This window comes from Pyxicephalus adspersus, chromosome 3, assembly GCF_032062135.1.
Source record: "Pyxicephalus adspersus chromosome 3, UCB_Pads_2.0, whole genome shotgun sequence".
Taxonomy (NCBI): domain Eukaryota; kingdom Metazoa; phylum Chordata; class Amphibia; order Anura; family Pyxicephalidae; genus Pyxicephalus; species Pyxicephalus adspersus.
In genome coordinates, this window is record NC_092860.1 from 51,330,994 (window position 1) to 51,403,082 (window position 72,089).

At 37.3% G+C, this 72,089-nt stretch overlaps 1 protein-coding gene across 1 annotated transcript; it reads right to left on the minus strand.

Annotated features, from left to right (window-relative positions):
- Window positions 1-7,591: 7,591 nt before the first annotated feature.
- On the minus strand, window positions 7,592-50,922 carry PCGF3 (polycomb group ring finger 3). Its single transcript, XM_072404557.1, has 9 exons — window positions 50,642-50,922; window positions 23,802-23,919; window positions 19,111-19,207; window positions 17,997-18,052; window positions 16,906-17,016; window positions 15,067-15,155; window positions 13,881-14,018; window positions 12,878-12,958; window positions 7,592-12,070 (listed from the first exon to the last, which is right to left on the minus strand). The coding sequence occupies exons 2-9, from the start codon at window positions 23,908-23,910 to the stop codon at window positions 12,023-12,025; spliced, it is 729 nt and encodes a 242-aa protein (XP_072260658.1). The 5' UTR covers window positions 23,911-23,919; window positions 50,642-50,922; the 3' UTR covers window positions 7,592-12,022.
- Window positions 50,923-72,089: the final 21,167 nt, after the last annotated feature.

A 72,089-nucleotide genomic window follows, 5' to 3' on the forward strand; every position in this document is an offset into this window, starting at 1 on the left:
AAGAGTCCAGAGTGATATTCTCAATAAAATACAATGACAATTGTGTGGTTAGATCAGTAGTCACTAACGGATCTAATAATAGGCTCTCGTTCAAACGCCAGAATCTATCTCCCCCCGTTGAATCTGAGATATTTAGAACTAGTTCAATAGCCGCATGGTCCAATAACGTATTATTGTCTATCCTCATCTTATGCACTTAGAGAGATCGGTATGGTGAACCATGTCAATGTTCAGCATGTCAATTTCGTGAATAAAACTGGTGTACCAAAGAGTAGTAAGTGAAGTCACAATGGACGGGTGGTGAATCCGTCAGACATCACATAATTGATGCTCCTGAAGTACGGAACTTCTTTGTTAAGGAGATATTGCCCCTACTGTTGGATGTGCCCGAGGATTCATCCATAGAAACATGTCAACAAGTCCCCACCTAGAACAAGTACTCACTCTGAGAATCTGAGGACTGAGAGACAGCTTGTTGAGCACCATTTGTATGAAGGCTAGTTGATTCATATTTGGGACATATATTGTGGCCAGTGGTATAGGTTAAGAGTCTATGAGACACTTGACAAACAGGAGCCTGCCTTCGGCGTCACACCAACTTTCTTTGTACTGCCATGGGACCCTCCCAGGAACCAAAATACTCACTCCCCTGGTTTTAGACTGTGATGAGGAGCTGTAATATACACATTAGTAGTTTTGGTCTGTCAACCTTGGGATTTTGTCTGGGCAGAAGTGGGTCTCCTGAAGAAACGCCACCACCCGTTCCTTCAATCTGTGAAGATCGCGCAGTATGGCCGACCTCTTTTCAAGGATTTTAAGCCCTTTAGTATTGAGTGAGACCACTTTAATGGCAGGCATTTCTTAGCTTAAGTGAAAATTCAATGGACCAGCACCGGGAGCAGGGGGCACGAGGCTTGACAAATGGAGGAGGAAATGTAGGAGGGATTAATAAACCTAAAACTAAAAGGGTGAATCTACCATTGATCCCAAAAAGTAATATAAGGACTACCTACTTGGGGGATATGAAATGCAACAGCGCGTGGAGCCTTTGCAGATAAGCAGATGGAAGGGACGACCCATTTGTAGGTCGCATCTCACGTTTTATTATGTTCCAAAAGTGGGCAGAGCGATCTTTTCTTTTGTAGAGTGGAAGTGGCCAGGTCAGGGAGCACAGCGATCTGAGCGCCATCAAAGTCCTTGAAACCAGGCGTTTTAAGGATTTCCTTCTGTATTGTATAAAAGTGGACCCTGCAGATGAAATCATGAAGTGACTCATAGTCTGGTCTTCTTGGACCCCGAGTCCTGCCCACGCGGTCAATTTCGACCTGGTGTGGGTAGCTTCACCAGGAGGATATTGAATATGGCCGTCACTGTGGCCTTAAGATCTGGGCCAGCAGTTGCTTCCAGGGAGGTCTTTAATTCGCAGATTATAACGCCTTTGGCGGTTTTCTAGGTCCTCTACCTGTAGCATAAGGGAGGTCACAGAACCTTGTAGCACTTTGTGGCTTGTATCTGCTGTGTGTTAAGAGCAGGGCTGAGGACAAAGCTCCAAACAAGCACATCCTCGTGCCGCCATCACGTAACCACCCCCCCCCTTGTTTTAATGTTTTAATATTACCCACAAGAATGACACCAGTTTGTATTAGAGGCAAAGAGTCAGCATGCTTCACAATGATAGGAGTTGTAAGTGTTACAGTTTTTTCTTTTTAGGTTTTATTATATATAACACGTTATAACATCAAATTTCTTCATGTATTTTTGATTGAACTGGTAAGATGTGCTTTAATTATGTAGTTCCTTTCCTCATCCTGTAAAAAAACTTATAGGTTTATTGTAAAGATTTTTACAAAGATGATCAACCAAATAAAGCAATACAATTCATGAATTACCTTTTATGTTTGCAAGGGCAGTCATTACCAACAGCATATTTTTTTGAAGACTTGACCCAAAAAAGCAGGACCATTGCAAACTGCACCTTTTTTTTTCTTCAATACTTTTATCATATCTCCACATTAATTCCTTTTGATTTTGGATAGAAAGTGAAACATTATTTATTATACTGAAATTTTCATGTAAACTTTAAGGTCTAGTACAAGCTGTTGCTTTGAAAGACAACTCCAAAACTAGGCAGGTTTAAAAAAATAATGTCAATTGTTTAAGTATGGATAAGGCTCAAGTTTTAATTGACATGTCAGAGAGGATAATGACTTGATCAGTGCACCAATATGAACTTACAATATAATACTTTAATTGATGCTGCTTCTTTTTCCATATTTTAGCATTCAGATACATCCCAGGAGCCCAAAGAGGTGAAAACATTTTCTTGCCTCCAATTACCTTATACCTGTCCTTTTCATCCCAGCTGCAAATAAATATATATATATATATATATATATATATATATATATATATATATATATATATATATATATTTAGAGAGAGAGAGAGAGAGAGAGAGAGAGATAACGATTTATATAATTGGAAATGGTATATCTTTCTTTGAGAGCTTTTTTTGAAAGTAACCTGTGGCTGTCAAAATACAGGATCCAGTTATCGCTTCAGTTAACAGCTCATGTAATAGTAATGTCCGTACAGAGTAGTCAAGGATGGCAGAAGATGATATAATCAAATAGCAGACGCAATGGCTTGCATTTATAAAACTATAGAACTGACAAAAAGTATTAAGGTAATGGAGTAACCCAATAAAACACTGGAAATAAATTGTTAAGATGTGATGGTACTGGCTAAGTTCAAAAATTGTGCACTGATTTAGTTGTAACACCATTTTCTATAGAGCAGTAGTCATTATCTGTCTAAAGCCTTAATTTAACTTCTGCTTTCTGCAGCACCAATATTTATGGAATGTAAAAAAAAAAAAATTTTTCACAATAAATTGCAGGGCACCACCACCTTCTTTGTGAACACAATCTTTGGCCATCTTGATTGGCCATGGCAGGATGATGTAACCCATTTCTTCAACGCCGGGCTGTGAACGTGAAACAGCAAAATTTGACAGCTAGGTGGTGGTCAGCCAGGTAAGAACAGTTCTTGCAAAAAAGGACATTGCCAGTCTCTTTCTGCAATAAACACCTGGCTGATCAAAAATTGGGAATGTTTCATGTAACAAAGGGTAAAAAACATCCTGCTGATGACAGCTGCATAGGCACCCCACCCTTGCTGAAAACTGGATGCTTTGAAATGAATATACAACTTGACATCAAAGGTCATATTATATTATGACAATTACATTTTTATTGAAATAAAACAAGATGCAAGGCCATAAGCTGTGATTTGTTTTTAGTTGGTTGTTTGTTATTTAGAGAGTCCCACTCGTTTATAAATATAGGAAGAAGAGATGTTGTAGAGTGTTTTATACCCAACGCATTACACCCACAAAGGGCTTCATCTGGGGATTTTTTTTCATAAAACGCCAACTCTTGGGACTATAAAAGTCAATACAGCATTAAATTAGAATCCAATGATAGTAGAAAATACATGCTTCAACACTGATTGATAAACAATACCTAATAGTCATATGCATAATAAATGCACTTCTTCATACATTATAAAGATAGCATCATAAGCATATAAGATGCATAGGTTTCCCAGTGCAAAAGATAATACATAAATAGTATTCTTGGAATCCAAAATGAATGGAGGAAAAGAGGAAAGGATTATAAATGATAACAAATGTAAATGGTAGTACTTACATCTAGGAAAAAACCTTCAGCATTAGCAGATATAGTGGTAAAAATAGAAAAGGTGCTGCCTCAGGTAATCTGTCAAGGAAATTTAAATTTTCAAAAAACTGGTACAAATTACCAGTAAGAGGTATGAAAACAAGACAAAAGGGAGGAAAACAGGATTAACACTTACAAGTTGAGTTTGCATTAGCAAGAGCTGGGAAGAGTATAAGTTGATAATACCCAAAAGGTCAAGAGGGAAGAAATATATCTAAATAATAACAATAATAATAAACCCAATAAAAATTAAAAGGTAGAGACAACACTGAAAATAAACATGGGAGTAGTGGAAAAATGACTGAAAAAAACAGCTTATCACAAGCTCACCAATGGTGCAGATTGAAGGCAATTCTTAGTTATTGCTGCTAATAAAAAAGCACAGCTCAACTACATGATCCATGCGAGTATTCTACATTGAGACAGAGAGTAGAATTCATGATTCACACTAATTTATTGGTTGAAGCATTAATGAATATCTGGGATATTAAAGGGATAAGCACAATCCACTTAGGAAATAAACTTACGGATATGGTAAGAATAGACCAGTCAAAAGCAGATGTTATTGGTAATGTTCTCATGTTGGTCTCTCTAGATGCCCCAAAACAGTTAAAAATAGAGATCAGTAATCAATTGTAGAAAAGGCAATCAAAAAAACACAAGATATAAAACGTATATATCAGATCAAGAATCAAACAAAAATCTCTTTACCTTAGTACCAGCTCTCAAGGGATGAACAAAGGTAGCCTGTCAGCAAGCAACCATACAATACAAGGTGGTGTTGCTCACAGATAATCCTTATAAAGGAAAAAACAATGATGCATTGATTAATTAACAAGGAGCACCTGCTGCGCATGTCAGGAGTATTAAATAAAGCTGGAAACAAAAGAGAAAGAAAGTGCCCTTCACTGGGGGAATATCGTAACTATAAGTGCAGAAGTGACACATCTCATAGGAAGTTGCGATATCCTGGTGTTCCCAAGCTATTGGTGGTTCAGGTCCAATTTCTACAATAATTAGAATAATAATTCTATTCCAGCTTACTTACCTGGGAATCTCCCTTGTCCACTTTCTTCTATACATATCTGTAGCCAGACCTTACAAAATTACTTCACTATCAATGCGCAAGGGATATACTGACCCAGCTGTCCTTTACATAATATTGTACATTGTGATCTTATGTGCAACATTGATCTCAACTGTCCCCTGAGGAAGCCAAAAGGGAAAACGCGTCGGGCACCTTGAGATATTTTTTCTGACCAGCAAAATAGTAATTAAGATAACTTTGTACAACAATCAGTATATGTTGGCAAAATAATTTTATTGTCACATGTATTCACATTCTAGTATAGTATTTTTTAAATAGTTGGTCTTTGTTAGTTTTAGGACCATTTATTAACTGTTCACAATTAATAAACACAAACATCACATTGCCTATAAAAGCCTGTCTGTTTCTTTCCTTCCCTGAATATATCTTTACTTATCAGGCTAGGCAATATATTATATTTTATTCACAGTAGAAATCCCTCCCACCATTCAATCAGGTAGTTTTATAAAGAACGTAATGTTTTCACTTGACAGAAATACTGAATGTTTTCACTTTTTATACTTTTTGCATAGCAAGTTTTATTTAAGAGTAATACAAAAATCTGCTTTATAAACAGTTTTGTTTTGTACTGTATTGCATTTTTTGTCATTCTCTATAGCTGTACATTTCAATACAGAACGGAGAGACCCTTTATCACACATTATAGAGCTGTAAATGCCTCCGGAGCAAATGGGTAGATTTATTTTACTATTATCATTAGAAGTAACTTACTATGCCACTCTGCAAAATTTTCTTTCCATAATTTAGGTATTGAAGAATTTCCTAAGGATTGTCAGGCTTAACTACTCACTTACTTTGCTCGAGATTAGAAGGCCTTGGAAGACAACAGTGCCGAATTCTCATAGTACAAGGTCAAAGTATACGCAATTATTATACAAACACAATCTGACCAATATTTGTCTAAAATACTGGCACTCCTTTTAAATTCCATTATCAATGGCCGTCTTGGTTGTCTCACCCCAAATGTCCTTGTGTTCGTTGTAAAATTAGCAGTTACACCTACATCCAAATTTTTTTTGAGACAACCAAAAAGGTGAGCTACAAGAGGCTGAGATTAGCGATATAAACCTTTGAAAATAATTGGTGGTCTGATAGTTTAGACATAGGTGGCAAAGCAGCAGGAGGTTTGTCCTCCGTAAGTGGAGTGAGATGGAGAACAGTGTTGAACCTTAGGATTTGGTTCATCAAAAGAAAAGGCCCATCAAGACACGTTATTATGGAGATAAGTTAAAATAGATATTCTGCTACCAGAATGCCAAAAAAGCTCAGAAGGCTGGACTTTTTGAAGAGGTGCTGCCTAAGGTCTCTTATGTTGATCAACAAATCCTCTGAATCCCGTAAGTGGGAGAGCAAGCCCTTGAAGAACATTAGTGCTGACTACATAGGGTCCATGGCTAATGTGCAGACTTTAAAACGTGAGAAAACATGGGCTTTTTGGGTGTCCAGGTTAAATAGGGGTTGGGCCTTTAGCAGAGCAGGGGGTTTTGTTACAGTAAGGAAACTACGCTGATCAGCTAACTTCTTTAAATGAACCAATCTTGGTCTACCAATTACTGCAAAACCTCTGATGCTCAAGCTCATCCCATCTCAAGTATTTCCCCATTACATATTTTTCCCCAAAGTTAAAAAGCCTCACCAATTAAAACTTCTTTTCCTGTAGTCATTTAAGCAGTTTAGGCCTTGATCTGAGCATATCAGCCGCTCTTGGCTTTAGTTCTCAGTTTGGAACAATTTTACAGAAGGCGTAGACAACTAGGAAGGACAAAGTAGTGAAACTACCAGATTAGCATAACTACCAGGCAACTATAATTTTAGGAACTGCAAAAGCATATTCATATTTTTTATATGTAATTGTTAAATGCAAACATATATAGGCTTTAAATGGAGAAAGAACCTCCAAGTAAAATACATTGTGTGAAAACCAATGGGGGTGACTATTTTCTAATCTTTTTACTTGCCCCTGGCAGCGTACTTATTTTCTTGTTATGTTAAGGTTTTACATTACAAATGCACTGTCTATTGGCAGGCCAGCTCTAGTGGACATTTGGTATTTTCTCCCAGGCCAAATATAATTACAGTGTGGGCCACATTTGGCCCACGAGCCTGAGTTTGACACCCCTGCTCCAGATACCCTGAAAACCTCAGCAATGAACATCTCTCCTTTGCTTCCATTTGCTTTCTTAAAGCAGAACTAAACCGCCTGCCCTGGTTCTGTGGCAGAGCAGTATCTTATTGCTTTTTCTCTTCCTGAATACTATGTTTAGCCATTTTGATTGACTGTGCCAGGATGACTTAATTCCCACATGCCTGTGTTCATTCATTTCATTTTGAGAGCTTGGTGGCGATTAGACAGGTAAGAACAGTTATTGCAGAAAGGACATTGCCTGTCCCTTTTTGAAATAAAAATCTGCCTGATCACCAATTGTTCAAAGTGGGACTTTAATTATATTAGTTTGACAGTTGAAATTACCCAATACCTAAAAAAAAATAAAAAAGTTATCAAGTAAGCTAGTAAATTCCTATGTTGTCTCTGCTGTACCATTCTAACAGCATTCTTGGCAATCTCTCTGTAGACTGCAAATAATTCTCCCCTCCTATACAGCAGAGGAGAGGGGAGGTATTTGGTAGTCCTAACAAACTTCCTGAGAGGCTGACAATATTCCCACAGGTATAAACTGTAAACTGCAAAACATTTTTTTTTTTTTTTTTTTTAAATCAGAACAGATTATTACACCAAGAAAAATTGTTACCGTTTTTGTTGCTTTTATTACAAGCATATAATATTTATTGGCAAAAAACACAGAATACAAGCTTCACGGTTATAAATCAAACATTAAGCAATATAACCTCACCCAATGTCATCATGGGGGCAAAACATGAAAAAAAAACAAAAACAAAAAAAATCAAAACAAAATTGATGCAATGTATAGACAGTCACACAAATGTAAAAAATGTAAACTTCAATAGGGGAAAAAAAATAACTGTCTATGTTTTTATGTTTATTTAAGTACATGAATTTCTTCAGGCTTTAAAAAATACTTGAAACCGTAATATTTGATTAATTTATACTTTTCTGTATACTGAAAAAAAAAAATAATTTGCGATATTAATTTTATCAGGGTCGACTTAGACAAAAAATATTACCAGCTTAAAAAATGGGGAAAAAAATATGTGGAATGTGATGCTCCATTTTCATATGCAACCATTAAATAATAAATATTTCACGTTTTTAAGGTTGTTACCAAAAGCTGTAATTCTGCACCTGAAAACTTTTTAACAGTCCAAGTCTATAACCTTGCACAGCTTTGTAAAAAGGCAGAGTAAAAATAAGCAAATTGTATTAGCACAGTGAACAATTTACTCTTATACCATAGAAAAGTTAAAAAGTCTTTTTTATGTATGATCTCTGTTGAATTATTTTAGTAGGAATGCAATATAGCAATGGAGAAATAAAAAATAAAGCATTCTGTATGAGAAGAAAATTACATCTTTGAAAACAGGAACATGGAATAGGTTCATATAGCACCATTTTATGCATACTTCAGAATATCAAATTGACCCCAATATCAAATGTTCAAAAACCTGACAAATATAATGGCAAAGTATGTGATCGCATGGGTACACTTGATGCATAGAAGTAAATATCTATTTTCATTTATAAGCACTGAAGTAAATGCAAACTGAAAAAAATGCTGGTTCAGAACATAAAAGAAAAAAAAAATTCTGTCAATATTCTGTTAATACAGAGTTTTCAGAGCACTGAAGATGTACATTTACTTAAATAACAAATATTAGAAATCTATTGCACAACTGTGTTCCTGATGCTTGCCTTTCACTTAAATGAGAAGTCCACAAAAAAAAGCTTAATTTCACTTTGTAAGAGAGATGATGACATCACATGCTCTGTAGAAGCTGGTCATACAGGTCTCACTTCAGATTCAGAATACTAGGACCTTCTTCTGTTCATTTAAAAAAAATTAATGCCAGGTGTATTTGCGTTTAGGAAGATTTCCCACTGAAACTTAAGTGAAGCTGCAGTAAAATTAAAACTGGTAAATTAATGTTAGATGTGAACTGCTGTACCTAGTCGTATGTGCACCTACTTTAATTTGTCCTTGAAAGTACCATGGGAACCAAAACCTAAGGAATTCCAGAGTCCCATGGGGATGTAATGTCAGTCTGCAGGTTCAAAATCTGAACTCACTAATAAATTTGTGCTAAAGGCATCTTTGGCAACCTGGTCTTCAAGGCTCCTGGGCAGCTATAACCATCTGCATTTCACATCTTTTATTATTTTAGAAACCTTTACATTATTGCAAGCACGTTTTAACATGCAAAGGTTGCAAAGCAAGGAGGAACACATGATGTGGTTCCTAAAGGAAACTTGACACAAGATAAACCCAGGGCTGCCAATGCCAAGTTGCTGAAAATAGCTGCCTGGTTGTTGCACTGGCCCTCTGACATCAATTCCCTTTGAGTCATTGACCATGGACAAGCATACAGATCAGGAAAACTGGTGTTAAGCACTTATAGGAATACTTATACCAGGTGAGAGTGCTAAAGAAAGTGGGTAATTGAGAAAGTCAGACAACTAGCATTTCCAGATTGAGTTTTTGCTTCGGCAGCTCTCATGTTATTGTAACAAAAGGTTTCATCTGTGCTCGCTGCCCATAATTGTAATTTCCAACACCAGAGCCTTGGTCATCCTCCGTCCTGAACTAAACTGTTTTGTGTGGAACTCTCTCTTAAGTGAAAAATAATGAAGCTTGTTAAACACTATACAAATTTATATGCCCGTAAATAAAGCTGGTCACTTAAACATTTCAATGGTAAAATAATATAGAAAGCTTAAAATAGAATAAATAATTTTATAAAGTTATTTTTATTTAAACCGCACCAATCCATGTTAAATTTATCATATATTCTGTCAGAGTTTCTATTTCAATAAGAACTATATTAAACAAAACCTGGCTATCTCTGGTCTCGCTGTTTCAGAATACAACAAAGACATATAATTATTCTTCTCGCAGACATTACACAGTGAAAGAAGTTCTTCCAACCCTGTTCACTGAAAACAGAAAAAAAGTTTCCACCTTCAAAATATGCTCTAGACACAATAGGCCGAATGTGGCTCATGAGAACAGCACAAATGTGTCACATCAAATCTGACAAAAAAAAAGTGCTTCCTTGCCCATTCTCAAATGTAACATTTAATTTGAAGTTCCAGGCGCAACATTACATTGTACCTCACAGAGGCTTCCTTAACTCCTTATACGTCCTTCATGTATTCTATCTGTAGAATGTTAGCTTGAGCAGTGCAACAAGTCTATTGGTTGTGTTCCCAATATATTTTTGAGGGAACAAATGGTGGATTGCATGATAACGGTGTCATGATAATCATTTACCAAAAAAAAAAAAAAGGTTCCTTTCAGGCTGCGGTTGTTCACACACTGTAAAAAAAAAGGCAAGGTTGTACAGTGCATATAGATCACTCCTGTTTAACACAATACTCTTATGCAATTACATAGATAAATAGGGATAGACACCACAAGCTAGTCTGAAGCTGAACAGAATAGTGTTCACTATCAGCAACAAACAGATTAGTGTAGCACCATATCATATTCAAGTGATCGATTAGATAGTTGATCATTGATATTTTTTTAATTCATCCTAACATCATTCTCTTTATAGTACTGACCTGAAGTTTTAGTATGCACAGTTAATAAATCTTGGGTTTTTACTATTTAGAACAAAGTGACTAATTTAAGGCAATGTGCACACGTCCATTTTCTTATATATGCATTCAAATATTGGCCGTGCTTGAACTGGTTTTAACTTGACTCAAAGTTAAGTGTTGGGTTTGATGGCCTTTACTTTTAAAAGATCAAAAAATAGTACAGAGGGAAAAAAAAAAATTGCATTTTAAGAGAACTGGTGCTTTGCAGTCAACTGAGGGAAATGCCAAATAAAACATCTTTCATTGACCTTAGGCAGAGGTCAATCTGCATTAGCCAAAAACAAACCAAAAAGATGTAAGAAAGCCCTGATGGAATACAGCAGCATTAATCTCTGTACTAAAGGTTCTTTAACCTGACCTGGAGCCCTTAAGGGTATTGGCTAGTTTGCCAATTTCCAGAAGTCTGATCCATCCAATATTGCTCTGGGATCCCAGAGTAACTATTTCCATCCAAAAAAAGAGAAAACCCTCAGGGAAATGTGCACAACACTCATCATGCCTACATGTCTTGGGATGATGAACAAAAACAAGTTGTAAAAGATGAGCTTAGCACCAAGAAAAATTAGGATGGCAAATAGTGGTCATACAGTAAAAACATAGTAGCAAAAGTCATCTGGAATAAATATTTTTGTCAGCAAATTGATCTATTTCACAACCAAAAGATCAGCAGTCTGCACCTTTATGGCCTAATGCAAGAAAACAAACTTATGTGGAAAGCAGTTTTGTCGTCATTGCAAACAAAAGGCAAAAAAGAGCACTGTGGCACATAGCTATGAGAAATTATAACCCCTTGTAACTGCATACTAGGCATCTCTACCAAACTGATCTCATCTGTAGAAGTCCTCGCCATAAATGAACTCTGAGAATAGCACAATCACAATCCCACATATCCTTTTTAACATATTGTTATTTTGGCTCAGAGTACGGTTCTGGGCTATAAGCCTAAACAGACTGTTTATTTTCATCTTTCAAAATAAACTTGAAAGTGGGCTTTAATTGTAAATGATTTATAAAACCTTTTCACAATTAAAAAGCAACCTAAGGTAATTTGGTGTCAATCTCTTTTCTTATCTATTAGATATATAGATATATATTTATTTATATATATGAAGATCAACAAATCTCAAAAAACCAACTGGGATGTAGTTTGCAGCAAATACATGAATATCCATGAAAAGTGTTTGGGATTTGGAAAAGTCATGCTGGTAGTGTCTTGAGTTGTGAAAAATTATCTCTTGTAGAAAAAGTAGAAATATTCTCCTGTCAAGGACTCTGGTAACTGTTGTGTGAGTGAAGAGGTTCTCCTGTGAGAGCGCTACAATCTTCTGGCTTGAATCCGCTGGTTCAGGTCACACGTTGTGAGCAATGTGGTGCACTATGGAGGTGCCTGTGATAGTCTCTGCAAAAACTCTGTCCAGAGGGGACACTTAAGTTCTGTTACAGTAAATCCATTTTCGGTCTGTAATGCAGGAGGAGTGGCGATTTCTGGAATCAAACAGCAAATTGGTAAATGCAGACTAATGAGAAGGAAACATTAACAGAAACACAAAAAATACATTTTTAAAGCACATACTGTACAGGTATACTTTTAGTAAAAAGGCCTTAGCCCTCAAAGCCAAGTGTGTGTGATTTGTAAAAACAGAACAAAACTTTCTTCTTTCCAGTTGCAACACAGCTTTGCTTTTTAAAAACATAAAAATATATCTCTACATGGAACAGAGGTCATTTACCCTGGCCCAGACCTACCCTCAACCATCAAGATTTCACCATGCAGTGTTCTCTCCAGCCCCTTTTGGCCAGGCGCACCACCCGGCACTTTTCAGTGCCTACATGGCTGTTTTTAAATGGTTACTGAAGAGTTGGGTCGTAATACAGGGGTTGCCACCCACCTACAACTTATCCCCACCCAGCTTAGAAAAATTTCTGGATTGAGCACTGCCATGTATCTGATAAAGGCCTATAGGAATACAAAGTGCTCCATTTAAAAAATGAGGAATCTGACATTCCCTGAAAAAATGTATTTCTTTGTGGGAATTGTTTACTGCCATTGAAACACATGGACCTGGAAGATTCCCACAGGGGAATATTTGAGGAAATGTCTAATCCCCTGTTTTACAATAGAGCCCAGAGAGTTTGTTTTTGTTTTTTACATTTTCTGTTAAATTACGGTATTTCAAAACATTGAAAATTGAAAAAGTCATTGCTAGCCTACCACAACACTGTAAATTGCTATAAAAAATAAAAACAAATACAAGTTAACAAAAAATAGATAACAAAAAACATCAGTTTTACCTTAAATCTCCATCTTGTAACAACAACAAATTTAAGCGTGTGATCCTTGCCCAAAATTTCTTCATTGCATAAAATGTCCAACTAAAAAAATAAAACAAAATATATAAAAAACAAAATTTAAACCTAAATTTTCAATATAAAAAGAGTATTTGAACTTGGTGAAATTTGTATTCAGGGATGCGCGATTCAGGAGCTTTAGACAAACTCTGGCTGTTTACTTGGCTATTGGCTAAGAAAGTGTTAAAGCCAGAAGTTGAGCTTTTTAAAAAGAAGTCATGAATGACAGCCTATATATTGGTCTCGCTACAGGTTTCCTTTAACCCCCCAGTGTTCTAATTATATCCCTATTGCTATACAAAGAACAGTACAATTTTTTGCATGGAAATTTATTTTACATTGTAGGCTTATACTTCTTAGGCATAACTCACCAAAGTATGTCCAATATTTAATGTAATAATAAACTTTAAATAAAAAAAACACAAAAATCTGTTAAAAAAAAGGTGCATAAAAATAGTGAAACCTGTAATATAACTTTACAGTAGCATGTAATATATATATATATATATATATATTTTATACAGATTTCTTTGTATTGGACTCAATACAGTTTTTTTTTTTTATTTATAATTATTAGAATTTCCCGCCACGCCTCCCGCATGAACCGACACATGCACCGGAGAACGTCTCTGCAGTCGCCGGGAGAAGATCGAGAGAAGAGGACTCTGCCCGAGGACCAAGGAACAAGGTATGTGGGGTTTTTTGTTTTTAGCGACCCCGAGTGTGATTTGGGATTACCGCTTTTTGCAAGTAAAATCCACCCCGAGTCACAATCGGGAATACCATTAGGGGGTTAATGGAAACAGAAAAGAAAAGAAAAATATCAAGCAGCAAACACTTTAGTTTTTATGCTGTGTTATGCTAATATTTACTGAATGACAGAAAATAACTGTAAATATGCATAATAATTTATATATAAAACTGCAATATATACAGTCCGCCTTACCTCATTGAACGACGACAAATTGAGCTTTTTGGCTATGAACTTTTTTAGATGCAAGACTGTTGCTTGGGCTGAACAACGTATCCATTTTCGCTTTAGTCCACGCAACTTACTGCTATTGCATTCTAAGCATATACTGACCTTTGTAGAGAAACAGAAAGTAGAAAAGACACAATTAAACAGAATACCATGCCTAGCAGGATTTAATGAGTCATAGACAGGCAGAAGCTACCCTAGTTTTTGACTTTAGGAACAGAATAAACCAGATTTGTTATCACAAGCTGTAGTCCCTTAGTAATTTATCTAAGAATCATTCAGGGAGAAAGTGCTTGTCCACAATCTCGGATGCTACTGCAACCAAAGCAAGATTTCTTTTAACACTGAAGCAGATTAAATATATGGAAGGAACACACTTGGTGGCAGGGTACCAATGAAACAATGCCCAAAAGATACAAACTCTTTCTTTGTGCAACAATCAATGTCTCTAATAAATTACATCTTTAAATGCCTTCAAGTAGCAGCTATATATAGAAATCTGTTGAATGAAAAGCACAGCATGAACAAATACATAGGTCACACAAATGTCAACCTGCATTGTGCTCCCCTCCAAGCTCATAATACTCTGGCCCTGCTTTCCATCCTAATAGCCATTACTAGATCACTTTTGTCAGTATACGCTGAATACCTTGGCAAAGAGATAAGGCAGAGCAAGCCTAGTGATTCTAAGATCTGACAATACAATTTTTTTTCTCTCAAGATATAAGTGCTTTATAATGTTTCCCGGTTATAAAAGGTTAAACAGTATAAGACTATTACACTACATAACTTTCTCTTTTCTATGTTAACTGTGTTGCCTATAAGTAACATTCTATCCCTTACTAATATAAAGGATCATTCAAATCAAATTCCAACGTGAATGTGGGTTTAAAGATATATTTATAATTCCTAAGGTAGTTGTAGTTCAACGGACAAAACTTCTACCAAATCTTGTGTATATCTCTTAATAAAAGATTAAGGTTTCATTCCTTTTAACTACCTATTTAAAATCTGTCCAGTTTTCAGAAACCGTTTAAAACGCAGACATAACAGGCAGGAAAATACCCAACATTTAGGCTATTTTATAGTAACCCATCACCCATTTCCAGCAAAAAATGCTTCTACAGAATAGACTTTGAAGAGACAGGACTACCTGCTCATCGCTTCTGTGGTAGTCATGGTCTTCTTCTTGTTTTTCTTCTGTTGACTCTTTATTTGAAGTATCTTCTGCCTTTGTTTCACCTGCATTATAAAATATATAATTATAAATCAAAATTTACAAACACACATACAAAAATATTTTGCCATGCTAACAACTAGGGTCAATAACATGGCAGGTACTTAAGAAACAACATTTCTGACTGGTCGGCTTGATTGAAAAGATCTAAACTGAAAATTTGGGCCAACTAAATCCTAAAGTTTCTGTTGCATATGTGGTAATTCATAAAAGTTCTGCACTAGATACACGAGGCTGTTTAAATGGACCTGTGGCCAGACTATAGTCACATTGTCTAAGAATTTATTTAAATTTCAACAAAACTTTTTTTGTTTTTATTAGCCAAAAGTTTCCATTGGTCAAAAATGACAGCATAAATTACTGAGGATGAAGAAGCAATGCTTTTCAAAAATGTACCAGAAACAAAAAATAGTGTGTCTTTTATTGCCAAATAAATTTGTGACATGTAAAAAATTATTTATTCTATAGAGGCTGTATAGGTGTTAGTGGTTAAAATGGTACCTCTGCCCAATCTAAGGATCTCAAAGATTCACATACATACATACATACAGTTAGGCCCATAAATATTTAGACAAACAACTTTTTTCTAATTTTGGTTCTGTACATTACCACAATTAATTTTAAATGAAACAACTCAGATGTAGTTGAACTGCAGACAATCACTTCATTCCAGGGGCTCAAAAGTAATTGGACAATTGACTCAAAAGCTATTTCATGAGCTGGTTTGGGCAATTCCTTTGTTATGTCATTATCAATTAAGCAGATAAAAGGCCTAAAGTTGATTTGGGGGGGGGTGCTTGTATGTGGAAGACATTTTTTCAGACAACATGCGGGCAAAGGAGCTCTCCATGCAGGTGAAACAAGCTAACCTTAAGCTGCAAAAACAGAAAAGAATCAAGAATAGAAAGGCTAGATTGGACCTTGCTAAAAAAAAAAAACATCTTAAAAAGCCAGCACAGTTCTGGAAAAAAATTCTTTGGACAGATGAAACCAAGATCAACCTTTACCACAATCATTCGAATAAAAAAGTATGTAGAAGGCGTGGAACAGCTCATGATGCAAAGCATACCACATCATCTGTAAAACATGGCGGAGGCAGTGTGATGGCTTGGGCGTGCATGGCTGCCAGTGGCACTGGGACACTAGTGTTTATCCATGATGTGACACAGGACAGAAGCAGCCCAATGAATTCTGAGGTGTTCAGAGTCATACTGACTGCTCAAATCCAGCTAAATGCAGTCACATGGATTGGGAGGCGTTTCATAATACAGATGGACAATGACCCAAAACATACAGCCAAAGCAACCCAGGAGTTTATTAAAGCAAAGAAGTGGAATATTCTTGAATGACCAAGTCAGTCACCTGATCTGAACCCAACTGAGCATGCCTTTCACTTGTTGGAAGTCTAATCTTCGGACAGAAAGGCCCACAAACAAATAGCAACTGAAAGCCGCTGCAGTAAAGGCCTGGCAGAGCATAAAGAAGGAGGAAACCCAGCATCTGGTGATGTCCATGAGTTCAAGACTACAGGCTGTCATTGCCAGCAAAGGGTTTTTATGCAATCTTTTTGTTCAACCCACTGAATTAAAGCTGAAAGTCTGCAGTTCAACTGCATCTGAGTTGTTTCATTTAAAATTGATTTTGGTAATGTACAGAACCAAAATTAGAAAAAAGTTGTCTTTGTCCAAATATTTATGGACCTAACTGTACAATCCTTACAATAATCCATGACAGATAAATAATATACAATCTTACCATTTCTAACAGCTTCTACATTCTGTTTAGCTGTACAAATTTCCCCTTTGATGTCACCAGGCACTTCCATACCAAGCTTGTGATAGAATTCTCTTTGTTTCCGGATTTCCGCTAATACAAAATGATAAAAGCAAAATATTAAATAAATGTTTAAAAGGTAGACCATAGGGGATGAACATGATAGTATGCAGCCAGAATAGGAAATAAAAATATGTGCACTATCCAGCTTTTACAACACATATACAGTTATAAGTTATTAAAGGATCTCAAAACTGCTGTACTAATGGAATTTGCATAAAATTTCTATTTTACAACATGAGTTGCCAAACTTTCTACTCTAGACAACTATATGCAACCTTTTTAGTTAGAATACAGCCATTCACTTACATCATGCATAACTACTTAACTCTTCTAATGAGTTTTACCCAAGTCAGATGCACAGGTTGTCTTATAAGTCACTGTTTGCCATATATATAATATTTGTAGCTCTTACGGAATAAAATACTAATACGAAGAGCCTTAGGCCCTCCCCATGTGTGATGTGACATGCAAAAACCATCACACATGTAGGAGTATACAACATACATTTTTTATGAATAATAGAAGTCTCCAGCCAGTGGGGATACAGAGCTTAGAGAAATACATTCTCATTGTCTTCTTCTGACAATAGTCCTGAGCAAAATTAGTATGGAGGAGAATCTGACAAACTAATGAAGCACTGCAGCACTAAACTAAAACTGATCTGGTGAGGAGTGCAACCAACTCTATGCACTGAATTACCAGAAAATTAAAACATTTAAAAAAAATGAATGTGCAGGTAGAGCTAATTGTTTTTGGATTACTATCAACTTCTGTCTTAAGGACAATAATAACAGACAAATAAAAGAGCGTGAAACAGTCTACTGAGGACACGGGGAGCAATACAAACTTGACTACCTATGCACACGCATTATGCTCTATGCTATGCTTCGACTTGCTTTGGTATCGAGTTTTATGTGCAACCCCCCCCCCCCCACACACACACACACACCTGACTGGTACACTTCATTATTAAATAAAACCCAATGTGTATTCAAAGAAAGTTTACCTACCTTCTTGAAGACCTGGCACCAGTTTGTAAACAATATCCTGCATTGTTCGGTCGTGGCTAGAAAAATAAAATCAGAACAAAGCTGTAGTTAGTTTAGAAAAGTAAAGATTACAAATATACATCACACAAATGAGCACCTCAGCAAAACTCGGCTGTCTTGGGGGGGGGGGGGGGGATAAAAAAAAAAGCACAGGACTCCTGTTGGCTTCTGCTCCGCGCTATGAAAACTCTTGTACTCGTTTGTCATTTTCTAAGAATCATTGATTTGCCACCATCACTTAAACTCTATTATTCTGGTATGAATGGTACTGTGCCCTAATTAAACAATGACACATGCTGCATCCAAGCTGGCAAACAAGTTGTGCACTACTATACATAACAATAGCAAAAACGGTTTCACAAAAGCAGATTCTTATAATCTCTTTCATAAAAAAAAAAAAGAAAGAAAGGAAAAGGGAATATCTGATCAGACACTTTGATAAACATTAGTATAAATAATAAAAATGACAAAAAAAAAAGAAGACAGCAGCATCTACAAAAATGTTTTATTTATTTATATCAAGTGGTATTGGAATGAACATAGGCAGCTGCTGCCCGCTATATACAGTAACAAGTTCACATAGAATTGCAGTTTTGGTCTTGCATATTAGAGAGCTTCTTCTATAAATAAGCCCCTGAAAGGGGCAAAATGCAGCAGTGGGCAAGAGTTAGAGTTAGGGATGTATTGTTTGGATCAGGGGATCATCTGAATGCATCAATTTACTTATCATTAAAGTATCACATAAATTGGGTTTTGAGCGCAAGATAGGATTATACCTGGACAATTAACAAATTGCACAACAACTCTCAATGGCAGCTCTCATTTTTTCATAAAGTTATGAGATTTTTTTTGTGTGCAAACAGTTAAATTCATATCATTTTTATTTTCCGTTTTCAGGTTCTTTAATCTCAAGAAAAAAAACATTACTATGCATTGATATTGTAGTTCTTTTTATCATTTTAAACATGTATGAGTAAGGTTATGCAGACACTCAGACAAAGCACTCTAACTCATTTTATTGATCAATGTTGCACACTATCTAGGCTTACTGCTAAAGTGTATCCATTCCACTTACCCTATATACTGTAAAGGATGGCTCTGATGGATTACAATTCGACATGTCGGACATGTGTTATTTTCTTCCAAATACTTCACCAAACAGCTTCTGCAAACTACAGGGAAGAAAAAAAGTATAATTTAATTTATAAAACATTAAAAAAATGATTATTTTCTTATATAATTATAACTTTCAATAATTAATTTTCAGTTTGTTTTTAAACCATCAGTACTAAAGGCAAAAAAAAAAAAATATTTACAGCGCTAGCTGTATGTTTACCCATAGACTCTGCTTCACCCAAATCTTTTATTTCATCTGGCAAACAGTGTCATCTACTGGCCATTTGTAAGAATACTTTAGACCACAAGGAAAAAAGGGTAAGAAAGAACTTTCATTTACCGAGTGCTCTAGGTGCATTAAGAAACAGCAGGGTGTCTCATATTGCTTTCACAAATATAAAAGGATAACACAAATGAATAGATTGTTAAAATATAATACTTGGAAACAGCCCCCCACCTATTTTTTAAGTCATGCCAACCCCAGGAGGTTCAACAAGTTAATTCAAAAAGAGTATGTAAAGTGTAGTGACAGCCTGCAAACAATCAAAAATAATCTCAATATAGAACTCCTATTCTTAAGAGTGCGTTCTTAACAGCAGTAACCCATACCAGTAAATAATGCACTCTGACTGCCTGCACTTAAAGGGATACTCTACAGTTTATTAATAATTCTCATTTTGAAACCTTTAAAACGGTTTTGCTTGTGTACATATAAATAAAAAACAAGGAGCTTAAATGTTTTAAAGAAGTGGTGGTCACTGTACAGAGGCCTCCCAAGGCAGCTCCTAGCACTATGTAATATTCAGAAATGTTATTGCTACAGTAAACTGTGAGACTGCAAATGTGTCTACAGGGGTTGTTGGAGAAGGAATGAATATGATAACACTGGATAACAATTTTGAACACATTTTTTGTTGACTTCAATGTTCGAGCTTATTTACACTAAAATAGACATGCTGATTCTGAAAGTGCAGTCAGGTTTCTAGGCTATTCATTTACACGCAATACAGTGTGGTCAGAGGTTGTGCGCTGCTCTACCTAGTGAAAAAGGAAAATATATTTTTCTACTTACACACCTATTATCCTTTCTTTCAGATCATGTCTGGCTCTGCTGTTTCTCGTCATAAGTGCCTAAACAACCCTGATTCATTTTGATACATATGTGGCAGTTTACCATTCCCAGTCAAAGGGCGAACATCAGCACATTTGTAGAGCAAGCCTATTTGGCATTTTTCAATGTTAAACTTGGTGATCAAGATAAGTCTTGGGCCCCTCATAAGGTGTGCAAACAATGTGTTGAGGGTTTACGGATGTGGACAAAGGGAGCACGTGATAAGATGCCATTTGGTATACCTATGGTTTGGCGAGATACAGGAGATCATTTCAGAGACTGTTACTTTTGTATAGTGAAAACTTCAGGATATACCAAGAAAAATAAATATAACATAGAGTATCCTAGTCTACCACCGGCTATACACCCAGTGGCTCATTCAGGTGAAATCCCAGTGTCAGTTTTGTTACACTACTCTCTCTTGAAGAACATAATTATGGTGATGAACTAGGTGACAACAATGATGAAAAGTTTGAAATTGAAGAGGACTCTGTTTGTAAGGGATTTGATCAGCATGAGTTGAGTGATTTGGCACGTGATTTGGGACTATAGAAAAAGGCTTCAGAACTCCTAGCATCAAGACTGCGTGAGAAAAACTTACTTGAAAAAGGAACAAAGGTATCGTACTTTCGAACCAGACAAATTACATTTCTCCATGCACTCCAGCCAGTGACAACAATAGGAAACACCTGTGAGTTTTTATGGATGTTCCTGCTAGATAGATTTTGGTTCACTTCACCAGAACTGCTTTCTCTACTTTAAGTTAGTTGATATGTAATAAAGTTGCAAAAAGTAAAATTGGAAGTCCCAATATGCATGCAGGTTCCAAGGGTTTTTAAGCATTGCAGATGGGGAAGCAGTAAAACAAGCAGAGAAATCACAGCAAGGTCATATCTAACTCCAAGCATTTACTTGAGAGAGAGGAGCGCAGTCATTGTTCAGTACTACTACGCAAAAAGCAGAGTCTGTACATACAATAAACAAATATAGCTGCCTCAATGTACACAAAAAATATAATCTAGGCATATGAGCAAAGCTTTACTGAAGAGAATGGACATTAAAGTTTATCTACACCAATGAGCAAAAATGTGATACATTGGAACTTATATGGTGACTGCATTAGTTTTCTTTTTCAGCCCCCCCCCCCCTTTTTTTCTAACAAAGCCTGAAAAATGAAAACTTATGCTAGCATCACATGGAATGACCCACAAGTCTCACAAACTACAATGTGATACATTTTTGTTTCTGGGTTTAGATATGCTTTAGGCTAATCCTTGTTAAAATACTGCAACACCAGTGGAAACAAAAGTAGACATTTTTTTGAATGAAGCAGGAGGACCTTGAGAAATACAAATTATCTGAACTTTTGCACAGAAAATAAAATCTAATACAAGAAGACATGCCTGAACTTTCTAGAAGTCCCATCATGTTCTGAAAACAATGAATATTAGAAGTGTTTACCTTTTTTCACATAGAATATATTCCTTCAATACATGTAACCAAAGGAATAGTTGATCATAATTTAGAAGAGGGTGGACAAGGTGAATTAACACCCTAGGCAGCATTATTAGATTGTAAACTCCCCTATTTAATGTACAGCGATGCATTTTATGTTGGCGCTATATAAATCCTGTTTAATATTAAAAATAATAATATTTTGTATCATAAAAAATAAAGCCTAATTTTTGTTATATTAAAACAAATGTATTCTTTTTTTTTCCTTTCTTTTCCTATACAAAAATAAATAGGAAAACAAGGCAAAATATTGGTTGTGTATGTGTGAATTAAAGTGTAAAGCTCCAACAATGAACTCTTTTGCTCCTGTTTTGCTGCTGAAATACAGTATAAAGTTCAAATGGTTTTGTCAATGTTATCATCCAGGAGCTAAAAGAGCTCCTGTATATTGAATGAGAGCAATTTTTACATTTAGCTAGATATAAATGTTTTGCAATAGGACCATGCTTAGTGCATAGAAGTGGTATTTTTTTTTGCTGCAATGATTATCAGATGATAACCTGATAAAGTGTGATAATAACAGAGTACTAGCAGAGCTGGAGGGGAAGAACCAGATGCAGATTATTAGTGGAGACCAAGTAGGGGTGTTGATGAGCTGTATTCATTGTTATTTTATATGAATCCATCTCCTAAGTCATCTAGGTTTATAAAAGATCTGATTACAAAAAACATCAAACAAGAAAAGGGATCACTAGGAATGATACGGCGTTATCCTCATGCATTATTTATTTTATAGTAACCAGGGTCTGTTTTCCATTACATTTTTAGCTAGTGCCTTTTCATTCTTCCTTTAAAATTGACCTGCAAATCAAATACAACTTATTTTTATTTACTGTCTTTGTAGCCACAAAATATTTTCTCTGCCTACTAGAGAAATAAAATTTACTGTGATCTATTCAGGTAGACCATCAAGTGTCGACACAAATCCCTGGACAGGAATGACAAGTAGGCAAATTGTCTGTCATTTGGTTAGCAAAATTGATTATTTTTCCCAAATTCCCCACAGTTCTTGAAATTACTACAAACATAAGAACTGTCCCTCTGCACCCCTGATAGTTTCCACCACAATTTCAGAGCATGGAATATACCAGGGCTGTGGAGTTGTGGACTCCGACTCCTAATCAATGAAAGTTGTTCTGAAAACATACAGCATGTAAAAGTGTCCTATATCACAGATAACAGTCATGATAAAATAGTTCACTGCTGTATTAAGACCACTGCAGAGTTGTCACTAGTATGAAGCCCATCTGAACTATTCTGTAGCCTAACATTTATACATATTTGTAATCTGGGATTAAACTTGGCTCATGAAAAAATATTCATTTGATTTGAGTATTATGAAATTTTGGCATAGTGTTGATATAATGTAATCAGGGTTATACAGTAAGATTACATTCTACATATATATAGGTTCCCCCCTGCACACAATGAGTGTTGTGAGAAAGCGGAGGTGTTATTTATCACCCTATGCGTGTTTCACACACCTGTCGGCACACTGTTTATTTACAAACTATTTTACAGCTATATGCCAAGTTTACATAACATTTATACATTTAATATATGTTAGGTTTTACTTTTTTTCATGTAGTTAAATTGATGATGTTAAAGCAGCAGATTAAGTAGTTTATATTTTTTAACAAGTAAAGTTGTTCCTGATTCTCATTTTATCTAAAAGTGCTTTAAAATGTACTCTTGATAAAAACAATAAATAAAACTTTGTGTTCAGTTTTGTATTTTTAGTTTAAAAATTTAGACATAAACTTTACTGATTGACAACAAGGTCAATAGGGTAGAGAGTCAACATCCTGGTCAGGAGGTTTTTACAATGGCTGAGCTTTGGCAGGGATGAAATGCCGTGTATGTTGTGTTTCAATCAACATAGAACATTAGCATACATCAGCAGATTTACATTAAAAGAGTCCGAGGTATTATAAAATGAGGAGGTGGAATTGAAGGGTTTTTGGACCAACTCAACAGCCCTGAAATATACTAAAAGTATACAAGAATTATAAAACAATACTTACAGGTATGTAAGCACTCTGTAACAGTTGTGGCATCAATAAGGTAACCATTACACAAGCGACATGTGATGTGAGCATTGATATCCCAGAGTTTTATCTTTCTGGTCAGCATCTTTGGTGTCTGAAATAAAAGTAAAAAAGGTATTACTACAAAATAAACCATTTTAAAAAAATATATGCAATGTATAGAATGGAATACTAAAAGGATTTAATAAAACCATCCAAAAGGATGAAATGGTAAAAAATAATTAAATAAATAAAAGCAACCATTGCTATATGTAATAGTACCTATGTATGCATTGCTAATGTCTGGGAGACGTCTTTCTGACATCATTGCTGCTACTAATAAAATACATAAATGTTTACCATTGCAGTCCTAAGGTAACATCAGCAGCTGAGATAGATTTCCATTTATTCTATTTTCCTATGTAAGAAGAAAAAATTCAGTATTTCTGGAAATGCATATCCACTTGACAAGGGACATCTAAATCAGTGGATAGCAATTAATGCCTATTTAATGGTATAATGCACTTGAGAGATTTATGTGGTATATATATATCAAGACAACATTTTGTGGGTTTTGCTATCCACTTTCAATTCCTGTACTGCTGAGAAAATTTTACTGAAGGCTGTTTTATTACAGCCAATAGACCACTGTACTTTTTTATTTTTAAATCAAAAAGACCTGAAAAGGGAAACAGGAAAAACTTTCCTGCTGCCATGCCAATGAACACAGCTTTGTCCCTAAGAACTCTTGGGAAACTTGGTCAAAATCTGCAGAGAAACTGTCCCTTTGGAGAATGTCCCAATCCTGAGCATCCCACAGTTCTCGTTGGCTTCACCTGCTGAGCTCAACCTCAATACTTTATTTCGCAGGTCAGCAAGAAAAATTGTGCTACAATAGACTTGGACATGTCCATTTTGTGGAGACCTCACTTGGTTGGAGCAGCATCAGTTTGTAATAATGGCTTTAATTTACAGTTATACTTCAACTAAATGTAATGAAACAAGGTATAAAGGCTGCAATTACTGACCTCCTGCAAATTCTGGCTCTGCTATTTTCAATCACTGACCTGTAACAGGCACACAGCAAGAAATATTAGAGGTCCTGATCTGCATACTTGTTTTAGGAGCCCAACTCATCATTTTAAGGCCAAAAGAATCTGCATTTTCAAAAGAAGGTTAGCAATGGCAACATTAATGTGTTCTCATATTTTATTTTGAAACACACAATATAATAATTGATCAGCAATAAAATTATATTAAGTGCAATTTTTTTTTGGTTTGTATGAGGAGTTACCGGTAAATGAGGAAGAAGCACAAGGTTCAGGATATAAAAGTACATATGCTTTCCAGATAGATCACAAGTAACTGTTCTACACTTTTCTAACCACTAGAGGGTAGCAAAATCAAAGATACAAACCCTTTTCCCAAATCATTTAGTCTATGTGTGTGAAATAGTATTTACAGTATGCACATCACCATGGGGTCATTACCATCAAAAGCACACATCTCAGAATCCCATCATACTAAACAACAGCAGCAGGTTTCTTTTTTACAAATGTCTAGAAACAAAGTTTTGGCATGTATAGACAAGCACAAGAAAATGAAATTACAGACAAATCTTTTTTTGTTTTTGATTCAGCATGGGAAGAAAGAAGAGTAGCTACCGGTAGTTTATTATTCCTGTGTCCTATAGCAGAGATCTTTCCTTGCTTTGTTCTACTTAATTGTGTTAAGTGGAACTAAACTATAAAAAAACAAAAACAAAAAAACTTGTAGGTAGGGAAAAAATTGACTTGTAATTAGTGAATGGTTCATGGCACATTGTACACTGTGCATACTTGCAGATTATGGCTCATCTGACCCTATAAATTTAGTTCTGCTTTAGGCAACCTATTATGAATGGGCAGAAAACTTGAACAGCCTGCAATGCATCATTGTTTGTGTTAAACACAAGTTTTACTGAAAGGTTACCAAAATGCAACAAAGTTAGGGGGCCAAAAGATACTGGGACAAGGCAAATGTCCTTGGTGTATTACAGAATTACAATGAGGTTGTTTTAGAGACAACAGGAAAAAAATACACAAGGGATGGAATTACACATAAACAGGACACACAGAACAGATAGATTACTGCAGCATAGGGCTCTGTGGAATGTAAACTACAAATTCATGGCAATTTATTTGTGAGGAACAATATATTAAACAGCACTATACAAAACGTATATATATATATATATCTATGGGGGGAAATGGAAACTATGTCTGGGCTTACTAAATTAATTACTGGGGTTGACAAATTGAGAGTGAAAATGTGTTTTGAGGGAGTGAAAGTTTTCTGTAGAATGGGGAGTTCCTCTTTTAGGTGGGATTTACACCTCTCTATTTAAAGCTGCAAGCATTTTTAACTTAAAAAAAAAAACCTTTGATGAAGTATACAGAGCATGTTCAGTCTGGCTATGAGTTTGTGGTGAAGTTACTGCTTCCTCATGCCAGCGAGCTGCTGCCTTGTGGAGAGATGCTGGAAGGAGCTTCTTTTAATGAGCAGCTCTATAGAAAACAAATAAGGATAGCACTGAGAGGTACAGTACCCCTCACTGCCGCCAGCTGTTAAATCTGCACATATTGGTTATTTAGGAAAAAGCACTTCATCACTAGTGACCAAGTGACTGACACTGTGCCAGCCGCAGGGAGCCCCATGGAATCTGTAAGGCTGCGTACACACGTTAGATTTTTGTTGTTAGAAAGTCTTTTTAACAATCGCTTCCAGAACAGCGGTGTTCTGCTCTATGGAGAGGGGAGAGGAGAGAGGAGAGAACGAGCGAGCAGCACCCCACTGTGCTCTTTCCCATTCACTTGTATTGCAGTCGTTCGTCTTCTATCATTCATGGTTCCCCCAGGACAGATCCATGAATGACATTGGACAGCATCTGTACACGTCAGATTCTTATCCGAAAGAAGCCCTGCAGTTCATATCAACTGGGAATGATCTGCCGTGTGTACATGGCCTAAGACATCCCTAGATTAGTGTCTCTGGACACCAACAAGCTATAAAAAGAGGTAACTGCTAGGCTTTATCAGGCATTTGCAAACATGTGTGCAGGCGTTTGCAAGAAAAAGTCTGGGAAAAAAGCTCTGTAAAACAAACTTTTTTTTTTTTTTTTTTTTGCTGAAAACCGCTAGGGGAAACTCTTATCCAAATCACAGTATATTTTCATGAGAACACAGAAAAAAATGCCAACTGGGATAGTCTATTTTTATTCTTTTGGCATCAACAAACAATTAGAAAAAAAAATATATATATATATAAATATAAAAATAGGGATGTATGTATGTATGTATGTTCCAGCATCACTCGAAAACGCATGGAGGCATTTCAACGAAACTTGCCATACATATGACTGAAACACATGTGAGTGCACCAGTGATCTTTGTACAGCGCTGTGCTATATGTCAGAGCTATATTTGGATGTATGAATGTGTGTATGTCATCACTAGGAAAGCATTGAGACATTTCAACCAAACTGGCTATGTTCCAACATTACTCAAAAACGCATCGACACATTTCAACAAAACTTGCAATACATATGACTCAGACTCATGTGAGTGCACCGCTAATCTTTGTACAGCGCTGTGGTATATGTCAGAGGTATATTTGCTTTTATGTATGTAGGTACGTACGTATTGCTCAGTGACAGTGTGCCTTTTGCTTATATTTTTACATACTTTTTTACAAAATTTCTGGCCTGTAAAAAGTCGTTAGAGAAAACATAAGGCAATTGGCCGAATGCAATCAAAGGCAAAATAAATGAAACACGGTAGACAAGAAAATCCCGAGGTCGGGAACAGAAGACTTGCCATGCTGCGCGAGAGAGCTTCTACATCTAGAGCTTCAGAGACAGTACAACAGTCTGAGACCTAACTACAGGAAATGAGTGAAAGAGCTACTACATCTAGAGCTTAAGAGATCGTACAACAGTGTGAGACCAGACTACAGGATAGAAGAGATAGAGCTTCTACATCTAGAGCTTCAGAGACAGTACAACACCATGGCAGACAGGAGCAGACAGAGTGACAGTACTGGGGTAAAGGTGAGTATTGCTGCAAAATGTCATTTGTTGGATGTGGATGTTTTGTAGAATCTCTAAACACCAGGCAATCACATAATATCCACATACATAAAGATGTCAAAAACTAAAATGTTTTTATTTACATAGATCATTGTAGAGCCATATTTGCTCATTACCCATGCAGGGTCAGTACACTATTAGCAGTACAACTTCCTCTTTCTCAGTAATTTGCAACTGATTTTTGTGTTCTTTGATCAGTGGTGAAGTGATTGGATATGTTGGTAAATTCCGACCAGAAGTATATTGTGGTAAGGTGTACATAAGATCCTGAACATCTGATCTATTACCTTCTGGCTTCCACTCATGTGAGAAACATTTGGAGCATACAACCCATAGATTTCTGAAACATCCAAAAAACCAATTGAACTGGTTAGGTTGAAAACTGGCAGCCAATCTGCCTCCACGTACCCCATTCTAAGCTCATCCTAGCAGTCCTGATTACAGTGAGACCAGACTACAGGATAGAAGAGATAGAGCTTCTACATCTAGAGCTTCAGAGACAGTACAACACCATGAGCATTGCTCCTGGAGGTGAAACTAAAAATGTTGTTTATAATCAAGTTTTGTGTTAAAGTAATATTATAGTCAATTTGTCAAAGATTTTACATTTTAATTTGTATATTGTACTTACAAAACATTTCTTTGATTTAACACTACAGTTTTATTTGCTTTTCCTGTATAATATAAGATTGCAATAAATAAATACCCGGGCAATGCCGGGTACTCAGCTAGTATATGTAAAAAATCACTATAAGAGTCAACTTGAAAAAAGCAGATAACAAGATTTGTTGTTTTTTTGTGCGCTCCAATTTATTAAAACTGCCATTTTTAAAGTAGCAATCAGGTTTCTAAAAGTAGGAACAAATTTTGCTCCCTATAAAAGAGGCATCTAGTAATGTAAATAGAGGTGTGACCTTCATGAGCATGGCAAACCTACTGAAACCAGGCTGCAAAACAGTCACAGTCACTATATAGGAAATACATCAGAATCCACCATGACTTGCTCATAATAATCACACAGTAATCACAGGACATGTAAAATAGTGCTTTCCACCAAAAAAAAGGAAAGAATGAGATGTAATCCAACACCGTGTTTTCTGGCAGCATGGGCAGTCAGTTTTCCTCCTGGATAGCATTAATGTACTGGCATAATATAGCTCCATCCTATACCAAATACTGTGGGCCTTCACTGGCATGATGATCTGTCTCACACAGAATTATGTCCATTGGGCATTATCAGAAACTCAGGCAGACAGGAGCAGACAGAGTGACAGTACTGGGGTAAAGGTGAGTATTGCTGCAAAATGTCATTTGTTGTGGATGTTTTGTAGAATCACTAAACACCAGGCAATCACATAATATCCACATACATAAAGATGTCAAAAACTAAAATGTTTTTATTTACATCGATCATTGTAGAGCCATATTTGCTCATTACCCATGCAGGGTCAGTACACTATTAGCAGTACAACTTCCTCTTTCTCAGTAATTTGCAACTGATTTTTGTGTTCTTTGATCAGTGGTGAAGTGATTGGATATGTTGGTAAATTCCGACCAGAAGTATATTGTGGTAAGGTGTACAAAAGATCCTGAACATCTGATCTATTACCTTCTGGCTTCCACTCATGTGAGAAACATTTGGAGCATACAACCCATAGATTTCTGAAACATCCAAAAAACCAATTGAACTGGTTAGGTTGAAAACTGGCAGCCAATCTGCCTCCACGTACCCCATTCTAAGCTCATCCTAGCAGTCCTGATTACAGAAGTCAATAATATCCAAATGTCTACTACAGGGAGCATTTACAAGCATCTAAATCATGGCAATAAAAATGCAGAAGTCATGTAAATAACTCTGTAATTTGAATGTTGAAATAATAACTCTTTGGGAGGTGCTCAATGGCACAAGCTTCAAAAAGCAAGATGGCTTAGAAGACGATAGGGCAGGGAAAGAGGGTATGCGTAGACATAGAAGAGGAAAATTGATGATTCTAGCTTCCCACTCCAACGTTGACTAGCAATGGACATTCCTGGGTAGAGAAGTCTCCGCCACAAATTGCAGCAACAGACAATGACCCGGGGGAAAAGTGACTGGGTGACAAGTCGTCACTAACAGGAACTAAGAGGGAAGATCTTAAAAGCAGTTTGCAGTGCTACATTTAAGGGTAAGACAATGGCTTTTAGGTCCAACATATACACAATTCAAACTTACTAAAGTATATTTAAAATTTAGAAGATAAAGCAAACTACTGCAGTTTTTATTTATTTGCCAGTAACACAATTCCTGTTTTAGGGTAACATAGTTAGGGAAGGGGGGGGGGGGCTGCAGTATACAGCTATAGCTGATGAGTAGAAGTATTGTAATGTATAATATGTAATGTATTTCCTTCACAGATTTACGCAGGCTGGGATGGCAATGATGGGTAATAATTTTAAAGTGCCATGTGCCAGCAATGTCTTATTTCCATAGGCCATACAAGCTCCATTCCTGTTAATATTTTCTGATTTATCATTACACTGCCAAGATTTAAAATAAATCTCGATACATGGGAAAAAAGGAAGCTACTTATTCAAGTTCCTCTTTGAAACTGATATGTGTACTGAAAAGCAGTTTGTAAGATGAAAGGTACCTGCCATGAGAGAAAAATACAGGCTTTTTACAAAAAGTTGAAGTGCCCAAGTGTTGTTATATATATTTTTGTTAATACTTTAAAGTTACTGACTCAAACAATTATGTGTAGACTTTTGATCTAAGCCCTAACTAAATGATATTTAGCTTGTTAGACCTGCTACAGGAACAAGCATTCCCGGGCAGCTCCCAGCGGCTGGCACCCCAATTGCCCACACTGCAGGTTCTTAAAGAACCAAAAGTTTGAATATTTTACAGTGGGGGGCATTGAATTACTCACTGCCATCTTTCTATGGATTTCTGCAAGAAAGCAGTGCAGGGTGTGAGGTTGTATACACATATGCAATTTTTCAGATTCAGAAAAGTATCAGATGAAGGAATGAGTGCTGTACACATAGGGCCCATTTTATTGTATTGAGAGGGGGAAAACAAGGGAGTGGTACCCCACTGTGATCTTATACAGCAGTTGTTCCTCATTGGTCATTCATGGATCTATGCTGATGGATTCACAAACAACTTAAGGTGACTGCTGTACACATATCAGATTCTCGCCCAACCGTTCGTATCAGGCGATGTGTGCACATAACCGTATCACAACCACACTACCAGTCAGAATTCAGCCCTAAAACACAGTCATAAACAAATGCCTTACTAATAATTCTTCCCACCATAACTTACTATTTTAATTGTATTTTTTTTCTCATCCTTTTTTGCATCTCAGTGCTACTAATCTCCAGCTTTCAGCCACTTCCTGTTTACATGAACATGCTCCAGCACTGATTGCACATCACTGCTTTAGTCCAGCTTCCTAATTTTCACAGTGGTGGCCTTTGCAGTATGTGTCGACACAATCATTTGTAGTCCCCACAAAGGTGATTTAAAGTGGCACCGTTCCGGGACAGCTGTCATATCAGATGTGCCTGCACAAGGTACATGGCAGGAATAAAAAATATTATTTTAATAAATACTGCAGCATTTAAAAAGACTGGAAACGTGTATTATTACTTGATTTTGGATTTCCATCCACATTTTTCCAGTGCAACAGCTAGGCATCTTACATGTTCAGAAGTATGTCAGCCCCTATATATCTATTGTAACTCCTGTAAGTAAAATATTCACCCATTGATTAATATAGGTTACCTACCCGCAAAACATTATGTCATACAAATTAGGAGCAGCACAACACAGGCACTAAATTATGCAATTTCTACTAGTAGAATACAACAGTTTTCCTCCTACTTCTGCCACCTCTGTACGGCTCGACAAGTTTGCCTTGAAAAAAGTTGCTGAAGATTGCAGTTGGTTTTGTCAGGAGCACTCTGGGGACATGCAACATTACTAAAGCTGTGCAGACACCTCTAGGTGCTTGCAATAACATACTAGAATATGTTTCTAGACATATTGGTCACTAAATATTTATGGTATATTACAGTTCCAAGTTAATTAAAGTTGAGACCTAAGATACACATTTCCAAACCAAATCAATGATCTTGTGGGTGTGGTGGGTCCTCCATCTAGCCAGCAATGAGGGAACCAGTATCAGTCAGCAAACCTTAGAAATATATTGACAATTACTATAGAGGGTGATGGTAACAAAACTGCAGGACAGACATTTGAAAAACCCTAGGTCCCATTTATCGAGGTGCAAGATGTGACTAATCAGAGATGGAGGCAAGTCATTGCAGGTAGACAGGGACAGATCTTCTATGACTCAGCTCAGTGTCCTACAGCTATTAATTGTTTTTAAAGATCAAGGACTGCAAGAACCACATCATCCTCTCTCCTACGTTGACACAGAAATCTAAACAAACCTATATCTTGCTCAATACCTCAGGCTACATACACACTTGCAATGATTCCTGTTTGAGAATCGGCCCAGGGCTGATATCAGATGAGAATCTTGTGTGTGTGTGTATACATACAGTGCTCACCGTCCATCGTCCGAACGATCATCCTGGTGGATCTACGGACGATAAACGTTCGTAATGCAAGTGAAGGGGAGAGAGTGCAGCGGGTTGCCGCTCTGTCATTCTCCCCCTCCCCTCTCCAAAGAGCCCAACGATGCTGTATTTTCAGCACTCATTCATGCATCGTGCAGTCGTTTGCCGTTGGAAAGGATCGTGAAAGATCCTTTCCGACAATTATTGCACGTGTGTACTTAGCTTTACTCCTTATACTGAACTTAATCTCCCAGTCCCCCCCATTAACCAGTTCATTGTCACCAGTTCCAAAATCCCATGCCAGGCAGCAAAATAAATCACAAAACTTGGCTCCCTTGTATTGTCTGTGCTCTTAGGCACTTCATACCATCTCTGTCAACATTCCAGGTTTGCTGGATAACCCAGCTTCACTGACAAAAGTGTATCCTCTCCAGGCCTTGGAGAGCTTTAATAAATCAGGCCCAGTGTGTCAGCACATAGCCATGCAATGTCCATAAAAGAAGCCAAGACTAAATAACTGCCAGGGCAGAAAGTAAATAGCTGAAAGGGGAGGGCCAGGATAGCAATGAGAGGGAGAGGAGTGAGCTGGTAATGCTTGTAGTCCATGAGACTAAAATGAGGTATGCTCATCTGCTGCAGCTTCTAATGCTTTTGAGTGGAAGTCACAGCGTGCAGGGAAATATGACTAATTGTTTTTAGCAAATAAAATGACTATCTGCAAGTGTGCATAAAGAAAGGCAAAGCTGGAGCTCAGCTTTAAACGTGGATACAGATGAGTTTTTATCTCAGGCAAAAATAAAAAATCTGGCATCTATTGCAACTGTCCTCCAACGTCATTTACCCATTTGCCTTGCTGGATCACTATTAACTGACAAAAACACCCACTCTTGCTTCCTAATAGTGAGGTGTGTATTGGGGTGCCACCCACTTTCCTGGGCTTCCCCTCATCACACCTTAGAAAATCCCTGTCTGTACAGCTCACATTCACTCTGCTTTCTTTAAAAGGTAATTTCCAATGACAATAGATGTATGTTTGTACAAGGCTTGGGACTGTAAATAAAATAATAAACGTTTTACAATATGCTAATAAAACACAAACACCTGTAATTCAATGCACAGATATAAAGTTTAAAGATTAACAAAGGGCAAATATTATATAACCATGCACAAATGGTTGGAACTGCAGAAAAATGTGACAACGTGGGGTCGAAACAACTGCAATACTCATAATAATAATAATAATAATAATTAGCGGACCAATATCTTTTACTAAAAAGATCTGCTGCACCATCTGCTCCAATTAAAATTAAAGGTTTGGTCAGCTTGGTACCCATACAGAGCTGATGCTATCTCATGCCATCTCATGCCATCTATCTTAGGTAAACATGAGTATACATAGGCAGGTCTGTATAAACAATCAATTCTCCAGGCAATAGACAGAAACCGAGCAGCATCCAAGCGCTTCAAACAGAATTCTACTTTTTCAAACAAAACAAACAAACTTATCTGCAAAGTAACACACCCATAAACATTTTGATGCCAGTTGGTTTATCTTGCGTAAAACACAGGGGGGACTAAAGCTGCGTACACACTTCCAATATTTGTCGTTGGAAAGGATCTTTCACGATCCTTTCCAACGACAAGGGAGTGCACGATGCATGAACGGTGCTGTACATACAGCACCATTCATGCTCTATGGAGAGGGAGGGGGAGAGCGACGGAGCGGCACCCTGCTGCGCGCTCTCCCCTTCCCTTTCATTAGGATCGGTTGTCGTCCATCGTCCGTGGATCCGGCAGGTCGGTCGTCCGGACGATGGACGACACCGACTGTACACACGGCAGATTTTCGCCCGATAATTGGCCGATGCCGATTATCGGGCGATAAAAATCTGACGTGTGTACGTAGCTTAACAAATGCATAAAACAATATGGCCCAAATCTGCTGCAATTTTAAGTGGAAATGTATATTTTAAACATCAAGTAGAAGGCTAAAAATACAAACAAAGTGGCTAGGGCCAAATTCAGATGGGAGGATGACGTCTCCTGGACACTCATTTTAAACCACGTGTGCCCAGAAGCAACGAGGAGGTGCTACTGAAATGTTGCAGTACATAGCCATTTCACTAAGTGTCGCAAAGTAACATGGGTCATCTGCTGTCCTTAAAAACACTTTCAACTGCAAATGCTTGCTAATGTGGTTGGAAGGTGTTCTCATTCAAATTCACAAAGAGGTTTGGTGGCATACTGACTTGAGACAATGGATGGAACTTCTGGAAAAAAAATGCAATGAAACCACCCCACTTTCAGGGGGCCACAAAAAAAGGGGGATTTAACAACTCTAATTCAATGAGATTCTGGGCTTTGGAAGGTTCAGAAGTGGTTCCTAAGTGGTGGATCACTGAGGTAACCCTATGAATACCAGCCCTACTGAACGTAGCCCAACTAAAATTTATTGGATAGTGAAACCTCAAAATGTATCACACTGTTGGGGAATTTTCAGGAAGTATATATACACACACTCAACCCAACTACTATCAAGTCCAAAAAAGTAATGTGCACAAAGGGGAGAGGTCTGTGGACAACCATAGTATCATATCGACACCATTTCATTACAACCTATACCGATTATCAGCAAAATAATTCTGATCACAAAGCGGTGTAGTCAATTGTTCTTCCATTAAAGTGGAACTAAAATTCCACTATTATAAATTTTCATCAGGGAGGTCATTATTGCAGAAAAGGACTGGTTATGGTTGGTCCATTTTGACCTAGCTAATCGTTCTAGGGAACTTTAAAAAAAAAAACTAAGCTAGGTTGCCAGGATATCCAGCAATCCCAGATTCTCAAGAGTTACATTATCCTGGCCCAGCCAATTAAGATGGCTGAATATCCCAATGAGGAATTGAAAAAGTAAGATGGCTGCAGTGCCCTGCAACAGAATGGGGATAGGTGTGTATAGCTGGTTTAGCTCTGCTTTAGATAGATTCCCAATGACTAACTGAGAAGAGAATATTTATGGAGACACATAAAAATAGAGTAAAATATAGCCCGCCAACAGATTTTGCTACATAATACAAATGTTTCTTGAACAACTGTTAAGCCTTTTAATTGTGCTTGGATTGGAGTACATTTCAGAACCTCCAAGACCAATGTCACCATTGTGTAAGATTTGGCAAACTAGAAAACTTCTGGATGCTTTACAGTTGTTGCTGAGCAGCGAATGGAGCAAAGATAAGCGCCAAAGCTCAACAGACATGCACTGAATGGTCATATCAGGTAAAAAGGATCTTGCAAACGCAGCTCATCACTCTTCAATTTCTCAGGAGAAAAATGAATTACCTGCATGAATGACAGGATTTTTTTTTTATTGCTATGAAGGAATAGAGCTGTCATTCAGACACAGTGCTGATGAGTGCAAAAAGGTACACATTCTAATGGTAGAACAAAAAGAACAGTTACATTTCACCAAATTTTCGTGTCATATTCAACACAAACATTAAAATATATAAAACATAAGATGTTATTTCCTTTGCAGAAAGTGTAGTGGTGATGGGGCTATAAACTCCTTTTTTTTGTTTTTTGTCAGTGCACGTTACATTTCTCGTTTTTGCTACTGCCACCAGGGAAAATCCTGACTTTGGACTTGTCTCTAGAACAGAGCAGAAATACTTGACAATAAGGACACTTGTTCCGATGCAACTGTGTCAACTCCTTTCACATTCCTTCATTTGTCTACATGACATTATAAATGTACAGTTAGGTCCATAAAAATTGGGACAGAGACAACTTTTTTCCAATGTTGGTTCTGTACATTACCACAATTAATTTTAAATAAAACAACTCAGATGCAGTTGAACTGCAGACTTTCAGCTTTAATTCAGTGGGTTGAACAAAAGGATTGCATACAAATGTGAGGACCTAAAGCTTTTTTTTAACACAATCACTTCATTTCAGGGTCTCAAAAGTAATTGGACATATGACTCAAAGGCTATTTCATGGGCTGGTGTGGGCAAATAATTTGTTATGTCATTATCAATTAAGCAGATAAAAGGCCTGGAGTTGATTTGACGGGGTTTCTTGTATGTGGAAGATTTTGCTGTGAGCAAACAACATGCGGTCAAAGAAGCTCTCCATGCAGGTGAAAAAAGCCATCCTTAAGCTGCAAAAACAGAAAAAAACCCATCCAAGACATTGCTACAATATCAGGAGTGGCAAAATCTACAGTTTGGTACATCATGAGAAAGAAAAAGCACCGTTGAACTCAGCAACGCCAAAACACCTGGATGTCCACTGAAGACAACAGTGTTGGATGATCCCAGAATTATTTCCATGGTGAAGAGAAACCCCTTCACAACAGCCAACCAAGTGAACAACACTCTCCACCTCACTGCAAGGTGCAAGCCACTAATAGGCCTCAAGAATAGAAAGGCTAGATTGGACTTTGCTCAAAAACATCTAAAAAAGCCAGCACAGTTCTGGAAAAACATTCTTTGGACAGATGAAACCATGATCAACCTTTACCAGAATGATGGGAAGAAAAAAGTATGGAGCAGGCGTGGAACAGCTTATGATCCAAAGCATACCACATCATCTGTAAAACATGGCGGAGGCAGTGTGATGGCTTGGGCGTGCATGGCTGTCAGTGGCACTGGGACACTAGTGTTTATCCATGATGTGACAGGACAGAAGCAGCCGAATGAATTCTGAGGTGTTCAGAGACATACTGTCTGCTCAAATCCAGCTAAATGCAGTCACATTGATTGGGAGGCGTTTCATAATACAGATGGACAATGACCCAAAACATACAGCCAAAGCAACCCAGGAGTTTAATAAAGCAAAGAAATGAAATATTCTTGAATGGCCAAGTCAGTCACCTGATCTGAACCCAGTTGAGCATGCATTTCACTTGTTGAAGGCTAAACTTCGGACAGAAAGGCCCAAAACAAACAGCAACTGAAAGCCGCTGCAGTAAAGGCCTGGCAGAGCATTACAAAGGAGGAAACCCAGCATCTGGTGATGTCCATGAGTTCAAGACTACAGGCTGTCATTGCCAGCAAAGGGTTTTCAACCAAGTATTAGAAATGAACATTTTATTTTCAGCTTTTTAATTTGTCTAATTATTTTTAAACCCCTGAAATGAAGGGATTGTGTTAAAAAGGCTTTAGTTCCTCACATTTTCATGCAATCTTTTTGTTCAACCTTACTGTAAATCTCAGCAATAGCAAAGAAACCACAAAAAACCCTGAAAGGTGCTGTAACTTTTCCCTATTCCTAAATGATGAATGTACCTTGATATCAACATTTCTTGACAACCAGAAGAATGTGTTACATTTTTAAAGTTAATCACTGGGAAGTTACAGGATAGATTAGAGTTTAAAAATTTTCCCAGGGATACCTGTATCTTTTAACCTCCTGGGCGGTTAACCCCCGAGCCTAGTTCAGGGTAAAAAAACATGCTGAAAGCATTTACCCCGAAGTAGGCTCGGGGTAGCTAAAAATAGAATCAAGCCATACTTACCTGGTGCCGCTAGTATCCTCCATTGGATCCCGTCCTCCGGCAGAATTCTCCAGCACCAGATGCCTGTCTTCTCGGTCGGATCCCTGTCTTCTCCCTCCCTCGGCGTTCTCGTACGTGTCCATCGGCGATTCCTGATGGTGTCAGTGCATACATCTGTGTGGGCGGGAGGAGCAGCGGGAAATTCAAATATTTTGTATTGGATTCATGATCACTGGATCAATGATCATTTATCTGTAGGGTTTTTAAGTAGTGACATGTAGTCTTTATCTCACCCTATTTGCAAAGCATTATGGGGCTGTAGGCATACAGAAGCAGCATCAGATCATCACTTATAATATTGCTGCAAAGACCTAGACGTGTATCATGGCTTTGCCTTGTATATATGCAGTATAAGCTCCTGCTGCGGACCATAAAACTGGGTGTCCAGGTGTGTGACAGGGTAGCAGGGTAGCTAAAGTTGTTCTCATCTTGTGATGTGGCAGCAATGAAATTTTAGGGTGAGTTTTAGCCACAAGAATCTCCCACTTATCCTACATTTTATTATACCTACAGCTCCCCTTTCAGGAGAAATTGGGGTTCAAAGAACATAAGCAGACATTAATATGTGACAGGACACCATGGTATGGTAGTAATGATACATTTTAGTGGGCGAGGGGGTTAGCCACAAGAGTTCCCCACTTATCCTAAATTTCCATTTCACTACTGTAGATAAATTAGGGTTCTCAGAAGGTAAATGGCCAGCTATGTGTGACAGGGTAGCACGGTATGACAGGTATAGCTTTTCTCATCTTGTGATGGTGCTCAAGTGATGTAAGTTTAGGAGGTTACAGTTACATTTTTTCTCAGAGAAATTGGGGTTCATATGGAGTAAAGGGAAAGGCCTTGTGTGACAGAGTAGCATGATATGATGGGTAGAACATTTTAATGAGGAAGGGGCCAAAAGGCATTTCCTACTGGCTCCCACATTTCCATCTCTCTGTTCCAGAGAAATTGGGGTTCACAGGAGGTAAGCATCCAGCTACGTGTAACAGCACCCCACCAGCTGCTCAGACCCTCACACCGCAGCATTTACAGATTTGACTCCAGGCGATATTGAGCAGTATGGAGCATCTCCCTGAGCCAAGGTTCCATGGCATAAGGAAGGGGTAACAGCACCGCAACCTTACCGCCAATCTAAATGCAGTCTTGAATCATGGACACGGCTGTCATGCTGCTGCTGCGAATTTCTTATAATACAAGGTGGGCAGGGAGCAGACACAGCAGATTGCCAGGTCTATGGCACATGACCCCATGGGCAGTAGGTTGGGCACCCTTGCTTTACAGTGTTCTTCCAGGTCCTTTTCAGCCAGATGGTTAGTGAAAAGTTAGATCACAATAAAAATATGTTGGAAAAAATGGTACATACTAAGGGGATATGCATTAGAAAGTTGGAACAAAATATGGAGGGGGGATAATAATTGTGTAATGTGTGGCCCTGCCTACACCTTTGCAATATAAAATCAAAAAAATTCTTGGGGGGGGTAGCGACACAGCTTTAATGTCTCTTAAGCTGCGTACACACTTGCAATTTTTGTCGTTGGAAAGGATCTTTCACGATCCTTTCCATTGACAAGGGACTGTACGATGCATGAACGGTGCTGTACATACAGCACCGTTCATGCTGTATGGAGAGGGGAGGGGGAGAGCGACAGAGCAGCACCCTGCTGCGCGCTCTCCCCCTTCCCTTTCATTAGGATCGGTCGTCGTCTATCGTCCATGGATCCGGCAGGTCGGTCGTTCGGACGATGGACGACACCGACTGTACACACGGCAGATTTTCGCCCGATATTTGGCCGATGCTGATTATCGGGCGATAAAAATTCGCCATGTGTACGTAGCTTTAGAAAGGTGTGGGGCTGGTATGGCAAGACGTCAATCCCTGATCATCACAAAAGTGTTCACTGAATCATTTAGCCAAGTTCAATGTCTACTATCTGACATGAAAAAAAACATCTGACAAAAAAAAGAAGAAAGAAAAAGTCCACTATTACCACAGGAGCTTAATGTATTCTACATTTTTAGATTACTGTCTTAAAAATCACAAGGCTCACTATGATCTGCAATGAAAATACAAGCTAGAATTCACGTATTACATTTTTTCAGGCAGACAACTACATTGTCATTTCATTTTCCACCATATATATTCATTGTCACTCCTAGAGATCAAAAGTGGCTTGGTCATAAAAGTGGAAAAGTGTCATAAGAAAACTAAGTAGGCTACTATTGTGAACTTTCTGAAAAACAAAGTCACCTTGCTGTCATGCAGATACTCTGCTTCAATATATATTTAGTCAATGACTCAGGACAAGCATGTCATTTAGTAGTTCCGATGACACTTAAAGCATGGGTAATTAGTCAGAACTTTAATGGGAGAGGATCAGTAATACAATGTGCAGACAGGTCATGCATTACTATACATTTTAATGCATATGGGATAATAGGCCCCAAAGAACCATACTAATATAAAATATGTGGATAACGCACTCCCATCTGCTCAACTTTGCTAAACCTTTTTGTTGGTAGAGTACAGCAATGCTTTTGATTAACACTGTGTAGCCAAAGCATTATAACCACTGACAGATGAACTGAACAACACATTTTAATACCAATAACATTATAATAGCACTTCTCATATGGTGGGATATATAAAGCAACAAGTGACACACAATCATTGGAGAAATAGTTGTTTGGCTCCGAGTCAGATTGTGGTGCCCAGACCACAGGTTTCATATCATCTCCAAAACAGCAGGTCTCATGCTTTTGCATGAGAGTTACATTACCATGACAGGTCAATCAAGATGCCCTATGATTATTAACCCAGATACTCAACAAATATATCAACGGAGGCCAAGAATTTGAATTAACCCATTGTAAGAGCTTGTTCTTCCATAATAATGTTGTAATATAAAGAGACATTTGTAAATTAGCCACTAAAGCAGGGGTGTCAAACTCTGGTCCTTTTTTTTGTCCCCCAAAGGAATCCTATATATGAACTGTACCTGGCCCGTCGTTGCATTGAAAAAGCGCCGCTACTACAATTCCCGGCATCACTGACATCTATAGACCAACGGCCTCTCTGCCTATGCGTGGCCCCGCATTGGACTGTTTTATAGACGCAATTAATGCCGGGAATTGTAGTAGCTGCATCACTCGTGTCTATAGACCAGCGGCCTCTCTGCCTATGGTGTAGCAGCGGTGCTATTTCAGTGAAGAGAGGGTTCCAGACACTCAGAACATTAAGCTGTTTGAATTGACGCCGTTTTCTTGACACGGAATTGTCGTAGCGGTGCTATTTCAGTTTCAAGTTTGGCCCACGACATTGTCTATGTTTTTAATTTTGGCCCACTGTGTATTTGAGTTTGACACCCCTGCACTAAAGTGTGTTCTCATCAGCTTGGTCTGATCACTTTGTCTCAAATGTTGAGATAAGTCATCACCCTTATATTTAGTATATTGGGCAGACACATGTCATGTGTTTGCACTTAAAATAATAAATTCCAATTTAAGTCACTAATACTTAAAATTATAATTTACTAAAGGAGTGGAGAATCTTTCCTCCATACAGGAGTGAAGATTTATTTCAATTAAACATTTTTGCGAATTACAAAATTCATGTAAATTTCAGCTGCATATGATTGGGTATTCAAACTTACGCTGCTACAATTCATCAATTGAGTAAAGATTCTCCACTCATTTTTCTAAATAAACCAGAGCATCCCTACTACATTATTTTTTCACTAAATTGACTTGATAATAATGTTGACTACTGAATCAACTGAAAGCCAAATCAATCATACTACCACACACTGTACACCAATGTGCGGGGATTCCTTAGTATTGATTCTTTGCAATCAAATGAAATACAAATTAATCACTTCAAGAGCTATGTTTATAAAACAGGGAGTCTGACATTCCCTGGTGGGAATCAATAATTGCGATTGAAACACACAGACCGATTCCCACCGGAAGATGTCTGATTCCCCATTTTATAACCAGAGCCCTACGAATATCTCAAATAACAGATATAAGATGCTTGCGGTTTCAAAAATTGATAAAACAGAAATAGATTGAGCATTCGAAAGAGTTTATCGAATTTTATGAAACAATCGGATGGACTTTTCAAAAGAATAGAGAAAAATATGACCAGCCTTAGACCAAGTAGCAAGCATATACGGCTGTTTCCAGGCAGTTATTTATGTATATACAACTATTTATATATAATATAAATAGCTAAATAATACTATACAAATATTTTGTAAAAATAGAAAGTATATGTATTTTCAGTGTGCACATATTTTGAATTGTGTGTTCACCTAAATGAATTTTTTATACAATTGAATATTTTGACATGCTTGCTCTTCCATACTTTTATTATTTAATAAATGTAGATATTTGTTGACTAGCCAATAAACTACCATTTATTTTAGCCAAACCATTTTTCATACCTGCAGAACTCCTGCTAGAATATCATAAAGATATGCATAGTTTTCAGTAAGTCAGCTGATTTAGACTTCCATTGTGAAAGAAGTACAACTATTGTGTAACACTATAAAGTAGGAAGCAGAACCTATATACAGAACCTAAACTATATGCAGAACCTACACAATAAGGAAGTATAGATGCCCCTGCTCACACACAAAAAAAAAAAAAGATATGCATTTTAAATTCAAACTTATATTGACATGATTATTTATATCAAACAGATCCCTTGTGCAGAACAATTTCTGTACTCAGTGAAAACATAGGGCACCGACTATTTCCATATCTACTTGTACGGTTTAGGAACAGACATATTACCACTATACAATTTTGATGCTGACAATAGCTACTCTTGATTCTACATCATTAATATGAGCCACTATTTCATATAATTAGTTTACAACATCCTCCAACACTTTTCGCAATTCATCTTGTTATTACACAAACTTAAAACACTCTAGAAATCATTCACAATATGCAGATCCTAGCAAAACTAAAAAAATAAATTAATTATAGAAAGAACTATTAAAAAAGGATGTCCCAACCACAAACACATATATTTTGGCCTTAGTTGTACAGGACATTTCTAGTTGAACTGACCCTACAAATGTTAAATACCTGGGTCATTGTGTACAGTCTAGGCCAGTGTTTCTCAAACTTTTTAACATGGATTAACCCTGCTATAACTACTATATCCGCAGTATATTAGTGTGGTGGTTAGTGGGAAAAATGCCTCTTACGTTGCTTGCTAGGGAGAAAAATGTCACCCTTATCACAGAAGATATTGAAAAAGATCATTATTATCAGTGGAAACTGACCTGAGAGGCACAAACTGCTCATTGCGCAAGAAACTCTAGAAAACTCTTCAGGAACACGAATGTATGCATGTGCAGGAGTTATGTCACTCCAACATGGCCAATGATGATGGTTTACAAACCATAAAGAATGTGGAAGCACCAGTGGCCATCGCAGCACCTCAGAGAGGTTTATTCTGGCAGGCAAGTCTGCCATAAAGTGCATAATTGCACTTTATGACAAACAGCTCCTGGAGGCCCAAAACAAAGGCATTCGTCTTGGAAAGCACCAGTAAAAAAAGGAATCATCCTATGTAAGTGGACCTGTACCCAAACCTTTGTCAATATTAACATTTTTTGAAACTTACCTAGTATTGCTTGTTGTATTTTCATGTGTTGGCTTTTAGCTTCTGTTGCCAACATATTTGGTGTGGCAACAGACATAGTTTCATGCTGTCATATTACAACAAAAGATAAGCCAAATATGTCACAATATTGGGTACTGCATATGTAGAACCACACAGAATACTGAGTATAGGTTAGCTTTAAGGACAGACACAGAAGATATCTGAAAGGTTCTTTAAGTTAAAAACCAATGGCTGACTTTTAAACATATCCACCATATTAAAAAGCTATGTTGCAGTCAATGCAAAAATGGTATAATGGTAAAAAAAAGGTCATAGCAGTCAGCAGGTCTTTATCACAGGAACATAGTTTAGGCTATTAAAGATCATCAAGTGTAGTAGGTGTTTTATTTTTTTTATTTTTTTAAGGAAACTATCATTTACTTCAGATGACTCCTAGACTAGAATAACTGGATTCTCTTGCCTAACCTATTCTGCTAGTGGATGATTTGGCATAGTGTTTTTCAAACATCTCTTAAAGTATCACTAAGAGCTCTGACAAGCAGTGAGCAGCTTCAACTCTTTGTAAATTGCCTCCAGGGTTGGAAAGTTCAGCCTACAAAAAATGCCACATTACTTGTTATCGGGTTCAATACTTTAAGTACTTAAAAGCAGCCAATGAAGAATCTGATTTAGGAAATGTTTACATGAAAATGTTTTTTAAACCGGATGAGCCTGGCCTATGCTTTCACTTATGTAGATTATGCCTAGTGACATAACATCTTTAAAGAGGAGCTCTGAGAAAAAAAATATATTTCCCCATTTGTATTTGAACCTTTTTAGCAAACAACAAAAAAATGTGTATGTCCACACAAAACTACTACAACTACTACAATGATTTCACTGAAGACCAAACAGGAAAACAACTGGTAAAGAAAAAGAAAAACAAAACAAGGGCATTGGATAAGGCTACACGGACGTTTTCCCCAGCATTTAACCTGAGGTTTTAAAAGCCCATGTTGGAAATTACCATACATTCAAATAGGCTAATCTACACCAGGACGTTTCTTTGAGGCAGGTTTTTGAGCATTATAGATAACATTACTTGAAACGTTGTGAAAATTAAAATGCAGGGTTAACGCTGGATTTTCTGTGTTTTCCTGCGTTTAAAAATGCTTAAAATGTTAATGTGTGAAAAACTCGGCATAGACATTTTTCAGCGGTTTAAAGGCAAGCTTTAGAGCGCTAATAAAAGTGCATAAAATCATATATAAACACAGTAGGAACGTTTACATGCGTTTTTAAAACTGACAGGGCAGACCCAGCTCTAAGCAAATAAAAAGGTTAATCTGACCACATCTTCTCTAGTTTAGGTACGTTTTACCTAACTCCAGTGAAAAATTTGCCGATCTCATGCATGCGCAGTGAGGTCGGAATGTTTTGTTTTTCATCCTACGTCACCCGATCTCGCGCCTTGGTCGGATGATGTAGGATGAAGAACCAGGAAGAAGTGGAGAAGATGGCGGCATCTGGATTGCCAGCTCCGGGACGGATGGTGGGACCCGATGCAAGGCACCCCCGGATGGATTGGACTGCCCTGCGGGATAAAAGGTAAGTGTATTTTTTTTTTGGCACTTTTCAGTTTAGTTCCTCCTTAAGGATTCATCACCAGTTCTCACATGTACAGCAATAAACAAAGATCAGACTCTCCCATTTTACCAGCAGCACTACCTATGCTCCTGGTGAACTTCTGCATATTTATAGAGAAATGAGTGTGATACTTGAACATTCACTGCATACACCTATACACCTGCATTGAATGTCCCCCACCCCACCCACTCCTTATTATTAAAGTTAGCCACTTATAGAAAGAGAAGTAATAAGCCAGCAGTGTAGACACTTGACATGATATTTCTTGAGGCTTCATTTATTAAAGTGTCAGTAATAAGAACGGCTTAAAGAACAAACAGTTGACTCCATTTGATAACCAGAGGACCATTATCGATGGTATTATACAGACATATTTATGAGGGGCAGTTTTTCGGTCATCCTACACATTGGCTCAATATTTATCAAAGCTGCATTTTACAGTTCACTTATCTGCTATACTTTCAACTCAAAAATGCTCTTCCAAAATGAACTAATAATAAATGTAAGCACACTATCTTTTTTCCTTAGGCCCTATTGAGGTGACCTACACTAGCTGTCCCTCTAAGGGGCTCACAAACTAATATCCCTACCTCAGTCATATGTCTTTATTACAGTTTAAGGTCAATTTTTGTCATTTATTCTGGATTTAGTATTTTAAACATGTTGGTTAGAACTGCCCACTGCATTGCATCTCCCCTACTGAGTAGGATCATGTTTTGTATACAGCTCAACACAACCCTTATTTTTAAATGTAACAAACAGATTTATAAACTTAAACAAAAGCAAACCTATGCTCAAAACCAACATCATGAGATCTTAAAGAATATGTCTCTCCAACATATTTTTATAAATTACATAATTACATAGTAAGTCAGGTTGAAAAAATACAAAAGTCTGTCAAGTTCAACCACTAGGGAAATAAACATATCCCAGATATAAAACCCTATGGACATGGTTGGTCCAGGGGAAGGCAAAAAAAACCCTGGTACAATTTGCTTTAACAGGGGAAAAAAATTCCTTTCCGATTTCATGAGGTAATCGGACGTTTAAAGCCCTAATACCCAGTTATATTCTGTGCTTCTAGAAATACATCCAGCTTTTTCTTTAAAGCAATCTATAGTAGTTGCTGAAACTACTTCCTGAGGGAGCCTATTCCACATTTTCACAGACCTTACAGTGAAGAATCCCTTCCTTATCCGGAGCTTAAACTTCTTTTCCTCCAGATGCAAAGATGGCCCTTCCAGTTCTTTTTAATGATCTCAAAGTGAATAATTGGGAAGGCAGGTCTCTATGTGGACTATTTATATATTTATACAGGGTGATCAAATCCCCCCTTAAATGTCGCCCAAAATTGGACTGCATATTCCAGATGTGGTCTGACCAATGCTTTGTACAGGGGCAGGATTATATCTCCATCTCTGCAGTCTATTATCTACCAGAACCCCCAGATCCTTTTCCATTTCTGCCACCCCCCCCCCAACTGTATTCCCCCTAGACAGTATGAAGCATGCATGTTAGCCCCCACGTGTATAAATTTACATTTATCTATATTAAATGTCATTTGCCCAATTAAACAGTACATACAGGTCTGCTTGTAGATTACAGACATCCTGTTTGGACTTATTTCTATTACATAGTTTGGATATATAAAAAGTAATAGTTGAATTCCCTTTAGGGGTTTTATTTTTGCCATCATAGCTAATAAGAACAAATGTGCCTTACACATTAATTCCACACTCCTCCATACAAAATAAACGTCTTTCGATGGTAAAGCCTAACATAAAGCAGAATGAAAGTTCCGATTTTAAAAACTTTGGCTCAGGCAGGACATTAATAAATGAGGGACAGGTGATGTCCCTTCTGCAATAGGCAATCTTAGCTGTCTGATTGCTCCATGGAACTGTCAAAATTACTTTTGAAATGCGCAGCTCAACGTTGGTACCAGAACAGAAAGAACGTCAACCTGGCCCAGCCAATCAAGATGGCCTAAACTCGCAAATGCTAACAAAAGAAGGAAGAAGATGGGGGGTGTCCTGCAATGACCAGGGACAGTAAATGTGGTGGGGTTTATTTCCACTTTAAAATTTCCTTTGAACTAGAACTACCCCTACTACTGGCTCCTTCTCTAGGCAATCATTCCCCTGCTGCCTTGTTCTGCAAGCCACACCATGCAGCCAAGGGAATTTTAATTTAAATCCCTGCTTTGATACATTTTAACTGAAGCACTCCCAAACTGCACAAACTTGTCTTTCCTGCCATTAAAGAGGAAAGAGAAATACCAAGTGCTTCCAGGCATGGGAACACTAGGTGACTTCCTTTTCCCCCATGTGACAGGCTTGGTGCTGGGTGGATGGCAGCCGAGAACCTGGTGCTGGGTTGAGAGAGTTCTAAGCACATTGCAACATGGAGTTTAAACTCAATTTAACTTCTGCACTACCAGAAACTAAATGAAGTTGGGTAGGGGAAGGGGAGGGGGGGGGGTAAGTATAGCAAGCATTTGAAGCTTGAAAAGGCAATAATTGGGCAAAGTACAGAATAACTTTGAGATATAACATCTAGTACTTAAAATCACCTTTGAAATATCTTCCAAAAACAGTGAGCATAAAAGTTTTATTTTAGGTACAAAACAAAAATCACTTAAAGACTTACAGGAAGTTAGATCAATGAACTAATTGGCTTACAGTTTTAAACACTGTGAAATTTGTATTGATTTTAACCTTTCACATATTGGTAAATGGGGAGGGGGGTTAAGAATTGTCTTAAGGTACAGTTCTTTCAAGAGAAAGTTTTAATGACAAAGCAAATGTTTCAGCAAATTGTGGTCATCAGGCCGGTTAGGTGGAGAAGAACAACTATATTTTGTCTAAAAAGGATCGCCCTTTAAAGCATTTTTAAATAGTTTTAGTTATGTATTAAATAAAGTGCAAAATACTGACAATACATACATCTGACCTAGAGACAATTGTACAGTTCCAAAAACAACTACCTACTCAACTTTTCATTGGTACCTACAGAAAGAAAAGCTGTACCGCTCTATTGTTAAGGACCAAACATATAAACCATAGTTACATTTACAATTCATTCTTTTTGCCTAAAGATAACAAGGTATTTAAATGTTATTTTAAAATCTCCACTGTCAAGTCACTAGCAGGTGTTAGTTTTTCTTTTACCAGTTACAAGCTGCCAGGTACCATGGAAACAATGAAAAGCATTAACAACATTTCAAACGACACTAATAATATATTAAGAATAAAAAAATGATATATTGGTATCACAAAACTAGCCTTAAACCCAGCACCACATATCACAGCCTTAACACAACACTAGAATTGAGAGACATCCATAATTCATAAACAGATGGGTGGTGGGTGCAGATCATTCGTTATTCAGCAACTCTCATCTAATCCAAAAAAAAGGGCACGCTCAATAGCTAATAATGACAATTTATCACTAGACTTCCTATCAGAAATTTATTTTTTTTAGATCATTTCCAGTAACACTTTCCTAATCAGAATCTTTAGAAATTAAAAAGAAGTCAATTTAGACTGGGGTAAGGTGTTGGGTACATAGAAGAAGAGACATGTCAATGAGTTAGAGACAGGACACAACAGAAGAGTTTAAAAGATCCAGAAAACACGACAATTACAAAAGTTACTGTCAGGAACTCAATGTGGAATACAAATCCAGAAACAACTGAATAACATAGACAAGTGTGTAAATGTTACCAAAACTCTACAGCAATTCATACATTGACCAACATCAATGAAAAATATAAGCTGCCAGCAAGGAGATTCCTATATACAAATGACTGAGAAGTTTTAAGGTTGTCAAGTTGTTACTTTGTAGCAGTCAACTTTTTTTAGTACTTCTCAAAGACAACACAACTTCACTAAGACACTGCGAGAAAGAGAGACAACTTAATTACAAGGGCCATAGACCTCAAAGAGCAATAAAGGGACAATGCAAGATCTGAAAACGTAACCTAAAAGTTAGGTGAAAAAGGTGCTTTGATTTAAACCTTAAGATGGAAAAAGTGCGATAGCAACATTGTCCGGGAACCCAAAAACAATGATCCAGTACATAATGAATGTCTGAAAGAGAAGTTATCTGAACCTTGGGAGATCAAAACATTGCCTGGTGCCCAACACAAAGTAGATTGGAAGTAATGAAAGTGACTGAACATGGCATAGTAGAAAATACAGTATAATTTCTTGACTCCATGAGCTCAAAACAAAATAGGAGGTTATGCAAGGAGCTAGACAACCCCTACCAACACAATAATGAATAGAAACAAGTCATATGTAGATTAGCCACTCAATAGAGATGTCAGGCTAATGGGCTACTCAATAAAGGTGTTTGTTTGTTTAAAGACAAGTGATCCTGGGATAAGTCAAGGTGCCAAATGAGCCAGGTAGAAAGACTAAAGTGGGACATTTAGAATTAAAGTAGATCTAAAGCCATTTTTGAGATCCTGTAGATTTCCCATGACTTTCTGTCGTGTAGGTACATCAGGGAGAGAGAGAAATGATCAACGTCAATGGAACATGGCTCCACTTTGGAACATTTCACCTCTATACCGGACATGGTGACATGTCAATTTGTGGTTCGTCCAGACACATCCCGGATAACTGTATGCCATGTGACAGCGCAATACAAAACTAACATGGGGTTCCAAGACATCATCGCTTTACCCAAAACTAGAAGAAAGTTTGGACTTTACCCTGTCCATTTGTTGACTGTTAGACAATCGTGACAAGTTTGCGCTAAGGGGACGGGGTTGATAATGGTATTAAGAGAAATCAAATGTGATGACACAACAACTAAGTGCTACTGAAGAGTTTGAGGGGCACGGGGTGCATCAAGACTGGTAATGATGCATGGCCATGGCAGACATAGAGCAATGGATGAGCTGAAGGGTAAAAGGGCAATAACAGGGGGGTAGGGTAAATAAACACAGAGGATCTGAATGGGGGGTTACAAGACAGATGCACTAGTGAATCCCCCTGGAGGCCATAAGCCAGGGGGTCTGTGCACAGAAAGTGGAGGAGGGGGGTAGTGCTGGAATAGTATGATGAAAGGCAGGATGGAGACATTACTGGGGGGGATGTAGCCTGCACACATATCTCTGTACAGTGGGGCTTTAAACAGAGGAGATGTGCTAGATCAGAAAAAAGGGAGGGCTGAAGGTAGGGAGGGGGGAGTCACAGTCCTGACTATACCTCTCTTTCCTCTGTACCAGGGAGCCCAGGTTCCCCACACTTTACAGGGGGGTGGAGGGGTCACCCACTGACCTGCCGCAATTCTGCCGCTCTACTTACCGTGTGTGTCTCCGGAGCCGCTGCTTGCTGGAGGGGTTCTCCACCGGGCACAGACACACAGGGCAAGAAGCCTCGCTGTGTGGAGAGCTGTGCAGCTGCCAAAGCCAAGGAAGGGCAGATATGTGCCGGTGCCGAGGCCCCGTGCCAGGGAGGCGGGCGACAGGGGCTCGCTGCTGCTCCCGACGAGTCCCCCCTTAGTTAAAAAAAGAAGATTGGAAATGAGGAGGAAAAAAAATTCCGGCTGGAGTTTAAAACAAAGAGGCGGAAATAGCCGAGCCGTGCCGAGCAGAGCCGAATGTGAGAGCTGCGCCTGCGCCCGGCAGGAGGGGGGAGGACAGCGGGGAGGGGAGAGCTGGGCTTGTTCTTCTCTAATGCAGGCAAGCTCTGAGGTAAAAGGCTACAAGTGAGCCGGGGTGACCACTGAACACATGGGACAGGGGGAGGAAAATGCTCACATCTGCTGGAAGCTTCATTTATTGCTGTATCAACAGAGGTGAAGTGCTGGGAAGTGAGAACAAACATCCAATTATGTGCCAGGGGGTCATAGAACCAATACTTTCCCTGGGACTGGGGGTATAAGTGAACTACTTCATTGTATTTTATAATAATACACGAAGCCTAATACCTGAAAATTATTAGAAGGACATTTAGTACACAAACATAGCCAAAACTTTGCATTCTTTTTTTTTTATTTTAGGGCCCATTCACACCAGGTGGGTGCATTAAAGCATGCATGTTATTTCTGCATTTACATTGCCAATAGACCAACAAACATGAATGTTACATATTGGCAGCCAGTGCAGGTGAGGGCACAGGGCTAGACCCTCAAAAACTAAGAAGTTAATGAATGGCACCAAGGCACACATAGGGTGGTGCAAAGTGTCCTCAACATGAGGGCCCCATACCCTCCTCTGCCACATGTTGGCTACATTCACCACCGGCTGGCACCATATTGTAGCAGTGCATGTGTTTCCATGTGGTTAGCATTCAGAAATGTTAGAATATGACTATTTTTTTGTTTGTGTCCCCATCACAAAGAAGCTGCAACAATCCCCTTCAATATGGAGCCGTCCCCAACAGCATTTTTGCTATATAGTTACATAGTAAGTCAGGTTGAAAAAAGACATTAGTCCGTCAAGTTCAACCACTAGAAAAATAAACATATCCCAAATATAAAACCCTATGGATATAGTTGGTCCAGAGAAAGGCAACAAAAAACCCGGTACAATTTGCTTCAACGGGAAAGAATTCTTTCCAGATTCCATGAGGCAATCGGATGTTCCCAGTCTCTGTTATCTTTATTTTAAATCCTTAATACCCAGTTATATTCTGTGTTTCTGGAAAAGCATCAAGCTTTTTCTTAAAGCACTCTATAGTAGTTGCTGAAACTACTTCCTGAGCGAGCCAATCCCACATTTTCACAGACCTTACAGTGAAGAATCCCTTCCTTATCCAGAGCTTAAACTTCTTTTCCTCCAGACGCAAAGAGTGCCCTCTTGTTCTTTGTAATGATTTTGAGGTGAATATTTGGTAAGAGAGTTCTCTATATGGACTATTTTTATATTTATATAGGGTGATCATATCCCCCCTTAAACTTCTCTTCTCAAGGGAGAATAGATTCAGTTCAGTTAATCTCTCCTCATAGCTGAGCCCCTCCATTCCTTTTATTAGTTTAGTTGCCCTTCTCTGCACTCTCTCCAATTCAACAATGTCCTTTTTGTGAACTGGTGCCCAAAACTGGACTGCATATTCCAGATGTGGTCTGACCAATGCTTAGTATAGGAGAAGGATTCTGTCTCCATCTCTGCAGTCTATTCCTCTTTTACTAGCTTTAGATATTGAAGCTTGGCATTGCATGCTGTTATTAAGTCTATGATCTACCAGAACCCCCAGATCCTTTCCTATTCCTTACTCCCCCAAATTTATTCCCCATAGACAGTATGAAGCATGCATGATTTCCTCAATTTAAATGACATTTTTTGACATCTCTAGACAACCTTGATATGGGGTGGTAGGGGCACGTCCTTGCAGTAGAAAATCCTTCAAATATAATCCACCAATAGTGTACACACGATAGATACGTCGGCGCCATTGGTCATTTTTTAGGACGATTTTTGTCCAATCGCTTATTCGTTTCCAACGATAATTATTGGACGTGGGCACACAGGTTAAATCTATCAAGTTCAACCATTTATTCACTAAAAATGAGTGCAATTCCATTGTGATTTTTTTTTTTATTTACAATCAGGATGCCACATGGACGGAACTCTGGGTGGGACATAAAATGAAATGTGCAATTTTTCAGGTTTTACAGTAACGTTATAGGTGCCCACACTGTAGAGTCTGTATTTGTGAGATTTAAGCTTAATTGTGACAAAAATGTGTGCTGCTTGGTCATTTGAATTACAATTTTTCTGGAACAGGCTTGTTCTCTATATAGTGAGTACTGTTTAACATTTTTTGTTTTGTTTTTAAAATTGTAGGTTTTATTGTAAACAAAGAAAAAAAGGACAATGGTACAACAAAGAGGGAAATAACACCAATGAGAATAAGGGCAAAGTAAGTTTTAAAGGGATTAGACATAAACAATAGGCACTTGGTATACTATTCAAATTCACACATGTAAATGCAGTTATTCAAGAGAACTGAACAACAGCGGAGACTTTTAGTTGTTAAAGGACTTTTATCCAGTGGTAAACAATCATTAGTCCTTGGTAAGGCATACTCCCAAGTTACATGCAGTATCAGTTTTTCCTTTGGAAGATACAAAAATTTTCATAACCCAAAACAAAAAGTTTAAAAGGGGGAAAAGAATAAGGGAAGGGGGGGGGGGCTAAGGGAGCAGAAGAAGAATGTTCTTGGTACAGTATCTTCAAGCAGATATTTATGAGTAATAAACATCTTAATCCTCCCATATACGATCAAATCTCTCTAGCTTGTTCCTTAATAATGCAGCAAGGTATTCCATTATTCGGACATCTTGAATGAATTTAAAGAGATTGTCCATGAGAGGAAAGTAGATTTCTATTTATTGGAAGTAAATGTGCAGTCTGACACAAGAATATGGGATATTATTTTACAGGAATGTTTAGGAAGATCAAAAATCTGGAGATGAAAAAGTGTGTGATGGGGTCTAGCATGGTCTGGTGATGTGTTACATTCAGAAATGGCAGATTAACGTTTGGCGTTGCCAAAATATATGTTCAAGGATGCCTCTATGGATACCACATCGCCAGCAGGAAGGGTTAGTGGTTTTAACATCTTAAAGCTGAACCCTGTGAAAAAAATGCTTTCACCAAATAATACCTACAATGATACTTACTGCTTACTAGTAATACTTACTTCTTACTGTGATACTGAGCCCCCTTACCCTCCAGCCGGTGTTCTTCGCCTCTCTCTGACACTCCAGGTAGTATTTAGTGTAGACAATGGCCCTGATTCATGAAAGCTCTCCAGGCTGGGGATAATACACTTTCAGAAGTGAAGCTGGGTGATCCACCAAACCTGGAATGGATCTGGTCCAGGATTCAAAACATTTGCTAGCAAATAGCAAATAATTTTGAAAAATCCAGTCCATGTTTTGTGGATCACCCAGCTTCACTTCTGAAAGTGTATTATCCCCAGCCTGGAGAGCTTTCATGAATCAGGGCCAATGTGTAGACAATGAAGATCCTGCATTGTATATGATAACACTGTAGCACCTGTGAGTAATGGCAAAAAGAAGTGGCTTCTGGGTGTTAGCTAGTTAGAGGCATGTGCAAAGATAAGGATAAGTAAGTTTGCTTTTTATGACAAAACAAGCTTTAAATCTTGTAAAGTTGAGTTAGCCACAACTGTAAGGTAAATTTTTTTGACTTTTTTCTTGACATTAACTATATTTAGCTTTAGCCGTTTAAACTTTTTTGTTGAACTGACCTCTCCAACACATATGTGACACAGAACTTCACAATGCATGTACAACCATGCTGCTAACTGTGCTGTGTTAATTGCCCATTTTCTGACAATTTGTTTGCATTGAAAGCCACTTTGAAAAATACACAATCAGTCAGGCAGTTATTGTAGAAAAGGACAGACAGTGTCCCTTCTGCAATACCTGTTCTTACCTCCCTGATCACCCTGATCACTGACAATGCCGGGTTCCTTTGTGCGTGCCGGGAATAAATGAACTTCCACCCACTTGCACAGGAGTTAATTCATGTTGGTATGGCCAATCAAGGCCGAAGATTGTAAGGAGAGAGAAGAAAAGAAGACAGGTGGCAGCTCCCTGCCATGGAATAGGGATAGGTGAGTAGCGCAGGTTTAGTTCTGGTTAACATTAGCTCGTCAGAATGGCAAAGTATGCTTTCGGTGCTCTTTTCCTCCTTGGAACTTCTAAGCATTTCCCTTTAAGATGTAAAATTTCCACAACCAGGCAGGTTTTATCTTTTTAAATATGACTGACAGCTAGCAAAATCTGCTACAGTTTTCATAAATATTTTTTGTATGTGTGTGTACAATCTATTGTGTAATACAAAATTCAATGTGATCGGATGCTGCTTGGCACAAGTTGCTGTTGCTGAGACTAATTTACAATAATGTTGCACTGTACCATATGTCTTCACCTGTATACTGGTGACAATTCTCTGTATCTGTTATTATTTAATTATTTTCTTCAAACATTTATTTATTTGCCAGCTGTGTCCCATTTTGGGAGTTTCCCCAATGTTTTGATGCAGAGTAACACTTCTCTTGCTTTGTATGGTCTGTGTAAAGTGTATCTTTTTCTGCATGTAGATACAATTTATATGACTATTCACAATTGAGCAGTCATCTTGCTTAGTTTACAAAAGGCTTACTTTACAAGGCCTACACACCACAGTATGTACTGTATACTTCTTTTCTTGAGGGCTTGGAAATAAACTTCCTGACAGTCCCTATAAATTATAGAAAAATACAGGCAAAACATCCCATATACAATGGGATAATATTGGTAACTCTTTTGTCAAAGGCCCAGGTATATGATTTCACTAAAGGTCTTTAAATTAGGGCAAGACATCCAATAATCTACTATAAACTCTTTTAAGAATGCTAGTCACCTCAACATTCCTGTTTTGAAGGTGTGTATGTTCCTCCAATGACCTACTAATGACTTCCTTACTCATAACCTCATCACACGCACGGTTCCAAGACTTTTTTAGAGCTGCCCCGACTCTCTGGAATGGTCTTCCTCATCCTATTTGGCTTGCTCCTACTTTCTGCTCATTTAAAAGAGCGCTCAAAACCCATTTTTTCAAACTTGCCTTCGCGTCTTCTTCTGTTTTTTGAAACCACCACTACTTCCCACCACTACATATCTCCCATCCTATTGTGTGTGAAATTCCCCCACCTGGGGGGGGGGGGGGGGGTCGTTGCTGTCAATCCAGAAAGCTGCAATGGACAGGACAAGATGTAGCCAGCTGCTGACTAGATTTGTAAGCTAAGGGCAGTGATAATACAGATAACCATGCCCCCTACAACATTTTCCTATTCAACTGTAGTTCAAGCAGGTAGAACCCGAAAGAGGGTAACTCTAAATTTAAAAGCAGCACAGCCTGGTAGCCACTTTATCACTGAAAGCTATTCTCTGGCAGGTTCAAGAGGTTAAAAAAATGCAAATAAACACACAGCATAAATGCTGCATAATGTAAATATTTATCATAATAATAAAAATAATAATAAAAAACAATAATTAAAAACAATGTCAGTTACATTGACCATAGATTGAATCGGATTGCAACACTGATTTCTGGATGTCAAATGAGAAGGAGTAGACAACACTGGTTGATCAGATTAAAATTTTAGGTGCACAGAAATGCATGCATCCAATATGGTCAATATAGTCACAGATATTCAAGGTGCTTGTATGAACTGACAATTTTGCATTTAGCTAAGCTGATTACAACATAGCCACATACTTTGTACATAATAACATAATATGCATGTATCTGTTCAATTCAACACAAAATAAACCATTGACAAACAATACAACAGTTTGTTCCAGTAAATGTTGTTAGAGCATATCAGGCCTATGTCCCTGATTTATTAAAGCTCTCCAAGGCTAGAGAGAATACACTTTAATCAGTGAAGCTGGGTCATCCAGCAAACCCAGAATCGATCAGGTCCAGGACTGAAAAATTATGCTAACAAATAGCTAATAACTTTTAGGAAATCCATTCCAGTTTTGCTGCATTACCCAGCTTCTCTGACGAAAGTGTATTCTCTCCACCCTTGGAGAGCTTTAATAAATCAGGCCCTATAGATCAACCATGTATAATGCTTTTCAACATGTTTTCTTGGTATTAAAATAGTTCACACCCTTAATCCTTGAACTATGATCCCTTTATGTCCAAGAAATGGCATCACAGGACTAGATTACACTGGGGAACAATTTAGAAAATTTTTTTTGTCAACCTAAATTTTTAAGCTTCTTTACATTAACATAAGGTATGCTGATTCTGAAAGTGCAGTTATTTTTCTTGTATCACATCAGCTTTTTTCTTCACCGCTTATATTTATGCGATTACTGTAGTGTGGATTTGTATAGGCTATTCATTTATATGCAAGACAGTGTGGTCAGAGGTTGTGCGCTGCTCTACGTAGTACCTAGTGAATAAGCAAAACCTATTTTTCCACTTACACACGTATTTTCTTTCTTTCAGATCATGTCTGGCTCTGCTGTTTTTTGTCGTAAGTGCCTAAACAACCCTGATTCATTTTGTTATATCTGTGGCAGTTTCACCATTCCCAGTCAAAGGGCAAACATCAGCACATTTGTAGAGCAAGCCTATTTGGCATATTTCAAAGTTAAACTTGGTGATCAAGATAAGTCTTGGGCCCCTCTTAAGGTGTGCAAACAGTGAGGGTTTATTGATGTAGACAAAGGGAATACATGATAACATGCCATTTGGTATACCTATGGTTTGGCAAGAGCCAGGAGATCATTTCAGAGACTGTTACTTTTGTATAGTGAAAACTTCAGGATATACCAAGAAAAAAAAAAATTTAACAGAGTATCCTAGTCTTCCATCGGCTACACGCAGATGAAATCCCAGGGCAGATTTTGTTACACTACCCTCTCTTGAAGAACATGATAACGGTGATTTACTAGGTGACAACAATGATGAAGAGTTTCAATTTGAAGAGGACTCTGTTCGTAAGGGATTTGATCAGCATGAGTTGAGTGACTGACACGTGATTTGGGACTCGAAGAAGGCTTCAGAACTCCTAGCATTAAGTCTGCGTGAGAAAAACTTTCTTGAAAAGGGAACAAAGGTATCGTACTTTCGAACCAGAGAAATTGCATTTCTGCAGTACTTTTTAACTGACAGTGGCTTTGTGTATTACTATAATATACCTGGATTAATGGAGGAATTGGGAATTCCAATCTCTAACTCAACTGAATGGCGACTATTAATAAATAGTTCTAGGCGGAGCTTAAAGTGTGTCCTGCTTCACAATAACAATATATTTGGATCAGTCCTAATTGGCCATTCAGTTTCTTTTTGTGAGAATATGCAGACATAAAGAGAGTTTTTGAGTTGTTGCAATATCACCAACACAATTTGGTCATCTGTGTTGACCTTAAAATGGTATGCTTCCTTCTTGGCCAGCAACGCAGATACACCAAGTATCCCTGTTATCTGTGCATGTGGGACAGCAGAGCTTGTGAGAGGCATTGGGTGGAAATGAATTGGCCTCTAAGATCTGCCCTAAAACCAGGTGATCCAAACATTCTACATGAGCCACTTGTTGATAGAATAAACAGTATTTTCCTGCCTCTGCACATGAAACTGGGTCTGATAAAGCAGTTCGTTAAAGATTTGCCAACTGTTGGAGACTTTTTCAAGTACCTCATTTTGGCATTTCCTAGCCTGTCATTTGAAAAAATAAAGGCCGGTATGTTTGATAGTCCACAGATTCGGCAGCTCATCAAAGATGAACATTTAATTAGGACAATGTCAGACGTCGAAAAGAATGCTTGGTCATCATTGAAAGCCATTGTCACAGACTTTTGTAGAAACACACAAGCAAAAAATTACACAGAAATTGTCCATAAACTCTTGGAGAGCTACAAAAAGCTTGGTTGCAATATGAGCATCAAGGTGCATTTTCTGCATGGCCATCTTTCTAACTTCCTGGAAAACCTTGATACAGTCAGTGATGAGCAAGGTGAACAATTCCACCAAGATTTGAAGGTCATGAAAGGACGGTATCATGGTAGATGGGATGTACATATGATGGCTGACTATTGTTGGAGCATCCGTCAGGATTGTCCTAACACTGAACACTCCAGGAAAAGCTATAATCGTAAATGTTTACCTTAACCACTTACCCGATTTATTTTCAAATGCTTTACTGTAAAAAAAAATGTCATGGAGTACAATAAATCCTTTGTATGAACAAAAGAAATTTAAATAAACAGTACATTCAAGTTGTTATTTTTCCATTGTATGTAAAATTTGTATGTTTTTTGACAAAAATGGAGGGTACCCTGTATCGTAAAAACTGGATGTGATAGCAAAAAACTGGGGTCATTTCTGGATTCATCACCTAAAAATTAGTAAAAAACAAGTGTAAGATCTAACTCAACAAAAAACGTGTTCCCCAGTGTTATGTACTGTACTTAGTACTTAGACAAAGGTAATTTCTCTACTTTCACACGTTTTTGGAAAACTTCACTGCCTTGACTTTCTATGGTAATTGGATAATGTGACATAGCTAGTGTCTTAAAATGTTAGGGTATGTTGCTGACACTTTGGGCCTGATTTATTAAAGTTCTCCAAGACTGTGATATTTGGAGTAACCTTGTAGCTTTCTAGTAGCATTGACATTTAGGTAAACTTGCTTCACTTTCTTGTTGTTTTGTCTTTCTATAAAAAATGTTTTATTTTAGATTAAAGTTTAAAATATTTACTGATAAAAAAAATGTTTCACTTGCAAAGGAAAGTGCAAATTTTTTTAATATATTTAGTGTATTTCATGTCTGCTGAATCCAGAAATGACATCAGTTTCATTATATTGGCTCTAGTTCGTGTGATACAGGAATCAGTATAGACAATTTTACCAACAACAACTCATAACACAGATTATTGTTAGCAATCTTTATTTACACTAATGGTTTTGCCTTTTACATATTAAATGTAGCATTATTATCATGAAATGTTTATTTGCCTTCTTTTATTCATAGATTTTCTTCTTTTACAGAAATATGAGTTCTTCAAGAAGAAGTTGTTTACATTTGTGGTGAATATTCCTAGCAAAAAAAAGAAACATTACAGAATTTGTGAAACAAGCATATCGTGCATATTTTGGTATTAAACTGGGGATCAAGATAAGTATTAGCCTCCCCATATGGTATGCAAAACTTGTGTAGATTGTCTACGTCCGTGGAAAAATAGAAAACTGAAATGTTTGAAATTTGGTGTACCTATGGTATAGGAGGGGCCCGAAAATCATCATAATGATTGTTATTTTTGTGCTGTGAGTGTAAAAGGTTTCAGTCGTTACAAGAAAAACAAGTGGGAGTACCCTGATTAGGAATCAGCAAGATGACCTGTGCCGCATGGTGCGTGGTTCCCATATGAGTGTTCAGTACACTCCCTGATGTTCCTGACATGGAGAATATACAGGGTTTGGAGTATATTCCAGGAGTTAGCTGTGGAAGTGAATATGAGCGAAGTGTTTCATCAAACCAGCAGTTCTCCCAAGAAGAGCTCAATGACCCAAGTCTGTCAAAACAAGCATCTGAACTTTTAGCATCCAGGCTAAAAGAAAAAAAACTGTCTGAGACTGGAAGTTAAAATAATGGTTTATGGGACATGAGAGGTGACACTCCTACCATATTTCAGTGAAGGAGACTTTGTGTACTGTTGTAACATCCCTGGACTACTAGCCCATATGGGAGTACCAGAATACTGAGAAGAACACTGGCGGCTTTCCATAGACAGTTCCACTCAAAGTTAGAAATCTGTTTTACTGCATAATGGAAACTGTTATGCATCAATTCCAATTGGTCACTCAACAAAACTTAAAAAAGAATATGAAAATATCAAAATGGTCTTACAAAAGCTTTGCTATCATGAGCACCAATGGTCCATATGTGTTGATTTAAAAATGGTGAACTTTCTACTTGGACAGCAAAGTGGATACACAAAGTACCCACGTTTCATCTGCTTGTGGGAGAGTAGAGCAAAGCAGGATCACTGGAAAAAAAGTAACATGGCCTCCAAGGGAAAACATGAAAAAAGGTGCAGCAAACATCATTACCGAGCCAATGGTTGACAAAAAAACAATTGTTCTCCCTCCAATACACATAAAGTTGGGAGTAATTAAGCGTTTTGTTAGAGCTCTGAACAAGGTTGGCGATTGCTTCCAATACATTTGTAGATTCTTCCCTGGATTGAGTACTGAAAAATTAAAAGCAGGAATGTTTGATGGACCCCAGATCCGGAAACTGATAAATTATTCAAATTTCACAAGGTACATTACTGATACCGAAGCTTCTGCCTGGCACAAATATGTCATGGGTGTCAAGAACTTTTTGGGTAACCATTAAGCACAAAATTATAAAGAACTGGTACAAAACTTGCTCCTAAACTTCAAAAATTTAAGTGCTTCTATGAGCATAAAGGTACACTATCTCCATAGCCATTTGCAAAAATTTCCAGAAAACCTTGGCGATTTCAGTGAGGATTAGGGAAAGAGGTTCTATCAAGATATAAAGGTGATGGAAGAAAGGTTTCAGGGCAGATGGGATAGACACATGATGGCAGACTACTGCTGGAGCCTTCATCATGATTGTCCTGATCATCAGCATAAAAGGAAATTATTGAGGTCATTATTTAAAAAACTAGAGGCAATCTAGCAAAACCAATACCAAATTTGGAATCTGTGCATCAAACATAACCTAAAATGACTTTAATCTGTTTGGCAGGAAAATGTTTGTTGACCAGTGTAATAGATAAATTATTTAAGGTATATTATTCATATTATACCTTATTCCAATATTCATTGGAATAAATCCAATTTGGTATAAATCCTGTTTGGACACGAAAAATTTTGCTTGGTATACAACCTTTGTGCTAGAACTTTTATGGGTCAAAATGAGTCATAACACCACGTGCTATCCTTATTTACCTCTCTTAAGACAAAGCCACGACTGCCCATGGGCGTCAGTACGCCAGTCGCTACCATTCAGTGAAAAACCTGCACTGTAACTCACTGTGAATTACAGAACATCTCTTCCTCCTGCCTTCTCAGCACCATCCTAGTAGGCACTCGACTCTTCTCAGCAAGGTAAAGTGAGGGTAAATTTTCATTTATTTCATCTGATTGCTTTTGTATTTATGTATTTTAGTATTAAGCAGTGTTTAAATTGTTCTACAGCCCCATCATTGTATAGTTTGCCAATAACAATAGGATTTTTTTTTTCCTGGCAACAGATTAATTATTTTCCTTTTATTTCTTATAGAACAAAATTGGTTTGGTTTATGTCCTGTTTGGTATAAGTCCAAGGATCTGGAATGAATTAGCACTTATACCAAGGTACCACTGTATATGTATATATATATATATATATATATATATATATACACCAACACCACACATAATATATTCATGTCCTCAAATTGAAATAAGTTTCATATTCATCAGTCATAGTATACAGTTTGCAGTTTGCTTTATAGTGTAACCAAAGTTGAAAGCAAAACAATTCTGATTTGTTTGCTTCTTTTTAACATTATTTCTTTATTATGTAAAGGGTGCATACCAAAACATACAACAAAAGTAAAACGGTCACTAACAATGTTATGGAAAAAAATCAAACTTTAAGGAACAATATCAATACCACTATCAACAATATCAATACTTTTGTTAATGGTACAGGTTTCTTTATTTTGTATAAAAACATCATAGCTGCCATCAGCAAACCAATCAAACAAAAACATATAGGCAGTTTACATCAGCTGGCTAGGAGAGTGCATCTTGTAAGTGGATTCTACAGTCCATAAAGTAAATCAACAGCCTTTCAGACAAAATCGACACAGCTTCTCATACAGGCTTGTTTGAGCCCACCTGTGCTACTTATAACTGACATATAGCCTGCAGTAATCAAACCACTGGGTCTACCTGGGTGGAATGAGAAGGTCCATCCATTACCTTCCTTCCTATTCCAGTCCAGGGCCTTGAAATAAACTAAACAACAGGGCTGGAATACCTGTTCACACGTGCCAGAAGTTGATTGACTTCATGCAACACAGATGTGCAGCAGTTTTCAGAAACAGTGGGTATACAACTATTAGTTCATTGATTCAAAGAAAAGCAAAATGTTGACATTTTTTTTCAGTTTATACAGTGAATGATTGAGTTTGTAAAGAAGAATGCAGATACTGCTATTTTTGAACAGCTTAGTATTCCTCATTTCTGCACTTTCTGTAAAGAACACAAATTTTATACATTTTTCATCATGTTTTGGAATATAATGTGCAGTGTTCCTGATTTGTTTGGGTTCTTATATATATTTATATTTATTTATATATATATATATATATATATATATATATATATATATATATATACCTTAAAAAGATCTATTTTTTGTTTGAAAATCCTTCTGAAATTCCTAAAATACTTTTAGGTTTCACTTTTTGGTATGTTAGTATGTCTCTTCACTCTTGTGTCTACAGCTTCATAGCTATATATTTAAGGTACTACCTCTGACTATTAGTTTAATGAGCTGATATCATCATTGGTCTGCTTACTGTTCTTCTTGCTCCAAGAATCAAATTCTTGTCTCTGCTAGGATGCCTGCCTCTACAGGAGCACAGTGCAGAAAGATCAGTTGCACAAAGACCACATGCAACACTGATGATTAGTCCTTGGCGCACTACCGACCTGTTTTTGGTCGCAGCTTTAGGTTCCTCCAGATTTCTATAGACATTTAAAGGTGGGTTGGCGTAATGTGAATTGGTATGTTGGATATGATTTGGTTTATTTTGAACTCTAAATGTCCCCAGAGTTTGTTAATGAGTTTAAATGGCTTTGGTAAGGCAAGAGGGTATTATTAGGGCATAATCCTATTATATTATAAACTTTATATTTTTTTCTTGCTCTTGTATTCCCTAAAATGACATTTGATAATACAGTACCACAAATTCATCTATTTGTATTCAAGCCCATGATGACCTGTGATGAAGTGCAAAGCCTAAGAAAACAATATTATCACAAGTACCGTAAGTAGCAGAAGACTACATTTTTAGTTTGCCTCTGATCCTTAAATTAGCTTTATGGTGCTACTGCTAAATTTGGGCATGCATGCCTAAGTGGCCATATCATTTCAATGTGCTTTTGTAAATATGCTTAAATACATCTATCTAGGCCTTTGATGTCATGCCAGAGCACAAGCATGCATGCTATATCTGCTTTCAAAAACACATGTGCATTCATATGGACCATGCTTAGAAAGGAGTTGCTTGCCAGCTTTAAGAAGGGGGTATGGGCAGAAACTGGCATCAAATACAAATACTTTGGAAGCTTCTGTTTCAAAAAGGAGATGGGCTGGCCATTGTGGGAGCCTTACGGCCTGACAGTGGGCTAATATTTCTGCTCTGACATGGAAAGAATACAAGTGACAGCACAACACACACAGGCATTTTTGATAAGTCCTAAACTAAAAATTCTCTTTTACAATTGGGATTTTATTGCACATTCAAATTAGTGGCAACAAATAATTTTAGTAGCTAATTAGTTACCACCGTTACTTTGCAGGATTTTATCCAGGTTTTATTGTTGCATACATTAAAAACTAAATCATTTCTTTAAGCAAGCAAAAAATGTGCATACTAGAAAAGTGTTCTGTGCTAATGCAACTAAATAAAAATGCACATTTTCATATTTTGCTCATTTTTAAAAATTTGTATTGTCTATTGGCTCTGCTAATGTAGTATTATCTGCTCAATACAGGGCTCCAGGCTTAAGGAGTTTGACTTGTTTGTGCTCAGTTTAAATAGCCAACACCCTTGAAGGATCAGGGTTCATCAAGCCCTTTTAAATTCTTTTCATGTAATTCTGCCCTTTTTGTTGCACTTCTCTTCCGACAAGGAGAAAATACATTTATATTATTGGATATCATGTTATCTCCTAGAGGAAATTCTAGACTTGTATAACATTGGACAAAGCAGTTATTACAAATGGCGTTTGGTGACTGGTTTACCTAAAAGTCCCCTGTATGACAGTCTACGCAATAATAAAATCCGGTCACATTGGCAAATGAGGCAATGAGGCAAAAACTTCATACAGTAGCCACATAGCTTCCTTTACCTTGCCTGGCTGTGCCTAATCCTCCTTCATTTATGTCTTTCTCCCATACACTGCAGACACGGAGGGAGGCTTTCAGCAACAATGGCAGTGTTGTCAATAAAGAAAGTAGTAGTGGGCAGGATAGGATGTGCTGAATAACAGGTGCTGAATAACAAGTTACAGACTTGTGAATCATCAGTGAATAATATAATAAACACACTTTTTCAATATTTTTTATTTCATTGTAGTGAAAGCAGCACAGTCTGCATGAGAGTAGCAACTTGTAGAATTTAGTAGAATTTTGTAACAGTACAGCGTTGTTATTATAAGGTCAAAAATGCTGCATCATGTGGACTTTACTGGTAGGGTTAACAAGTTGTTGTAAGACTGTACAGGGGTACTAAGACATGCGGATGCACTTTTAATAAATTGATGCAGTACATCTTTTTTAAAGACAGGCTATAAGTCGACTTAACGCGCATGATGTATGCATAGGAGCTGATTTATTAAAGATCTCCAGATTGTGGAAGCTAAACTATCATGGGTAAACCTGAGTAATCCAGCAAACCTGAAATGGATATGGTCAGTGATTGAAAACATTTGCCAAATACTAGGAAATTATTTTAAGAAATCCATTCCAGGTTTGCTGGATTAAACACTAATGGCTGATGCTTGTTAGGGGCAAGAACACTTGCACAAAAAATATTTCCAAAGTCTAGCGAAAAGCCAAGTCACTCTATTCAGGTTTTGTAAGGTAAGTATACTTTTTTATTACTTTTTGCCTTATAACTTATTCACTTACTTGACATTTTTGAAAAAAAAAACAGAAATAAAGAAGAGCAAAATGAATACTCTATTTTCTATTTACTAACGGAAACAACAAATTCCCCCCCCCCCCCCAGCATAATATACCAAAAAACTAACTGAATATTATGATATTATGTAGCATTAGGCGATATGTTGGTAAATATCACCTTGTTTACCAATTTCACTAAGGCATGTATCGATTTCCATAACAAATGCCAGTAGGCACAAAACCTTGTCCCATGTAACACTCCTTCATTAGGATTACATCTTACTGTTTTTATTAGTCCCAAACTGGCTTATAAAAATAATAGTAAATATTAGTAATAGTAAATATTACTAATATAAGCAAATAAATTAAATTACAGAAAACATGAAGAGGGAAATTTCTCGTTCCTAAAAATGCTAGTTGCTCAGTTGTCACGCTGACTGATTGGTCTTGATTCATAAAAGCTCTCCAAGACTGGAGAAGATAAACTTTCATTAGTGAACCTGGGTGATCCAGCAAACCTGGAATGAATTTCTTAAAAGTAAATTACTATTTTTTATTTATGTTTTAATCATGAACCAGATCAATTTCAGGTTTGCTGGATTGCCCAGGTTCACTAATGAAAGTGTATCCTCTCCTTTACTTTAATATTTTATTCAGTCACTAATTCATGAATATACCTGAACCACTTCAGGTGTGACACTACATATAGCTTCCCACTTGCAGCCACCCACAGAAAATAAAGGAGGGTGGCAGTGAGGGGTTCAGCACCACTCACTGCTGCCTGTTGTAAAATATGCAAACAGGAGTTGTTTAGGAACCAGTTCAGCCATGTGGGCAGCTACCGTTTTTAATTTAGAGTTGCAAATAGTTAAAGGTATTTAGGTAAACGAACCCATACTGTTTTTGTATAAATACATGAATATTGTTGTTGCAGTCTACTTATTACTAAAAAAATTGCTCAATTAAGTGTGAACCTGGATTTTAGGATGTTTTTAGAACAGGGACAATACATTTTATAAAACAAGCCTTTAATAGAAGTATCTTGTATAAGGTTAAGCATGTAATGCTAGTAATAAAAAGGGATAATGTTTACTGGATGCCAAGAATGCATTCTAAGGGCAAGAAATGCAAAAAATGGCTGTTTGAAGCAAATATTATGAACACTGTAGCGTTGCCTTGGATATTTTCCAATATACGCAGTTTTTTACAACAATGATTGGTTCTTTATAGACCTTTGTCAGCTGGTAAGGATTGGAATAGAGTTTTGTGCATTTTTAGTTTACTGATGGACCTGTTATTACATGGAGTGTGCCCTATGGTAATAATATTCAGACAACTTCAAGCCAGAGTCACCCATTTTTATACATAAAATTCTAATAGAAAATGGAACAATCATAGGTGAAACAGACTTGTTAAAAATGTTTTAGATGACCTTATAAGCAGTTTTAACAGATAGATATGGTTATGGTTATACTCTCCAGTAGGCAAGCGAGCAAGATTTTTAAATTCGATCTTGCGTCGAATCGGGCCGTTCTCGCTTACCGAACATGTAAGCGAGAACAGTCTTGTTTCGCAGGGAGTTTGTGTTCGCAGACTAGCTAAATTCTATAGTACGCCTGCGGTCACAGCTGATTGGAGGCACGTGCCTCCAATCAGCTGTGACCGCAGGCATACTACTGAACTCATTTGACCTCTCAATGGAGAATCTCTATTGAGAGGTCATACGAGTTCAGCAGGTTCCCTCGCTCCCTGGGCTGTACTTATTGATAAGTGTGGAAACCTGGACCATGGATTCTCGAAATCGGTTCGCCAAAATTTGGCAGACCCATCAGAAGTTCGAGGAAAATTTTGTGAGACTGTCAGAGGCATTCTCACTCATCCCCACTCCCCAGCAAGTCTCTCAGTTTCCGGGAAAGGACCCTCTGTCTTCAGTAGTCATAACTTCATCGTGCAGTCGTTAGTTGTTGTAAAGGATCCTGAAAGATCCTTTCTAACGACAATGATTGAACGTGTGTACATAGCCTAATACAGGGAAGCGTTATTGACATTTTTAAAGAACTAAAAGCATTGTTTTAAATTACACTTACAAGATAAAAAAAAATTAAAAGATATGCCACAGGAAATCTCTGGGGAGGTGTGTGCTGTGTTTGTATGTAGAAAATCTGTTGCCCAAGTTATTCACAAATAAATACAAAGAAAAAAAGCAAATATATTGAGTTACCATTACTAACCCCTAATAACATTAGATTACCTTCTAATAAACACTGATTTGACATGTTGTTAAAGCTCTAAGTATAATATAGAGGTGATTACAAGTTGTATTTTTTTTAGTTATATGTTGGTAAAAACTAAAACTTTTTCTTTTTTTTTTTTTGGTCCAATGAACCAAAAGTTAGTGCATTCTTCAGGGAGATAAGTTATGTATTAAAGTTGGTGACACATTTTTTTTTCTTTATTTTTAGGATACTATAAAAAATATATATTGTTTTTATTTCATGTTATTTTGATAGGTTGGTTTTGCAGTAAAATATGTCACACATATTATGCACTGATTGTACAGTCTAATAAATATTGAGTGGTAAATAACAACCCTTTAGAAAGTAGCACAATCAAATTGACCTTTTTATACATTTCCCTACAATACTCAAATTGGCTTATTTATAAAGACAAAGTGAAGCATCTACTGTAACCCATATGGACTAACTACAAAACCCATAGTAAAACAAAATTTAATTGGTTAAATGGTTGGTAAATTTGAAAGAAATTAGAAAAGAATGAGCTAAGTCTATTGATCTTTCAAGGCTATTCTCTAAATCTGCATGCCTATTTATAGCCCTGCACTATTTGCTAGGCTTATTACTATTCTCGGATAGCTGCAAAGAGGAGGCCCTTCACTACAGAGGATGATGGTTACTATCCTGGAGACCAACAGCAAAAAGCACAACAGTCCTTCAAACACTTCTTTTCTGCATTTTTGTATCACTGCCATTCCTGATCGATTTTCCAAGCCATACTTTTCATACTCATGACTCAGAGTACTCATGGGGTTTAGAAAAGGAACAAGAGGATGAATTGCAATGAGCAATCAAAATTCAACTTACAGCAAATAAAACTTTTAACTTTTAGTTATAATTTTATAGTATAGGTAAACTTTACTGCCTGTGCTGTCATTTCTAAATATCAGCCCTTCTCCCTGGCAAAGTCATTATTATTTATTATTATAAAAGTTATCATTTCAATGACAGCTGTTTCCTTAATAGGTAACTATGGTCTACATAAAGTGAAAAGTTTCTAATTTGAAACCTGACAACTATCACTAACTTTTTTAACTAAATATTTATATTAATGACAACTCCAGACTGGGATCCAATGTGCTTGCCACTCATTATGGGCTGATTATGGTGTAAACAGATCCTGTAAAAGTTTTATTTGGGGCTATAGAGTCCTTACCCGATTTGCAGCAGCAGGTTTTGTAGAGATCTTGGTCAGGATTTGTGACCCAGAATTGGTAAAAAATTTATGCTGCAATAAGTTTTTTTTTTTTCAAAAAAAGAAAAAGAAAACTTTTATGGTTGTAAAGTCCCACTTGTGTTAAGTTGGTTATATCTAGGGTGGGGTATGGCCTATTAATTAAAAATGTTGCAGGTTCTCTCTGATTAGGGATGAGCGAGAACGGCCGGTGTAAACTCACTAAACTAGATCCAAATTAATATATATATATATATATATATATATATATATATATATAATAAAAAAAAATGTGGGCTGTGTTGATCAATGAATGCAGCGCTAGCTGCATTCATTGATCAGCTTATAGTGCGTTTCCCGGCACTAGAGGTTAAATGGGGACCAGTCTCCCCATTCAAAACCTCTAGTGCTCTCTGATTGGTAGAGGAAAGCACACAGGGATCACACACAGGATTCCTAGGGCTGCAATAACGATTGCAGCCCTGAGAATCCACTGTGATCCCAGGGCACTAGAGGTTAATTAACCTCTAGTGCCGGGGTCGTAATGCTCGATCTAACGATGGTTTTGCAAAATCGGTCCGAAATTTTGCGGACCCATCAGAGGTTCGAGGCATTCTCGCTCATCCCTACCGCCGATATTTTATACTAATGTCACCTGTATAAATAACAGTAGGCAGGATTGCCCTGAAACCAGTGATTAGTAAGTGGACTACTTTTTATTATTTTTATCTATTTTAAAGGTAATGCCCCACAATATATAAAACCAAATGTGTGCCTACTATTTAAAAAGGTTATTTGGAATAATGGTGTTACATTGCTCTAAATTTCCATTTAGATGTATTTTTTACCTTAAGAGAACTGTCTGTAATTAGAATGTAAAATTTACTGGGTTTAGACATGTATAGTCTAAAGGTGAGTGGTCTCATAAAATCCATTGCATTTTTAAAATTTGGATGAGGTTTTATTAAACAGTGATTAGATTTTAAAGCTAGCCATCTGAAACAAATTTTAAAGCTCACCATGAATGTGACAGTTGTTGATGTAGAGTGTAAAAATATCCTGAAATGATTGGTAACTCTGGAACAGCTTGGGGTAAAGAGGAATAAGGCACTGTGACCAATAGAGAGGTGTTAGGACTTGCCTATCATACAGAACTGAGAAAAATGAGAACCTGCATTTAAAGCATGTTACACCATTGCATTATTATGTGGGTATCGGGCACTGTGCATAAAAGAAAAGAATTGTGTGTATGTCCTTAATATGGATGGAAAGGCACTGGTTGAATAGTGAGAAAGTGTATTCCACCAAAGAGTACAACCCACAGTTTAGGGAGGAGATAGCTCCATATTTCCCAGCCTGAATTGGAATTGTGACCATATGTTTCAAGAGCATATGAACCACCACTGTAACATTAATATTTATTGAGTCTTTTTTGAATTCCTATTTTCACAAATGTAACACTGGCCTCTATTTAAGACGTCCATTTTATTTAGGCTGCTTCAAACACCATATAATAAAAAAATATATATTTGCATTTGTATTTGCTTTACAGATATTGTACCACACTACCGTCTGGCCAAGTCCATTTCACTCAAAATGTTGCTTCCTTACTATCGTGATAGAAGCATATAACCCCATCCATATTACACCCTGTAAGTACTATGATTGGCACTGTCGTATGTTAGCCGCTTAAAACTGGATGTTAAAGTATTATATGCAATTAGATATTACATATATTTCTCTTTTTTAGAATATGTATAATACCACTATTCAACATGGCTATTGAAGACAATATTTATTTACATGTAGAACTAGTACCATGTAAGCACACCATTTTTTACACACAAATATTCAATGTCACATCCAAACGTATACTCTTTCTTATCTTCATTTCTTTCTCTTCTTTTTACTTTCAGTATGTTCAAAATTATTATTGGATTTTATGATTAGGGTACCTTCGAGTAGTAATTGGTCTACAATCTGGTAAAAGTTCCAGCAATTTCATCAAGTAAGCCTAGCAATATCATTTTTCACTCATATATCTGCACATTCTAAATAAACATACTTTATTGCTAATACTATATATGATTGTAACCCCAAAGGTTAACCAATCCCCTGAAGAAGCCCTGTGGGGTGAAACGCATAGGGTGGGAAACAGATCTGTTGTTGTAAATGTACATGAATATACTTTAATATTACTACTCTTTAAGTATAAGACTATTGCATCCATGTTAGCCTAGGGTTAGTGTAGATGATCTTTGTCTATCTTTTATTGAAAGACATGAAAAGCAGCGCATAAAGTAGAAATGTAAAACATTGTGGCTGGTTTACTAAGGAACCAAAACACATTCACTCGAAAACATTTCACTGTGTGTAGTTTATTTGGTGAGAATTCAGTTTGCAGGAAATATCCAAAAAGTATTGTCCATATGATTGGATATAAAAAGTAAGCACAACTTCACCTCACTAAATAAAACATTCCTTTGAAAAGTGAACATCCTTTTCTATTTAAGGAAATCAGTCACATTAGGCTCCATTCACAAAGCTATACAACATATCATTGGTTAAGGCATGCCACAGTCGTTTCTAGTTTTCTTTATACTTATCTGAGAATGACATTTTTTTGGAAATAAGTATCTTAATCCTAGAATGTAGGCTTTGTGCAGCTTTGTGGATTAAATGCACAATAGAGAGTAATGAGCCACTGTTTATAATGGGGAGGAACACAGCATGTAGTCTAATAGAGAGTCACTGAATCACTTTGTGTAACAAGGAGGTATGAAGCCCTGCATGCATTATACAGACATGAGTCAAAGCTTGCAATAAGGAGTTGCAAAGCACTGCATGTAACACGGTCCTAAGGAGTGAGTC

Coding starts and splice junctions, on each gene's coding strand:
- PCGF3 (XM_072404557.1), bottom strand. CDS start 23,910: ATGCTGACCAGAAAGATAAAACTCTGGGATATCAATGCTCACATCACA. Junction 19,208..23,801: donor TACAGAGTGCTTACATACCT/GTAAGTATTGTT, acceptor TCTTCCCTGTAG/TTTGCAGAAGCTGTTTGGTG. Junction 14,019..15,066: donor ACCACAGAAGCGATGAGCAG/GTAGTCCTGTCT, acceptor TTCTCTACAAAG/GTCAGTATATGCTTAGAATG.